The 72,089-nt window shown below is 35.8% G+C and overlaps 3 protein-coding genes and 2 long non-coding RNA genes across 5 annotated transcripts; all 5 read left to right on the forward strand.

Annotated features, from left to right (window-relative positions):
• The first annotated feature begins 4,376 nt into the window (after positions 1-4,376).
• Positions 4,377-8,302, forward strand: LOC122297447 (putative laccase-9). Its single transcript, XM_043107500.1, has 7 exons — positions 4,377-4,569; positions 4,845-4,996; positions 5,781-6,025; positions 6,370-6,495; positions 6,628-7,216; positions 7,518-7,870; positions 8,013-8,302. Exons 1-7 carry the CDS (start codon positions 4,462-4,464, stop codon positions 8,147-8,149), a joined length of 1,710 nt encoding a protein of 569 aa, XP_042963434.1. The 5' UTR covers positions 4,377-4,461; the 3' UTR covers positions 8,150-8,302.
• A 20,582-nt stretch (positions 8,303-28,884) lies between these two features.
• LOC122297098 (laccase-14-like) lies at positions 28,885-32,831 on the forward strand. The gene is made up of 7 exons (XM_043106984.1): positions 28,885-29,087; positions 29,407-29,558; positions 30,357-30,601; positions 30,748-30,873; positions 31,004-31,592; positions 31,903-32,255; positions 32,404-32,831. The coding sequence occupies exons 1-7, from the start codon at positions 28,983-28,985 to the stop codon at positions 32,538-32,540; spliced, it is 1,707 nt and encodes a 568-aa protein (XP_042962918.1). The 5' UTR covers positions 28,885-28,982; the 3' UTR covers positions 32,541-32,831.
• A 1,767-nt stretch (positions 32,832-34,598) lies between these two features.
• Positions 34,599-36,247, forward strand: LOC122297103. Its single transcript, XR_006238656.1, has 2 exons — positions 34,599-34,738; positions 36,006-36,247. It is a non-coding gene; the product is annotated as an uncharacterized LOC122297103 (long non-coding RNA).
• A 20,604-nt stretch (positions 36,248-56,851) lies between these two features.
• On the forward strand, positions 56,852-57,678 carry LOC122297101. Its single transcript, XR_006238655.1, has 2 exons — positions 56,852-57,324; positions 57,427-57,678. It is a non-coding gene; the product is annotated as an uncharacterized LOC122297101 (long non-coding RNA).
• Positions 57,679-60,764: 3,086 nt separating this feature from the next.
• LOC122297097 (laccase-14-like) lies at positions 60,765-64,258 on the forward strand. The gene is made up of 7 exons (XM_043106983.1): positions 60,765-60,913; positions 61,230-61,381; positions 61,801-62,045; positions 62,193-62,318; positions 62,451-63,039; positions 63,345-63,697; positions 63,846-64,258. Exons 1-7 carry the CDS (start codon positions 60,809-60,811, stop codon positions 63,980-63,982), a joined length of 1,707 nt encoding a protein of 568 aa, XP_042962917.1. The 5' UTR covers positions 60,765-60,808; the 3' UTR covers positions 63,983-64,258.
• The last annotated feature ends 7,831 nt before the right edge of the window (positions 64,259-72,089 follow it).

The raw sequence follows: 72,089 nt of genomic DNA on the forward strand, positions 1-72,089 counted from the left end.
TCACTACCTATGAATCAATTAATGGCGATTCCATTTTGGTTGGGAATGATATGGCTTGTGATATTGATGGGATTGGTTCAGTTGAGATTAAGATGTATGATGGAACCGTCAGAACTTTGTCTAACGTTTGGCATATTTCATCTTTAAAGAAAAATATTATATCTCTAGGCATTCTTGACTCCGTTGGTTACCAGTATTCAGCTGGAGGTGAAGTCATTCGAGTCTACAAGGGCTCTTCGGTGGTAATGATAGGGAAGAAGACAGATGGTCTTTATTTTCTTCAGGACAGTACAGTGATTGGTGAAGCATCTTCAGATGTTCCAGATTCAAGTATTACTCATTTATGGCACATGTGATTGTGCCATATAGGTGAACGAGTATGGTCATTTGTGAGTAGGCGATTTTTTGCTTTGTGTGATCAGAAGACAGAAAAAGCTTGATTTGTTTGTTTGCATTGTATTCTTGTAAAGTCGTGCTAAATCAGGTTTACTGTAATTTATTTCTTTATGATTTTTTGGGGGTACATCTAGTATGATGTGGTGCCCTGTTTGTACTGATATTTGGTCATGACCATTTGAGGAAGAGTCTGGATATGTTGATCTTTGTTTTGTAATGTGTTTGATGTGTTCAAGCATTTGAGAAGGCTAGTGATTTACAGACAAGAAGGTAGAGCATTGTTCATATCATACAGTTGAGTCCACTCCACAGAAATGGGGTAGTTGAATGGAATGAGTCAGACTCTTGTGTGAGAGCCCATAGTACACTTTTGGATTTGCTAGGCTTGTATATAGATTTGGGTGAAGCGGTCAACACAACTTGCTATTGGATGAACCTTCTCTTTTTACAATTTGCTTTTCAGTTGTTGTTTCCACAAGAAAGGAGAGCCTGGTTATAGCAAGAAGGTGGAGTTGCTGGGTGAGCTTCACAATAGAGTGCAGGTGGTACTCTAAATCATGCTATTGAAATTAAGTATGATTTTGATTTTGGCATTGGCATACAGTGAGAGTAAGTCTACAATTTCATAAGGTAGATAGGGGAGACAGTTTAGCCACCTTTAGGATATGCTCATGCAGACTTTGAGGTGCTCTTACTTTGGCAGAGAATATTTGTTGTTAGCATTCGTGTGTATTCAGAAGCTGTTGTTCAAGTAAGCAGTCTGTTCAGTGGTGAGTTTTTGTGTGAAGAGGTTGATTCTGCAGTAGGACCAAGCTTATGTTTTGGTCAAGTCATCTATGGTATTGAAGACTTTTGGGTGGAAATTGAGTTCTTCAAGGATAGACGTTGTGTTCGAGATTTGTGATTTCCCTTTAGTGATTTGTTGGAGGGGGTCGGTTCCTTGTTTAATGGTTTTTTGTTCAGGGTTGATGGAATTCAAGCCAAGGTGGAGATTTGTTGAGTTTGGCTTGATTTCCTGCTAAAAATGTATTTTTTAGAGCTTGGCTTGACTATTGCTTGACCTTGGCTCAAGCAAGCTGAGCTTGACACTTCGCTCGAGCAAAGTTGAAATAGAGAGTTTCGCTCGACGCCAGCTCGAGGCTCTGCTTGAGCGGTATGCATCCAGAGAGCTTCACTTGACACCAAACAATATGCACCCAGAGAGTTTCATTCAACATCCGCTCGAGTAGTAGTGCAACCCTAATGTCCGCTCGACACTTCCCTCGAGTCTTTGCTCGAACGAATGAACATAAAACACAGTTCGCGCCGCTATAGTATAAATATGAATGTTTTAACATCAATTTTTCACTTGGACCTTTGAAGCTGCCGTATTTGAGAGAGAAAAATAGAGAGCATCCTCTTGTGATATTCCTAAGTGTGTTTGAACACTTTAAAAGAGGATTTTGTAATCAATACTTTGTATTCCATCTTTTGTTGATAGTGAAATCATTGAAACCGACCTGCTAGTGAACATAGGCTCACATTAAGCTGAACCACTTAAATCTTGGTGTTCTTTGTGTGCTTGTTGTTTATTTTGTTGCTTCTACTATTATTTATTTCAACTTAGTCTTTGTTTATTCGGTCCATTCCCAACAGAGAGATCTATCGATTGTTCATGCAAAGACGAGCAGCTCTTGTTGTTCACCTGATTGAGCAAATCCAAAAAATGCAATGGTTCACCTGGTTATCATCAACATCACCTATTGCTACGTGAGGCGTCCTGAACAAGTTGAGCAATAGAGAAACCAATAGCGATTAGGTTTCAATTCCTTTTTTTTTTTTTTTTTTTTTTTTTTTTTTTAAATATAGGCTAACGTGGCATTACGATTTCCCCACAAGTTCGTGGCTCAGTTGCCTGTAGCACTGTTGTTAATAATAATTAAGGTGGTTTGAACGTTGTATCGGGTAGGATATTTGAACCAAAATATACATATATATGGTACTCCTGATTAGTAAGTTTATATAGTCATATTTTATTATGAGTAATGCTGCATACAGTCGTGGAGTGTACAAACGTCATATAATTATTTTAAAAAAGAGTGAAGTTTATGATTAAAAAAATTAATTTTTTTATATAAATTTTGTATTAATTTATTTTTTTTAAAATGATTATAAGATGCTTATATAAGCATGAATATAAATATTATTTCTCTTTTATATGTAGTAGGACTTCGTATGTTGGCTTTTTGAACAGATATATCGAACATGCGATATTAAATTATTCATGAATCATGCATGTACGTGATGATCAGACAATCTCTGGCCGGCGGCCTTTTCTCCAGGTCATGGGACGTACGTACTATATTATCAAAATAAATGATTGTTTAGTAGAATGGTACTGTTGTTAATTATGCTAGCTACGATACTATCCCAACTATTTGGAATTTATACCACCGACATGAGGCCGGTTTGCTCCTTCTTGAAGATTTGAACTACTCTATTTTCCACGCGATTAGACAAGGTACTAATGCTGGCTGATTTTTTTGGCAAGGATGGATGCTGAAAAGAATGTTGAAGATAGACATGCTGAAGGTACTAGTGAATTATGGAATAAGTTTTCTTAATCTTCCTCATTTATTGAAAAGAATGTTAAAAATTAATAGACAAGATGGATTTCCCATATGTAAGATCTGTCTATATTGTTTTCTTGGTATTTTTTTTGTTAGGTTTTATTCTTTGTAACATGGTATTCTTCTATTTAAAGTGAAGTTTTCTTAGTGAAGGTTTTGCCCTCCTTCAAAAAAGAAATAAGAGGGTACGTACGTACGTACAGTACATCGAACTGATCACTTCTAATTGTATATCATGTGATCTTCTACTTATTTAATTAATTGGTATCTGTACCCATTTAAACACGACGCACGTACGTATGACGCACCCATCATGCATGCATTTACAATGAGCTTCTTACCAATCAAAAGCGATTTTAAGATCCTAGCTACTGATCACCCTTTGAGATAAACATAAACATAGTTTACTGTTGTTGCATTCGTTTAAAAAAAATGAAAAGACAGCTCTTTTTGGACATCAAATGTATAAATAAGTTGAGTTTGGGTATTGAAAATTATTGAGCTATATATATACTACAGATATGGTTGCCAGTTGGGAATTACTATCGCTAGTAATATGATGTGTTTTTTATTTTTTTATTTTTTACATATATTTTTTTGATACTTTAAAATATTTTTTTTAAAAATTAAAATATTATTTAAAAATAATTACTTAATCTTTAGGTAAAAAATATTAATAATAATTAAAAAAAGTCAATAATAACTGTGAAACGAAAGTTACCAGCTAGCTCACAAGCATTTCCATGTATATATATTATATACACACACGGCATTATTAACCAGCATGGGAATTGATGAGTCTATCTGGCACAGTGGTATGCTTTAATAAAGTTTGAAAAAGGAGGATAATGTTAAAAATTTCAACGTTAGATCGCGTCCTTTAAAGCTACCGCGTGTTAAGGAAGTATCAAATTAAAGGTAGGAGAACGATCGAGATCCGGGCATTAGCGTGTTAAATAAGGATGCAAACAGTGCCGAAACATGTATTTTGGATGGAATATTTACTTCGATAAGATCAGGTGATTGAACATCCAGTTCCTATATAATCACGCCGACAATATGTTTGATCCCCCGAAAACATTGTTTATTTGTTTGGCAAGAAAAATTTTGTGAGAATATTGTTTTAAAAATTGTGGAAACATCGTCTTGGAAGTAAAGCATGATGTGACAAATACATGTGACAACGCGCCTAGCTGTAATTAGTTTTTCACATGTATTTAGCACATGCATTGTTTCTAAGCTTTTTACATAAATATGTTTTAAACATAATGAGACAATATTAATTGTTTTCCTAATTTAATTCGTTGGATATGTAAATGACCTGTGAACCCTTGTACGTAGTTTTCTATATAAATAGATGGTAAATGCCATCTAAAACTAGTCACAGAAGAATTTAAGAGATCGAGTGAATACAGTGTGTATTTCCTAGTGTCCGGTGATCAGGGGAGTTGCAGATATGGAACTTATAAACAAGATGGGCTTGCTTTTTGGGTTCGTAGGGATTTTGTTTTTGGATGGGATGCTGCTTTGTACGGCCAAAAACATCCACCACTACAGCTTTATTGTAAGTTTCTGCTATATTCATCTCATGCTTGTAATTCAGGCGTCAATGGATCACGAGCTTATTCTCGATCATGGCTTGCTTTAACTATAGAAAATGCATCAGTTCATCAAAACTAAGTAATTTTCGAGAAAAATATGTATGCATGTAGCAGGTACAGTAAGTTCATTGTCTCTGTTTCCACTACTTTAGTAGAGCATTCTCCTCCAGAAATGTTCATATGGAAGAGAGCTTGATGAAGAAACTGGGTGTAATATGTGTGTGTTTTGTGGTTGTAGCTGAAGGAGACGAACTTTACAAGGCTGTGTACAACAAAGAGCATGTTCACTGTCAATGGCCAATGGCCTGGCCCGACTATTCATGTTCGCAAAGGCGATACGGCATTTGTAAACGTTCACAACAACGGAAAGTATGGGGTCACTATTCACTGGTAATCTCTCTCTATCTAGCTGGCTCGCTAGCTGTAAACTTAGCGTCTGAGAAAAGGAATCATGCTGTCTGAGAAAAGCAATCATGGAGAAGTTTTCTCTTTTCACTCTCATGTGCGTAATTCTAAGTTCTAGCTATTAAAATAGATGGAAATTGGGTGTTGTGGCATAATGTAGACCGTGATCAGTCATAAACGAAGATTCCATGTTTAAGATTCTTAAACTTTTTAAATTAGGATTTGATATATATATATATAATATATATATTTATATTTATATATCGTTTGTGGGAGTACTAACTATTTATATATATATATATATATATATATGAGGAATGATATTTATAATTATGATCGTATAAATATTGTGCAGTCTTTTTAAAAAAAAAGTGAATTAAAACAAGATTTATATGAAAAAACTTATTTTTTAATAATAGACTATATTCTTTTTCAAAATAATTACGTATTATATATAATATTATTCATACACATATTATATATATATATATATATGTGTGTGTGTGTGGGGGGTATGTGTTCGTTCTTAGAAAATAAAAATAAAAATAAAGTTCAAATTAATCATGCAATACTGATGGGAAAGCTTGGACCAAGTACGCGTCTTAATTAATTTACGCCGGATTGAAAACAAATTAGCAGGTGAGAAAACTTCGGCATAATTAACTACGCGTCCTAATCATCCCATTAATTAGGAAACTTCAATAATTGTACACCAGATCAATCAGCAGTGTTTGTAGGGAACTGACATACTTTGTCTTTTTATATGTAGGCACGGGGTAAAGCAACCACGGAATCCATGGTCGGATGGCCCAGAGAATATCACACAGTGTCCTATTAAACCAGGAACAAACTTCACATATGAAGTTATATTTTCAGATGAAGTGGGAACTCTTTGGTGGCATGCCCACAGTGGTTGGTCGCGAGCCACCATCCACGGTGCCATTGTCATCTTACCTGAGAACGAAACCGCTTATCCATTTCCCACGCCCGATGCAGAACAAGTGCTTTTATTTGGTACATATATACAAGTTAATTAATTAGTAGTTAATGAAGGCTTAGTTTGGTTGGTAGACTAATACAGTTTTTTTAAATTTTTATATAAAATATAATAAATAATTTAACTTTTTTAAATTTTAAAAAAATAATATTATAAAAATAATATTCTAGTAATATCTCATCTCTTTGGTCTCATTTAGGTAACCAAATAGGGCCGAACATTTAATATATACTCACACACACACACACATATATATATATATATCAGTGTTTTCCCCATATGATCAATATCCCATTGCAAAAATTCCAAATTTAGCATCTAATATAACTAATTGATCTAATTCATTGTTATTATACTGCAGCGGAATGGTACAATGTAGATGTCAAGGAAATAATTGATAATGCTACAGCAACAGGAGCTGATCCACGGATATCAGATGCCTATGCCATCAATGGTCAGCCAGGATTTCCAAATAATTGCTCTAATGGTACGAATTTTACTAGCCAAAAGTATTGTAAAAAATTGTCAGCATGCTTTTTATTTATTGGCAAAGCAGAACTTGAGAAGAATTCAATTATTAATTTTGCATCTAATACATATCATATTTCACGTTGCACAGAAACAACATATCGTTTCCCAGTCCAATATGGAAAGACATATATTCTTCGTGTTGTTCATGCTGGAATGAATGAAGAATTGTTCTTTGGAATAGCAAAACACAACCTCACAGTTGTTGCCCGAGACGGTGCATACCTAAAGCCCATAACCACCGATTATGTCGTCATCACGCCAGGGCAAACAATGGACATCTTGCTGACAGCAGACCAAGATCCCAACTACTATTACATGGCTGCAACACCTTTCGTTGATGCTGTTGTTCCATACGATAGTTCCAACACTTCGGCGATTCTGCAGTATGCGGGAAATTATACTCCTCCATCCTCTCCTCCATATCCTTCCCTTCCTAATGTCACTGACAGGGCTGCTGCAGACAACTTCACAACTCGCATAAGGGCCTTGGCAAGTATTGAGCACCCCATCAATGTCCCTACAAAAATTGACACGAAAATGTTGATTACAGTTTCTATAAATGAGATATTTTGCGCTAATGAATCGTGTGGAGGTCCAAATGGTAATAGGCTGTCTGCAAGCTTAAACAACATCAGTTTCGTGACTCCAGCGATTGACATCTTGCAAGCGTATTACAGGTAACATTGCCGCCCTGTCTTTTTATATTTTATTTTATTTATATATGTGTATACATATATATATATATATATATATATATAATTTTTGTTTGGAATAGGGAAGTCTTATACGTTAACTTGAGATTTTTGCGATATAGTACAACATCAACCATATAATAAATATAGTTTTCAGAATTTTAATTTAAACTTTTGACATGTATGTGAGGCACCTATTTATAAAAGCTTATAGATATCAATATATGATCATAGCATTACTCAAATAGAATGACCCAACATTTAAAACCGAAGTTTATCCATGCAGAAACTTGACGAACGTGTTCAAAGAAGATTTCCCCGGTATGCCCCTCTATGTTTATAACTTCACAGGAGATGTGGGAAACAACACATTATATCCAACCCTAGGGACAAATATTACGATAATGGAATATGGGACGGCAGTGGAAATAGTGTTCCAAGGGACTAATGTTCAGACTGCAGAGAGTCATCCGATGCATCTGCATGGTTTTAGTTTCTATTTGGTAGGGACGGGCTCTGGCAATTTCAATGAGACCACTTCTCCTGAAACATATAATTTGGTGGATCCACCTGAAGTTAACACCATTAGTGTTCCTAAGAATGGATGGGCTACAGTTAGATTCATTGCGAATAATCCTGGTACGACTTCTCTAGATCTCTCAGTTTTTATATTTCTTTCGACGATCGATGCAATTTTTAATTTTCTTGACCCTTTTTAAATACAAATACAATTATATATACAACCATTAATCTTGACATATATAAGGATGCTTTTGATCAGGGGCTTGGTTTATGCATTGTCATTTCGAACGACATGCTTCTTGGGGTATGGACACTGTTATCATTGTGAAGAATGGACCCACAAACGAAACAAGCGTCCTCCCAATACTCCCAGCAAATTTGCCTATTTGTTCTTAGTTTTTCAAGTATAATGCGTGCTTCAAGAATGAGACTTGATTTGCCTACGGAATCAGTTCATGGATTGAAGGCATGGGACATGATTTGCATATGTGGAAATTTAAATTTGTGTGTAAAATAATTTGATTCCAATCAAAGGCCATTTCAAGTTAAGGTGTGATTTGACTTCAATTGGCTTAAATAGGATGCGAATTATTATTGACACTCGCCTTGATCCCTCACAATGTGCAAATTTGGTCTTGATTTCTTTATAAATAAATAAAAAAGTGTTTTAAAAAGTGTGTAAATATTAGCCATACAAGTTTAACATGTACACCATGAGCATAGATTATGTTGAACAATATACAGAGAAATTAAAAAAATTAAAATTAATGCGAAACAATTCATTATCAATCACAATCTCAGTCATCTAAATCATCTAACACGTCTGTTGAAGTAATGCGAAATATAGCTTTTAACATATAAAATATGGTTCGCCATTAAAACCAACAAATCAGAAATTACACTTGAGTTTTTATTCTTAAAATCTAGTTCAGACATTTTACAGAACACCTTATGTGTACTTATGATCTTGAGAAACTACTGCAAACTAATTTTAATAAAGACACTACCAATTTTAACGAAAAACTGAGGAAGAAAATACCTATCAATCCTATTCCTAAAAAAGCAAGTGCAATACAGATTAAGATTTAAATTTCAACCCATTGTATAGAGCATATAAATCTACAATTCTGTTTGTTGTTGTCTTATTTATATAAGTCGGTGTCTAGTTTTGTCATATTATAATGATTGTGTGTTTATCGTGAAATTATATATATGCTTTCTTTCTTTGGCACTATAAGAAAAATGGTCTTTTGCGATTAATTTATAACTACGAAAAAATTATTAACAACTAATTTTAGTTGTTAATAGTCTTTTCGTAGTTATAAATTAATCGCAAAAAACCATTTTTTTTTATAGTGTGGATTCTCAAACTATTTGGAGAAAAGTATGCTATTTCATTTCCATTTTTGTAACGACAGTGCTTCTGGCACATGTGGCCAGGCCTTTGTCTCTTCTAGAGGCCCTTTACTTTGGGATATTGCTACAGGAACCAATGTTCATACCTACAAATTCAACCAATCAGTCCGGCCATTTCAAACATTTTTATTTTATTTTTTTTACTTTTCTTTTATTCATTTTTTTAACATCTTTAAATATTTTTATTTTTTATAAAAAAATAAATAAACTTAATTATATTCACTTTTAATCACTAAGAAAAAAATTAAACAAAAAAAAAAAACAAAATGGGTCAACTGTCGGGATACTATTGGTTCACTAAGTATTATCCTTACTTTGATTCGATTCGCAATTAATTTTGTCGTCAGAAACTCGTTCTTCATCAAAAACTCGTTAATAGGCTTTTGTAACCAATTTATAGCCTACAAGAAAAATAGGCTTTTGTAACCAATTTATAGTAACGAAAAGACTATTTTGGTTGCTAATAGTCTTTTCGTTGCTATAAATGCAACAAAAATAGTCTTTTAGTTGCTATAAATTGATTACAAAAGCCCGTTTTTCTTGTAGAATTCCCCATTATTCCAATAAAGGATACAATACCTCCTTCAATATATATTTGTCTCTCAAGTAACTCAGAATTGAATGAAGTTTAGTTTATTCACTTTGACCGACCCTCATCGACGGATTGGAATAGATTTGAGAGTTTGAAGTTGGAAAGTTGGAACATCGGATTTTCAGAGCAAGAGAAATGAAACCATGTTTCCCAAACATGTTAAACTTATTCTTACTAGTTTGGACCAAAGCAACCCGTCCAAGCTACACTGTTTACTTTTTCTTTTTTAATAGTGGATGGGCTAGAGAGTGCGGAAAGTAAAGTGATCTGTAATAAAGCATCCATAGGAGAGAATGGTTGAGCCATTCTTTAGTTATGCTAGTTTTCAATGCATGTGCGCATCTATAAAATTGCTAAGAATTATCAAAACAGAGGATGTCAAAGAGTGTTTACTTCTTCTCATTAACCGAATGAATATTGACTTGCAAAATAATATGTACAAAGTATCCTATTTATAGAGCTTAAGATACAATCAAGTAGAGTATTCTAATACTAACTAACTAACTAACTTAATTGACAAACTGGATTAGGAATTAATGAAGTCCCTTGTTTGGCTTCTTGGGATTTTCTTTCCAGTTCCTTGATATGGTTTTCTATATTCCAACACCTCCCCTCAAGATGAGAATGAATATTTATCATTCCCATCTTGCAAATGAAGTGATGAAAATTCAAAGATCCGAGAGGCTTAGTGAGGATATCTGCTATCTGATGCTTTGAAGGAATATGTATGATGTTGATAAGAGCCTCATGTAATTTCTCTCAAACAAGATGGCAATCGAGTTGAATGCGTTTTGTTCTTTCAGGGTGGACAAGATTAGAAGCAATTGCAGCTATTGGCTTATTGTCTGTATAAAGCAAGAGTATGCTGGATGTTTAGATCATTTATAAGGTATACTAGCCATTGGAGCTCACATGTAGTGGAGGCTAAAGCTCTATATTCCGACTCAGCAGAAGACCTACTCACTGTAGGTTGTTCTTTTGACTTCCATGAGATGAGTGAATCACCAATGAACACTGTAAAACCTGTGATACCTCTCCTTGAGTCGAGACATCCCCCCAAATCACTGTCTGAGTATACTTTCAAATGCAATGGTGATGTTGCATCCAAAAAAATACCTTGTCCAGGTGTGGCTTTAATGTACCTAAGTACTCTTTCAGCTACTTGAAGATGTAATGTACTAGGACTAGCCATGAATTGACTTAAAGCTTGGACTGAGTATGCCAAATCAGGCCTAGTAATGGTTAGATATAGGAGTCGACATACAAGTCTTTTGTAGGCAGCAACATCAGTTAAGGGTGGAGAAGAATCATTTGTGCTTAATTTGAGGTTGGATTCCATGGGACATGCCACTGGTTTGGAAGCAAAAAATCCACTATCTTGTAGTACATCGAGAGCATACTTCCTTTGACACAATACAATACCTTTCTTTGATTTTGCTACCTCAATGCCCAAAATATAGTTTAATTCACCCAAATCTTTAATTTTGAATGAATCATGCAAATACTTTTTGACAATAGCAATCTGCTCAAGATCATTGGATGCTAAGATCACATCATCAACATAGATTAATAAAACCATGAAGCTATATGAAGTCTGCATAGTGAAGAGTGAAGAATCTGATTTGCCTTGAATGAACCTAAACTGAATTAATGAGGTTGACAGTTTTGAGAACCACTGTCTTGAAGCCTGTTTTAAGCCATACAAACTCTTTTTAAGTTTACAAACTCGTGGGTCATTAGGAGAAGCAAAACCAGGTGGTAATTGCATATAAACTTTCTCATTTAATTCTCCATATAAGAAAGCATTATTTACATCAAGTTGATGTAAATACCAACCCTTTATTGCTGCCACAGCTAACAGCACTCTAATTATTGTCATTTGAGTTACAGGAGAATAGGTATACAAAAAAATCCAGTCCCTCTTGTTGAGTATATCTCTTAGCTACTAATCTAGTTTTGTATCTTTCAACACTGCCATCAACTTTGAACTTAACCAGGTAAGCCCATTTGCATCCTATGGCAAGATCCCAAGTTTTATTAATTTCAAGAGCTTTTATTTATTTTGCCATAGCATGTTTCCATTCAGGTTGAGAGATGGCTTGTTTAAAAGTTTTAAGTTCAGATATAGTGGAAATAGCAGATACAAAGGCTTTATGTTTATGAGATAATTTGGAATCAGAAAGAAAAGAAATGATTGAGTAAGGCTTACCAGAAGAGCAACTAGGAGATGATTGTGCAGTTGAATAAGTCAAGTTGCCACAATAGTAATCTTGCAAATAAGTGGGAGGATGCCTAATTCTTTCAGACCTTCTCAGGTTTGTTAAGTCAGTATGTGAAGCATTGGAATCGATTGTGACAGAATTTATAACATTAGAATTGTGAGAAGAATTATTTGATACTGTATTTGGTGCTGTATGATCATATACTTGAGGAAAATTTGGAAAGACATAAGGGATATGAGGATGATCAGGAATAGATGGAAAAGCTGATTCATAGAAAGTAACATTTCTGGATACAAATGTTTTTAAAGTGTTTAAGTCTAGAACTTTGTATCCTTTAATGTTAGGTGGATAACCTAGAAAAATACATTTAACAGCTCTAGGATGGAATTTACCTTGATGATTGGTAAGAGTATTTGCAAAGCATAAGCAACCAAATGCTTTGAAGTAATTGTAATTTGGTAAAGTATGAAATAGAAGAAAATATGGTGTTTGATTATTGAGAATTAATGAAGGAGTTCTATTGATTATATGTGTGGCAGTTAACACACATTCAGACCAGTATGTTAAGGGTAATTTTGACTGAAATAAAAGAGCTCTTGCAACATTGAGTAGATGTTGATGCTTCCTTTCAGCTCTACCATTTTGTTGAGGAGTTTATACACAAGATGATTGATGTTTGATGCCATATTTTTTATTATAGAAATCTAGCATATTGAATTCTTGACCATTGTCAGTCCGAATGGTTTGGACTTGTGTGTTGAATTGATTTTGAACATAGGCAATGAAGTTGTTAATTAGAACTCGAGTATCTGATTTTGATTTTATAAGATATAACCAAGTAAATCTTGAATAGTCATCCACAACAGTAAGAAAAGATGACTAACCATAAGATTTTGTGGAAAAGGGGCCCCAAATATCAAAATGCACCAACTAAAAAGCTTTAATTGAATGAGTAGTTGATACAGAAAATGGAAGTTTCTTTTGTTTAGCTAATGGACAAACTTCACATATGTGATTATTTGAAGCTATTACAGAGGAATCAAAAGAATTGATGACTTTTATTCTAGAGTTTGGAAGGTATCCTAGCCTAAGATGCCAGATATCAGAAGTGGCATTACAAGCTTTAGCAAAAATAAAAGATGAACCAATCGAATTAGACTTCTCAGTTTTTGTAACATTAGGTAAATGTTGTAAATGGTATAAACCTGACTTAACTTCAGCAAGCCCAATCATCTTCCATTTGTTAAGATCCTGCAAAACACATTTGGATTGGAAGAAGAACAAGCCAAGTGGGTTATATTTTGTCAATCTTGAAGCAGAAATAAGATTGAGATTGAACGCAGGAACATAAAGTGCATTATACAATGTTATGTCAGATGAAAGAATGACATTTCTAGTGAATACAACTGGAACAAATTAGCCATTTGGAAGATGGATTTGGAAGACTCAATGGGCAGTTTTATGGAGGTAAAAAAATTAGGACAATGGATCATATGATCTGTTGCCCCGGTATCCAAAATCCAAGTAAAAGAATTCTGTGAATTAAATGCTGTATTGCAGGTTAAAGAAATACTTGAAGTTGTTGCAATATTAGCAACTAGAGTAGAAGTGATGTTTGAATCTGACAAGCTATTGGCATGAATAATTAAGTTTTGAATTTGCTCTTGAGAGAAAATGTTGGTGGGATTACTTACATCCTGCTTCAAAGATGAAACATTATTTGCAATAGGGAACCGTGAAGTTTCATTTCCAGGATAAGTAGAGATGGATCTTTTGCCTCGAAGACCCTTCTAGCCAGGAGGATAACCAATGAGTTGAAAGTACTTATCTACTAAGTGACCAGAATATCCACAGTGGGAACATATTGCATCTGTTTTGCCTCTTTGTTTTTGAAATTTGCTAACATTTAGTGACTGTTGTCTTTGAGATTGTGTAGCAAACATGGCATGTGAGTCAAGGGATATACCAACAGTATTGCTTAATGATCTTTGGTTTTCTTCTTGCAGTAACAGAGAAAATACCTTGCTCATCGAAGGTAATGGAGATTGAGGCAGTAGCTGACTACGTAATGCTGAATAAGAATCATGCAAACCAACTAAGAATTTCATTACATAATCAACTTGTTGGCGCTTAGCTAAATTCTTCAAAATGTCACCAGAACATCTTTCAAGATTTCCACAATGACAAACTGGAAATGGACGGTAGCTAATTTATTCATCCCATAAAGTTTTGAATTCACCGAAATATTCAGTGATAGACTTTGATGCTTGAGAAATAGAACTAAGTGATCTTTCCAACGTGAAAACTCTAGGGCCATCACTATGAAGATATCGAATCTTGAGTTCCTCCCAAATCTCGAAGGCACTTGTGAAATAAAGAAGACTTCCATGAATTTCTTTGGAAATCGAATTCATTAGCCAGGAAAAAACCAGATTGTTTGCCCTAAGCCAAGTAATTCGAAGTGTTTGGTCTTGAGAAGATGGTTGAGATAGGCTGCCATCAATAAAAGCAGTCTTGTTCTTCACTGTAAGTGCAATAGAGACAGAGCGACTCCATGCTAATTCTCTCCAGTTAAGATTTCAGAAACCAATAAAGCACCTGGATTATCAGATGGATGCAAGAAGTAGAAGCTTGAAGAATCATCAGAGGGATTGATTCTTGAAGAATTTGGGATGGGAGGATTAGAATTAGATTCTGCCATAGAAGCATATAGAGAGAACAAGATTGCAGCGGAAAGTACTTGATATGCGCTGATACCATGTAAAATTGCTAAGAATGATCAAAACAGAGGATGTGAAAGAGTGTTTACTTCTTCTCATTAATAGAATGAATATTGACTTGCAAAATAATCTGTACAAGGTATCCTATTTATAGAGCTTAAGATACAATCAAGTAGAGTATTCTGATACTAACTAACAAACTAACTTAACTGACAAACTGGATTAGGAATTAATGAAGTCCCTTGTTTGGCTTCTCGGGATTTTCTTTCCAGTTCCTTGATATGGTTTTCTATATTCCAACAGCATCGTTTGAGAAAAGGTTGATAGAGAGCAAGAATTTCTATTTGGTTGACGCCTCTAGTGTTAGCGACGTCTTTGAAGACTCTTTTCGTGCGGTTATCATTCTTTGAAATACTGGTATAGGCAAAAGTTTTGTTAACAAGCAGTGTTTAAAATGTAGTATTTGAAACTTTGAATCGGTGCTTTTCTTGTTATAGGTTTAGTGGTCATTTTTATGCCTGCGTAGTGCCGAACGAATGCCCTTGGCATGCATATATATATTTGAAATTTTCGCCGCCAAGTCTATTTTGTTGTTGTGCTACCTCCTTCCTCCAGTCTCATAAATCTGCATGCATGCATCAAAATAGAATGTTGCAACTTAGGCCAAATGAAGTAGTATTATTATCGAATGTTATGACTTCTAATAAGTACCAAGTGATACAACAAGTTAAGCTATTGATCTAGATGTTTATAAACTCGTCACTTTTCATGAGTTTAAAAATTTGGGAAGTAGTGATTAATCTCAAAATAACAGAATCAGTTTATGACCCATATAAGCCATACATTATTAAATTTATTGTAAATGCTTCAAGATACAATAATCTGAAACTTTATACCACAAAAGCTTCATATTGAATAATTTTTTTTTTTAAAAGATGGTGGTACTCCAATTTTATTGATAGCCCTCACTTATAATAGAGGAATACCGCGGTTATATCTTGACACCTGGGGGTTATAAATGTTAAAAAAAAAAACAAACCCAGACATCCAAACAAACTAGAAAATTAAAACACTATACATTACATCGGGAAAAAAGAAAAATGCCAAAAGCAACAATGATGAAGATAAACAAAAATAAAATAAAAGACAAGACAAACTAACTTGTAACCAAAACTGTTATTTCTGGCGAAGAATGTGTAAACCAGCTTTATCCATACGAACAGCTCCCAGAATATCTTTCAGTAGACAGTGAATGGACTCAAAGAAAACCTGATTATCACTAGAACTCAATATGGCAAGTCTGTTAGCTACGTGATTTATTTCTCGAAAAGAGTGGGAGATTCTTATCACTATCGAGCTTGCTATCATTTTAGCTTGTTTTTAGTAAGCGTGACACCACCACCGGACATGCCCACCTCTATCCCAACATTAAACCACAAGTTTAAAATTAGTTTCAAGTTCAACATAAGTTATATTCGTCCATACACAAATGATCAGCCCATCTGATAACACTCAAATCTCAACAATATTATTTGAACTAATAACATAATGTTTGGTAAAAGCACAAATGATATGACCCTTCGTATCTCTACAAATTCCTCCCTCTCCGATTCTTCCTAGGTTCCTGCTGTTACTACCATCCACATTTAGTTCCATAAAGTTCCATGTCAACCGCATCCATTGCAAAAATTGAACTTCTTTTTTCCTTATAGGCATAATCTGTAAGTTGAATTGCTGTAAGATAGTACTATCTGAAGCCTTTATGAACTTTTCATTCGATTTATTATATAAGAATTGAGCTAGAAAGTGCTTGATTTTATTGTATACTTGCTCCCCTAAATCCATAGTCCCCTCCAAGCGGGATTTACTTATGAAAATCCAGAGAAACCAGCTGAAAATAGACAGTAGAATACCGATCACCACATTGATATGAGAAACCGCTTGAGCCTTAGATAACCACTGATGTATTCCCCCCTGCCAAATGTACGAGCTGGCCCAATATTCTGCCCTAGAGTAGATTCAAATAGCATCTAGACATATGGGAAAGTCTCACCAGTCAAAAGCACCCAATCTCCTCCCACAGACTTCCCTCATTTTCTCTCTCTTGCCCCTACAAACTCCGTCATGTTTTTGAGTTTTCTCATCTAGTGCTTGCCAAGCAGTGGTGAACCCTTGCTGTAAATCATCTCCATCACTGGTAAGCCTTCCCACTGACTCTCTATTTCCAGATTTGCACACTCAAATTCTCACACACTCATATTTATTTCTCACCAATTTTCACTCATGCACACAGAGCCCCTTTCAAGTCCTCTTACACTCTTCATTTCACTGTGACCCACAATTTTTCCCACTCAAGACTTATATTGCAGAGCATAGTCGTTTCTTTTGGATTGTAATATCACAGTGGGTTACTCGGCCTCGAGTTGGATCTCCCTTATTGTTTTTTCTCCCCATTGCAAGCCGTGAGAAATCACAAATAATTGAGAGTTTGTGCATTACTATCATCCTTGTACTACCGTGAAATTCCCTCACCGACCTAAGTAATGTCTTCCTTCAAGATCAGCTATGGATGTACATTACTATTGCTCGAGTGTATTTTTTTTAATGTCACCATTTCTGTTTTTCAAATTATCGATTGCTAACTCCACAAAAAAGCTTTGTTCCGCTTTTTAATTTCACGGTCCATGCACACGAGCTTAGGTAAGATACTCAGAATTGTAGATTCATTGCCGACATTGTTCCATGGATCATATTAATGAATTTTTGTTGATGGGTATTTGTTGGCGAATGAAGTTATGTGGCTGTCTGTGGTTCTACTTAGTTATTTAGTTGACTATATTGGAGTGTATAATGACTTTTTGAGTTCAAAATGGTTGTTAGGAGTTGTTATGGTGTGATATAAATAATGGAAGTTTCTGGTTGGGAGGAATTGTTGGCTGCTTGAGTTGTTTCATGACTATTTTTGTAATACTATGGTTCGAATTATTTTAAAGTTGTATGGTTTGAAAAGGTGGCTATTCAGGTGGATCTTATGTTGGATTTTGGGTTAAAAAGGGGCTGGTTTGAGTTTTATTAAATAAGCTAGTGGCATACTTGTTGGGTTATTAATTGTTGGTAACTGTTTATTAATTAGGTTGTGATATTGTTAGAGGTCGGACGCAAGACTAAGGCCTTATTTGTTTTCAGAGATGAGATGAAATGAGATGAGTTAAGATTAAAGTTAAAAGTTGAATAAAATAATATTAGAATGTACTATTTTAATATTATTTTTGTATTAGAATTTGAAAAGGTTAAATTGTTTATTTTATTTTGTGTGAAAGTTTGAGAAAATTGTAATGATTATTTGAGATAAGATAAAAAGTTTTGTGAAAGGAAACAAGTCCTACATGTTGCAAAAATTTGGGGTAAGCGAGATTACTATACTAGAATTTGCATAAAAAGAAAAGGAAATGAAGTTGACTTTTAAAATATGCATATTTGTTTTTGAAAATAATTATGAAAAACAATCTCAATTATTTGTTTCGGCATTATTCATGAACTTTGTATAAAAGAGGAAGTACTTTTGTCATGATTGGTGTAGACATAAGCTTATTTTTGTATATTATTTCTGAATTTTGTAAAAAGAGCAAAATTGAGATCCTTAAAGTTTTGTTATGATTAAGATGAAGATACTTTGATTTTGTTCTATTGAATATGTGAAATGATCTAAAACTGCTCAGTATTCTATTTTGATATGATGCGTTAGCTGAAAACCTTGACATGAATTTATGTTTTTGCCTCTAAATATGATCGGGTTTCGATGATACTTTTGTTCTGTTTCTGTTAAGGCCTAACCATGGATATAATAGTGGCATATGGCCCCATCATAGGTGTAATAGTGACATACGGCCAAGCCACGGGTATAACGATGCTTTATAACCCTACCATGGGGGTTAAACATGGTCTTTGTCTCGATATGATACTCTGATATGATATGGAGATAATGTGTTAGCTCACTATATGCCAAAGGATTTTTGGAGTAAGAAAGCTTTCTGAAAACTTCACTTTGATGTTTTGTTTATACATTCTGAAAGCGATTTTTCTAATTCTACATTTTGAAAATAAATGTTTTGTTATGCATCTCGAATTCTGTAAATGCTCAGGTTTACATACTAGTATAGTTTCTTTACTTACTAAATTGTTGATAACTCACCCTCTTATCTCCACAATAGCTTTTAGATATTTGGATGTTTAAGCTAAAGTTCAAGAATAGGGAGCATAGGTAAGGCTATGCGAGAATAGTAGATTAAATACAAAGAGGGTACTTGGCTATTGGAGAACTTTATTAAGTAGTTCCGCTTTTCTCTGTTGACATGGTTATTCATAAGGTTGCTTTTATCTTGAGACTTTGAGGTGTTCTTAGTTAATTATTTTGGAAATAGTTAGTTTAAAACAACAAGATTTAAGTGATATTGAGAAATTGGAGACTATAAGTATATTATTGAAATGTGAGTTTAAGTGACAGGGAGTAACTCTCCGACTCTTTTGGAACCAGGGTGTTACAAGTACCATCACTCTTGCCGAGCAAAAGACGTGAAGATTAAGCCAAATATGCATATAAGATGATATCTAACTACTTTAAGTTAATGTCAAATGCATTTCCTTGCAGCTAGCCTTGTTTCCTTTCGTCTTGAAAATAACTTCAGGTTGAGCAAGCATGGATCACCTGAACCACTGAGGGTGGTGGCTCAGTAGTTCATGAGTTTGGCAGTAGGCACTAGGTCTTGTGGTTGAATCCCATAACGAGAAGTGCTCAGGATTATTGGTGCTCACGAACCATTGATACCCTTGTGGGGCTCAGGTCAGGCTAGGACTTAAGTCTGATTTGTAGGGAGCACCTGCTATTCTCGCCATCTATACCTCTCTTATCTAGCTCCCTAGGGGTTGGGTGCTACTGTGGTCATATCTTAGTAAGGCAGCCATATCTAGTTGCCCCTTCTAACCCTTTTTGCCAAGAAAAAAAAAAAAAAACATAGATCACCTAATATACGTAATGATCTTGAACTTGACCATTCTCCAATTCTAGGATATTTTAGCAACATGTGGAAGTGAATCTCTATTGCTAAGTATGATCAATAATGACTATTATCATCATGATCATGATTATGAGCTTTGACTATTGTTTGTTGTGCATGTTGTAGATACATGTTGCTGAGCAAATGATTTTAGACAATTTGGAGGCTAATTTTGAGAAATACCATTGCTTGAAAACAATGTTGTTTAAACTAAAGCCTATTATAAGAAAAATTTAATACCAAAAATGATTCTGGTGAGCACTAATCTCTTGAGTCATAGCTCACTTATGGTTTTTTTAATACCAAAAATGTTATGGTAGATTAAAAATCTTTAATAACAAAAATTATTGCACAAATGAAAAAGTCATTCATCGAGTTCTTAAATATTAATCTAAGGAAAAATGGATGAGAGAGAGAGAGAGAGAGAGAGTTCTAAATCACCTGACCCAACTTAATCAGGTCTGTTTGGCTCGCTAACATGTACAGATTGGGTCAACCCGAATCGGGCTAGTTAGGTTGTAGGCCTCTGCCATCAACAACAATTCAAAGCTAACAACAGCAGTTGCCTGCATGTATGGCCATGTATGTTGTGTAAAACGATAACAATAAAACAAAAGTAAACAAAAAATAATCAAACAATCAATTACAACGACACAAATTTATGTGGTTCGACAACGTGCATATGTCCACGAAGTAGCAGAGGATTTTATTATGTTGAGGAATCACAAGTTACACTTTGGGACAATTTTTCACTGTTTAGAATGACCATAATTTTTAAAATAAGGATATTTATAGGGTTATATGGCAGAAGCCATAATTTTCAATTTTCTGCGATATTCACTAGAGCGGAATGTCAAGTGCTTATCTAGCAAACTCTTTGTTTAGTTTTCACTTGAATGTTAAGTCAAGCGACTATCGAGTGAACTCTCTACCTGGGTTCCACTCGAACCCACCATTGAGCGAGACTCGAGCAAACATTCTGTCTCATCTTCGCTCAAGCTGAAAGTCGAGCAAACTTTCTACCTTGGCGCTTCTTGAGTTAAAACAATGCCAAAATTTTCTCTATCAACCCAAGCCTGCACACCATGGCACAAGCCTTATTGACAATACACTCAAAAACCTTAACGAATCAATGTCAGGTTGAATCATCAAGTCGAGCTACCACAACAATAAACCAGACTCCCCAAACCTAACAATGTAAATAAGCTTAGACTTGAAAGAGTAGACAACTAATGAAAATAGAAAATTAAAGAATTAAAATTGCCAACAAAAGCTGCTACTATGTCAACCTTGTTAAATTGCTTAATGGTGATAAACTATTGATCATAGACTTAATTATTATAATTTCATATCACATAAACTTATATGTTAGGTTAAAAGTTATATTCTTGACAAAATCAATATGTTTAGGGTTAGGATCAATTGAGTGACTTGCAACTCGGCCATGCCCACCTCTTTTAAAGACTAACTTGGGCTAGCTCCCAATTCTTGAAAATAGGGTGAGAAACTTTTATTCAAAAAATAATATATTAATCCAATACAAAGCTGAAAAACATTTAAATACCCTAGGGTTCTGTTAGTCTTTCCTCAATTATTCCCTTCAACAACCTTTTTCATGATAACATTCCAAAACATACTCAGCAACTCCTAAAATTAAGGGAAACAAATCCAGCAAATAAACAAATCGATATTCAAACTAGAATATTCGAACTTTCCAATTTAAAGAGCATTCAAATGCACAACTTCCTTCAAATCGCATTAGCCCCTAAAATCAAGAGAATTGTCAACAAACTCAACCAACATCTAGGTGGCAAGTAATTGGTCCTTCTTGCATCTCAATCAGTCCTCCCCCCATCAAGACTGACCTTGTCTTCAAGGTCAAGCTCTAGAAATTGCTCATTGCTTTTCATCTCCTAAGTCTTCCTCTTCCTTCGACTCCATCTCAATTAGAAAAATTTGATTCACCTTGCATTTGTGGCCTATTGTGAACCTCTAATTGCAATTGAAACAAAGTCTCTTCTCTCTTCGTCATTGCATCTCTTCCCATGATAGCCTCACTCCTGTGGATAGTGGTTTGACTCCATTTGATGCACCTCCACTAGGACCACCCGGTAAAAATTCCTTGCTGAAAGTTTTGTTTGCACCAAAATTGGAAACTATTGTGGGTGGTTTCCTTACCTCAAAGTGGCTATTTTTCTTCAAATCTTGGAGTTGATCCTCCTTAATTCATGCAACCTCCAAAGCTTATATCAAGGTCTTCGACTTCTTAAACTTTACCTCCACCGCCAATTCACTCTTCAAGCCTCTTACAAAAATCCCAAATGAGGGCCTTTTTCGACCACCCATGTACCCTTGTAGACAAAGATTCGAACTTCTTTTGATAATCTCTTAAAGATCCGGTTTGCATGATCTTTGAGAGGGTCTCATCGTAGTCCATATATTCGATTGGTCTAAACCTCCCCAAGAGCTCCTTGGCAAATTTATGCCATTTCAACTCTCTCCTTTGAGCTCTATAGGTCTTTCTCATCCATTGTCAATATTGGTTAGCATCCCCCTCAAGGAAGTAGGTGGCATATGATACCCTAGCATGGCTTTCCATGTGATATGCGCGAAGTATTGTTCTGTCCTACTTACCCAAGTGCTTGGGTCATCACCATTGAACTTAGGAAAGTCCATCTTAGATTTGATGGCTTCCCCCCTTGGCCTTCCATTATGAGCACCTCTTCTCTCACCTCAATTTTCTTCTTCCCTTTCACTTTCCTCAGTTGATTCCTCATTGGGGTTTGAGGAATTTTTGTTACATGAATCCGAATCATCCACTCTCTCATGGTGTTGGCTTCTTCTAGACCCAATGGAGCATACAGGACTATGGTGTCTCTCAACCCTTCTTCTATGGCGCCTTCTGCCTCTATTCTTGGGCACCCACTTTTGGTTCACCAATTGGTGAATCACCTCCTTTATCCTTCAAAACCGTTTATTGGTGGTGGTTTGTTGCGCTTTCAAAGTGGCTTCAAGGTTCTCAATCTGCTCCCTATGCGTCGGTTGTCGATATGCTATGATCTTCCTCATTGGCTTCCTCTCCATAGGTTGGATGCCTCCCAATGGAAGCACCAATGATGGAAGTCTCGCTCGGGCTTAGGTGTTTACGGTCGTGTTAAATGGATGAATTAAGGGTTACCTCGGGGCAACACCAAGATCCGAATTGTTTGGAATATGAAAATAAGACTAACTCGAGTTAGTACTCAATTCTCGAAAATAAGGTGAGAAACTTTTATTCAAAAAATAATTTATTAATCCAATACAAAGTTGCAAAATATTTAAATACCTTAGGGTTTGGTTAGTCCTCCCCCAATTATTCTCTCTAACAACCTTTTTCAAGATAACATTCCAAAACATACCCAACAACTCCTAAAATTAAGGAAAACAAATCAACAAATGAACAAATCGATATTCAAACTAGATTATTCAAACTTCCTAATTTATAGAGCATTCAAATGCACAACTTCCTCCAAATGGCATCAACCCCTAAAATCAAGAAAATTGCCAACAAACTTGATTAACATCTAGGTGGCAAGTGGTTGGTCCTTCTTACATCTTTATCACCAAGTTGTGGTCCACATTCATTGGTGGCTATACTTTTTCTAATTTAATTTAATTTTCAAGTTAAATTTTTTAATATCAACTATTTTTTCTAATATTACTTTATATTAAAGCCCGGAATTTAATCAGGAATTTTTTGTTGTAATATAGTTCATTTAATACTTTCATTTTTTAAGTTTATTGTTATAGGTTATAATTTTGTATGTTATTCTTTTAATTTGAAAATTGTAAGTCTGATCTTTTCTAGTTTTATATAATTTGTTCAGTTTTAGTTTTTAAAACTACTTATTTGTATTTGTGCCTTGCTATTTCTTATGAAAATGATTATATCCTATTAAAATGAGTCTATTTTTACCGTAAATATTCGATGAGAAATGCTCGTTTTTCTTATATATTATTTTTAATTAGTTTTTGAAATCTTAGTTGATATCTTTTCTAAGAAAGTTAAATTTTCTATTTTTTATACTTTGTATGACGTGGCATGCCAAATGTTGGCGATCGGTGCACTTGTTTGACACGGTAAATGAAAATAAGTAAGTCATAAGGCGTGATTTGATTCCATTAATATTTTAACCTTTGGTTATTTTTCTATACAAATCACAAGATAATGAAAACTACACCGCGCGCGTACGTACCAGCTTGCAAGCATTAACGACCGCCTTATACGATCGAATGAGTTGACAAATAAAATGTAGATGATCTGATCTCTCTACATATGATTAATACAATACTATATGTTTAATTATTATAATTCGAGGTTTGTTTTCTTTTAACGTAGAAATTATATTATGTGATCAACGTAGTCACTCATGTTTTCTATTTAAATTAAGGCCCATATATACATGCATGCAATTTTTCGATCGGCCGGCATCTTTGACTTTCTCGCGTGAACAAAGGTTAGTTTTTCTTAATTAATTCTTTTGTTTTAACATATATTGGCGATGACGACAAAGCCTGAGAGAGCATGGTCAATATCGTTAACGTAAATTTCGTATAATTAATATTATGTGTCATTTTCATCGCTATTTTATTTTTCTCCGGCCAACTCATGATGATCAATCATCATCGTTTTCCTTTAGTTTCTTTTCTTTAGAATATTTGCAATGAAGACAAAGCGCGGAGATCAATTGGCTGCAACAAAACAGCGACCTTGCCGCTAAGCCGAGTTTGGTTGTTACGCACTTAAAATAAGATTAAATATTTTATTGAAAATTAAATAAAATATTATTATAATATAATTTTTTATTATTAATTTTATTTTAAAATTAAAAAAATTATAATAATTATATGATATGAGATAAAATAAAATAATTAATAGATATAATACTAATTTTCATTGGCGGCACGCGATAAACTTACATATCATAATTACCTAAATAAGAATTGGAAAATAATACTCTTATTTCTGTTTTTTATTGCTTGGTGTTACTGTTAGAATTTTTTATTTTATTTTTTAACTTTTATTTTTAATTAATAATTAAGAAAATATTTTTTAATAATATTATATTTTTATTCTTTTAAAAAGTATTTAAAAGTATTAAAAAAATATTAAAAAAAAAAAACAAAGAAAGAAAGAAGAAGATTAACTAAGCCTAATGGCTCCGGACTGGGAATAGCAAGTGGAAGTAGTACCGCCCATAACAATTATATACTTGTCAGGGTTTAGCGGATGGAAATGATTACATACTATTAGTCACGTCAATTAATTTGTAACAGGTTGATAGGGATGGAAGTAATGTAATTAAAAAGATGAACGAGAAATTGATAGAAGTTTGTATTAATTCTGTAAATTCAAAAGAATTATAGATGCCTTTTTCAAGGGAGGCTCTTCCGATTGTAAAAAAATAGAGAATTTTGAAATGTTTTTGCATAACCGTTCTGTCAGAAGACAGATGCTAAATACTAGTGAAATTAAAAAGATTAAAGTGCCCCTTAACAGTTTATGGGCTTATGTTATTACCTCGCATATTGCTATCCGAAAATTGAAGGGCCAGCTGCGTTGAAGCCCGTGACCCACTTCTTCTCCTGCAGGCCCATGATGGCCCAACTCCAATCAACCTTCAGCTAACTCCCATATGCTCATTTTCTCGTAATCCCTTCTGCACTTTAACACTTTCACATATCATCCACTCAGTCGCACGCATGCTCTAAGTCTTCTTCCTCTTGCTTCACTCACTACCCAGTTGTGTAACATAATTATAATAAAATGCAAACTCCTTTTTTTTTTTAATCTTTCTGTGTACTCTCTAATAAGTAAAATGCATGCAGTACATGATCTTCGTGTACTTCTGTTTTTGTACTGCAAAAACTCTGCTAAGCTATATATATAATGTTAGAACCGATCAAAACCCCATGCCATGCTGCATGATGTGTCCTTAAACAACAATACCCTTAGTTCTCTTATTCGTAGCTCTTCATCTTCAAGTGACTTTTGATCTCCGGCCAACATCTTCCGAGTTCTAAATTTAGTAGGTACGTACGTTTTCCTGTGTAGAATAGAAAGCCGGTGGGAGAAGTACTAAAACATTTGGTTACGTCGAGCTAGCGTACGTTAAAGTCAACTAGGACCGGCCCAATATGTTTCGGGCCTAAGTCTAAAATTTTGAATGAGGTCTTTTTTTTTTTATTTTAAAAAATAAAATAAAATAAATTTATTTTTATTTTTACATTATATTTTTATTTAAAAATAACATTTGTAGTTTTGCAAAGTAAAATTATTAATTAAGATTTTATACCACATTTTTAACTAATAACTAACTTTGTTAGAAAATTTTTGATTTAGAAAGAATTTTATCAAATCTAGTCTCTTATGGCCTGTTAGGAAACATAATTCTTTTTAGGTATTCTTAACAATTCTCAAATTCAATTTTTTCTTTTTCATTTTACAAAATCTAATAAAACTTCTTAATTCAAACTATTTCAATACTATTTATAGATATTTTGAGATATTCTTAATATCTAAACAAATCTTAAAAGTAATTATAATCATTATTGTCAATAAAGTTCTATAAACAACCTATACATTCAGAGAAAAGTGAGCTATTACCTTTTCAAATGACTATACAAAAATATTTTATGAACACGCAAAAATTAGATTTTGTTATTTATAATTTTTATATTATATATTAAATTATTAATGATAGAAGAGAAGCGTATTTTTAAAATGACTTAAAATAATTACTATGTGGGATACTTTTAAAATTAATAATGATAATATCTATTTAATATTTATTTATTTTTTATTGAGTTAATTGATTTTTTTAATTAGATATCTTTTTTAAAAAAAATTATATTTAAATTATTTATTAGGCTTCTTCCACAAGAAACTTTAGATAATTGCCTAACTTACCGAAGAGGCACCCTGAAGTCAACGCGCACAAAATGTAAGATTGCCGGAAAAACAGGTTGATCATTCCAGCTGGTCATCATGACCAAAGGTATAACACACACATATAGCATATAGATGCAATGTTTTCCGCACACGTACACGTTTCCCTTCGTTGAACTTGATGATAATGTTTGTTTGTTTGCCTGCTAGGATGCGAATTAATTACAGTACGTACGGTCCACGCTTTCCAATATGGCCCACTGTTCTAGTTTTCCACATTTTCCTCTCTGCTACTTGGTCCGGGTCGCCAGATGGCTCAAATCTTCTCCGATTCTTAATTATTATTATCTCTTTGTTTAAAGAAAAGTCAAATCGCCATAACTGTCAATGAATGCCTCTCGTAAATAGTACGTACATCTGTATTTGAAAGTTGAATTAAATTGAGTAAAGTTAAATTCAAATTTCGATGAATAATGAAGAATTGAGTAAGTAAAACGAATTATTTTAAAATATATTTTAAATAAATTTAATATTATTTATAATAAATTAAAAAAAGTTGCGGAATGTATGTATAAAAATATGTTAAATTAAAAAAATTATAAATCTTACATATAAAAAAATTTTAAATTAAATAAATTTAATAATTAAAAAATTAAGTATTTAAATATTAAAATTAATTTAAAATTAAATTAAACAGAATTGATCTCGAACCAAACGGTCCCAGTTACTCAAGGCATGTTATGTTTGTTGAGAATTTGAATCTTCTAAATTCACTTCCTATGATTTATCCTTTATAGAAATAATAAAAAAAATAGAAAAATAATAACAACACAAAAAATTTACGTAGAAACTTTAAAATAGAAGAAAAATTATTAGACCCAGAAAAAAAAATTCACTATATAAAAAATTATTACAATTACATAATTTTTCTTCTCACCATACCTATAAAACTATCATATTAATAAAATTTTAACTTTATACCTCTTCCCATTTTTCTACTCCGATCATACCGCGGGATGGCTTTGGCAGTAGTACTGGAGCTGAGCTCATCCTAATTTGTTAGCAATCTACAAAAATTCACAACGAGTGCCTGCGGCCAGCCATTTTTGTTAGTACCGCATTTATCTTTGCCTTTACCAAAGTTGCTTTTGGACGACTTTCGCTACCTAATCAAGTACTTGACTTTAACAGTTTTCTTTATCGGTGGTTTCTAATTAAAATTTTAACTAGTCTATACTGTTTTCAAATTTAATAATTATGGTAAGGGTTTTGCTACACGCAGTCAGGAAACGTAGTCAGCGTGCAGTCGGCTGTACGAAATGAATAAAAAAAAATTATAAAAAAATTATTTTATATTCAGGGGTACCTGCATGAATTATAAAAAGCTATAAAAATAATTTTTTTTTTCATGTAGGTCCTGTATTAATCTTTTTCTTACAGCCGACTGTACGCCGACTGCATTTCCCGACTGCATAAATCATTTCTGTTATGGTAATGCATAATGATGACATATATATCAGTGTTTACCATATTAATTAATTAATTAGCACCTTGAATCTAATTTTAAAGAATACTGAATGTAATGAGGATTTGGAAAATACTACAAAAAAAATAGGCAATTACGACCAATTTATAGCAACGAAAAGAGTATTAGCAACCAAATTTGGTTGCTAATACTCTTTTCGTTGCTATAAATTGGTCGTAATTGCTTGTTTTTCTTGTAGTGAACTCTACTCCCTAAATACTTAAATGTTCCTAGCTAAACTTATATATTAATTATCTATAAAAGAATATTGGAGGATGAGTCCAAATTAATGTGCTTGATTCTTTCCATTTTGCGTATTCTTTGAACACTCCTAATATAATTGATCGAAATAATTATTTTATATTTAAAAAAGTGACGCAACCAATCACACACGAGACACACATAGCTTTATTAACCAGCATTATATCAAAACAGATAAAAGACGTTTGGAAGGTAGCTAGCGTGCTCAATTCATAGAATCATAGAGAATTAGATTAGTAAATTAGGCGAAGATTGTTTTCATATTCAATTTTCCAAAGATGAAAACGCATCTTTAAATAGTACGTAGTCTTTCACAGCTATTTGGCATTCCTTCCATGCTTTTCACATTTATGTTTTAAAGTCAATGAGACATGCATTAATTGTTCGGGCCGCACCAAATTTAATCAGTAATTGGATATGTAATGTCCAATGAACCCTTGTAGTTTTCTATATAAATAGATCGTAAATGCCATTTGAAAGTATTCAAAGAAGAATATAAGAGATTGCAGATATGGAACTAAACAAGATCGGCGTGCTCTTTGGGTTTATAGGGTTTTTATTTTTCGATGGACTGCTGCTTTGCACGGCCAAAAACGTCCACCACTACTCCTTTGTTGTAAGTTTATGATATATTAATCTCATGCTTGTAATTTAGGCATACTTCGATCGATCACGAGCTTATTGGCACGGCCTTTTGAAATATAGAAAATACACGAGTTCATCAAAACTAAGTAATTGTCGAGAAAAATATGTATGCATATAGCTAGGTAGAGTATGTTGTATTAGTTTTCACTACTTTAGTAGAGTATTGTCCTCCAGAAATGTTCATATATATGGCAAAGAGCTTGATGAAGAAATTGTGTGTTTGTTTGCATGTGTGTGTTTTGTGTACGTTTGTTGATATCATTATTAATGTTTAGCACTGCTGGTTGTAGCTGAAGGAGACGAATTTTACAAGGTTGTGTACAACAAAGAGCATGTTCACTGTAAATGGCCGATGGCCTGGCCCAACCATTTCTGTTCGCAAAGGCGATACGGCATTTGTAAATGTTTACAATGGCGGAAATTATGGGGTCACTATTCACTGGTAATTTCTCTCTCTCTCTGGGGGCAGGCCAACAAATATGAAAGTACTAATAGTACTACTTCTTTTTGCGTGAAAAAGCTTCTCTAGTTGGCTCGCTAGCTGTACACTAATATTTGAAGTTGTGAATATGTAAATACTGTGTAATCATTTTGAAAAAAATGAATAAATATAAGATTCACATTAAAAAAAATTAATTTTTTAATAATAAACTCTACTTTTTTTAAAGCGATTATACGACAATTATGCAATCCATGATATATTGTATGTAACACTGCTCATTCTTTTTTCACTCTTAAGTTTTTGTATTCTAACTTTCATCAACCAAAAGCGTATACTTTACACTCTCATGTAATTCAAAGTTCTAGCTATATATAAACGAAGATACAAAGTTTATGATTTTTAAATTTATAAATTAGGATTTGATATATCAATTTTGGGAGTAATTAGTACCTGATATACTTTATTCTTAAAAGAAAGAAAAAAAATATACTTTATTCATATTCAAGCAATGAAGGGAAAGCTTGGACCAACTACACGTCCTAATTTAGACCTTTGGTGGGTTGAAAACAAATTGGCAGTTGAGAAACTCCGGCTTAAATGGTGATCAATTAATTGCATGAGATATCTTAATCCAACGTATGACTTTGCAACTCCTTAATTATGAAAATTCATTAATTATACGCCAGATCATGCTACAATTGTTGATTTTTCTGGCATCAGTTTTGGCCGGAAATGGTGTACAAAACGGCCGCAATATGCCATTTGTAGAAAATTGATACTTTGTCTTTTTATATGTAGGCACGGAGTGAAGCAACCAAGGAATCCATGGTCGGATGGTCCAGAGAACATCACACAATGCCCTATTCAACCAGGAAAAAACTTCACATATGAAGTTATATTTTCAGATGAAGAAGGAACTCTTTGGTGGCATGCCCACAGCGATTGGTCCCGGGCCACCATCCACGGTGCCATTGTCATCTTACCAGAGAACGGAACCTCTTATCCATTTGCCACGCCCTATGCAGAAGAAGTGCTTATACTTGGTATAAATTAATTAATTAGTAGTTAATTAATATTTAATATATATTGATACATATCAGGGTTTTCCCCATATGATCAATATCCCATTGCAAAATTTCCAAGTTCAGCATCTAACTGATTAATCTAATTCCAAGTTATTATTCTACAGCGGAATGGTTCAATGGAGATGTCATGGAATTAATTGAAAATGCTACAGAAACAGGAGCTGATCCACAGATATCAGATGCCTACGCTATCAATGGTCAGCCAGGATTTCCAAATAATTGCTCTAATGGTACGGATTTTACGAGCCAGAAGTACTGTCCAAAATTGTCAGCGTGCTTTTTATTTATTGGCAAGGCAGAAGTTGAGAAGATTTCAATCATTAATTTAGCATCTAATATATCGTATTTCACGTTGTACAGAAACAACATATCATTTCCCAGTCCAATATGGAAAGACATATCTTCTCCGTGTTGTTCATGCTGGGATGAATGAAGAAATGTTCTTTGGAATAGCAAAACACAACCTCACTGTTGTTGCCCAAGATGCCGCATACATAAAGCCCATAACCACCGATTACGTCATGATGACCCCAGGGCAAACAATGGACATCTTGCTCACAGCAGACCAAGATCCTAGCTACTATTACATAGCTGCAACACCTTTCGTTGATGCTGATGTTCCATACGATAGTTCCAACACTTCGGCAATTCTGCAATATGCGGGAAATTATACTCCCCCATCCTCTCCTCCATATCCTTCCCTTCCTAATGTTACTGATAGGGATGCTGCAGACAACTTCACAAGTCGAATAAGGGCCTTGGCAAGTGATGAGCACCCCATCAATGTCCCAACAAAAATCGACACGCAAATTTTAATTACAGTTTCTGTAAATGAGATATTTTGCCCTAATGAATCTTGTGGGGGTCCAAATGGTAACAGGCTGGCTGCAAGCTTAAACAACATTAGTTTCCTAACTCCAACAATTGATATCCTGCAAGCGTATTACAAGTAACGTTGCCGCCTTGTCTTTTTATATTTTATTTTATTTATATATTTGTGTGTGTGTGTGTGTGTAGAATTTTTGTTTGGAGTAGGAAAATCTTATACGTTAACTTGAGATTTTTGTGATATATATAGTACAACATCAACCATATAATAAACAGAGTTTTTAGAATTTTAAATTGAACTTTTGACTGCATGTATGTGAGGCACCGGTAGCTTGTCAAAGCTTATAGAGTAAAATTAGTAAATATCAATGTTTCTTAGCATTAGTCAAATAGAATAACCCAACATTTAAAACATAAGTTTGTCCATGCAGAAACTTGTCGAACGTGTTCACCAAAGATTTCCCCAATAAGCCACTCTATGCTTTTAACTACACGGGAGATGTGGGAAACAACACATTATATCCAAGCCTAGGGACAAATGTTACGATGATAGATTATGGGGCGGCAGTGGAAATGGTGTTCCAAGGAACTAATGTTCAGACTCCAGAGAATCATCCGATGCATCTCCATGGTTTTAGTTTCTATTTGGTAGGGACGGGCTATGGCAATTTCAATGAGACCACTTCTCCGGAAACATATAATTTGGTGGATCCACCTGAAGTTAACACCATTGGTGTTCCAAAGAATGGGTGGGCTACAATTAGATTTATTGCCAATAATCCTGGTACGACTTCTCTAGCTCTAGATCTCTCACTTTTTATATTTATTTTGATGATCGATGCAAATCATTATTTTCTTGACCCTTTTTAAATACAAATACAATTATATATACAACCATTAATCTTGACATATATGGCGATGCTTTTGATCAGGGGTTTGGTTTATGCACTGTCATTTGGAACGACATGCTTCTTGGGGTATGGCCACTGTTATCATTGTGAAGAATGGACCCACAAAGGATACAAGCGTCCTCCCAATACTCCCAGAAAATTTGCCTCTTTGTTCTTAGTTTTGCAAGAATAATGTGTGCTTCAAGAAGGAGACCTGATTTGCCTACAGAATCAATTCATGGATTGAATTCATGAGACTTGATTTGCATATGTGGAAATTTAAATTTTTGTGTAAACTAATTTGACTCCAATCAAAGGCCATTTATATAGGTCATCGTCTAGTTTTGTCATATTCTAATGAATGTATGCTTATCGATGAATTATGCTATTTCATTTCCATCTGATGTTTGCATTATTATTGCATGGTTGAAGTGGTGGTTGCTATACATGTGCTCGATGAATTTGGATCTCATGCTGGTTTTTCTTTCTCTTGCAATGGAAATTAAAATCGTTTTCGTAACGACAGTGCTTCTGGCACATTTGGCCGTACCATTAAATCTTCTACAAGCTCTTTACTTTGATTCGATTCGTAATTGGATTTGTCGTCAGAAACTCGTTCTTCCCCATTATTCGAATGAAGGACGGAATACCTCCTTCAATATATCTCTGTACGTCTCTCAATTAACTCAGAATCAAATGAAGTTTAGTTTATTCACTTTGTCCGACCCTCATCAACGGAATAAGTTTGAGAGTCGAAAACCAGAAAACCGGAACATCAGATTTTCAGATCAGCAAGTGAATTGAAACTTTGTTTTCCAAACAAGTTAAACTTATTCTTACCATTTTGGAAGAAGCGACCTGCCCGAGTTAAACCCTTTTTTTTTTTAATTTTATTATTATTAATTTTAATGGTGGATGGGCCTGAGGGAGTGGAAACTAAAGTGATCGGTAATGAAGCTTGAAAAAGAGATCAGAAAGGTGGTGCCATTCTTGAGTTATGCTACGATTCAATGTGTGCATCGTTTGAGTTAAATGTTTCTATTTGGTCGACACCATTACTGGTGTCAGTACTAGTGATGTCTTTGAAGACTCTTTCCGTGCGGTGTTCATTCTTTGAAGACACTGTTAGAGCAATTTCTAAAGCAAAATGTTTGATTGGGGCAATAAGCAGTGTTAAAGTGCAGTATTTCAAACTTGAATCGGTGCCGCCAGCTAATAAACGCCTAACGAACTTAATTTACTATCCACAAAAGCCTTGATTATCTAATCAAAAATAAAAAGTTACGGTAAAGATAATCTCAAACGAACGTGGTTCATGTCTTCTGAATTTAATTTATTATATAAATTTTTAACACATTGAAAGACCAATTAAAATCAGTTTACAAATTAACGACCTTGATATATCAAATACGTTATTGGTATAAAAATATGTCAATTTAATTAATCAATATAAAATATGAATAATGTAACATGCACTAAGGAAAATTATTTGGTATATACGTACGTAATTCTTTTACAACAACTTATAATAAGATCATAATTAAGATCACCTGATCATCATGAAATTTTATAAAATTTTCTTGGTATCAATATTTTTATTTTATAAAGTTAATTTTAAACTTATAAATTAAGAACTACACATTTATTTTTAATTTTGATATTTATTTATTTATGTATCCCTTTCGATTATTGGTGACTATATATATATATATTGCGTTACATTAATCTTTCCGAAAACAAATGAAGTCTGGAAACCAAAAATAGAAAAAAAAAAAGAAAAGTCTGGAAAGCTGAGATTATATATTAGGTCTTGACTGATCTTGAGGTCAGTGTCCTTACTCACGTTTAAATCGAATTGAAATGTGTTTTTGTCTGAACCGTAAGAGACAAGTTAATCACGGCTCCCTCATGATTTTGTGGCTGTGACGAACCATATTATAATTATTCTAGTTTGGCCATGGCCATGCATGAAGCAACATTAATCTAGATCACGTGATGCATTAATTACCAACCACCTAAATAGTAGTCCATAGGCCTGTTCATACGGGCCGGATTTTATCCGGCCCGGCCCGGAACCCGGATAACCGGATTACCGAATATGGGTTTCGGCCCGGATCAAATCCGGGCCGAAACCCGCGTGCCTAAACCCGGGAGAATCCGGTCCGGGTACCGGGTTAAACCGGGTTCCCGGGTTGTTTAAAAACAAGTAAAAGAAGGTTAAAAACTAAAAACCCACACGGAACGTCAAACCCACATTCGGAGTCCGGACCTTCTCTCTCGTGCTCTCAGAGTCTCACCCACACGGAAACCCTAGCCTCCACTTGCCGATAGTTCCGCTCCGTCGTCTTCATTCTTGTGCGCCGAATCGCCGATCGAAGTGAGTTCTTCTCCTTCTCTCTCTCTCTGGGTCTCGATTTTCATTCTATCTTTTGCTGTCTTTTTTTTTATAGGTATTTTAGTAGATCATAATATGAACCCAGGAACTGATTTCTTGAGTAGAGATTTGGTTTGATGATTGGAAATTATAGACAGAGCAAAGGAAAATGATTTGATAACTTAAACAAAAAGAAATTGATGGAGAGAAAGCAAATGGGTTTGCATCGGCCAAACACGAAATAAACAGCCACCAAAAGATCTTGTTCTCTTTTTTTTTTTCTTTTTTTTTTTTCTCTCTTTGTTGATTTTAGGTTTTTTTTTTTTTTTTTTTTTTTTTTTTTTTTTTTTTTAATGCGAATGTTAGAATGTTTGAGGAATTTTTTTTATGGGTTAGATCTATAATGTTTTTATGAGTATGTTCGTACACTCTATAATGGGAAGATCTGTAATGTTTTGTCGAATGAGATTTTTGGGCGAGCTTGTCGATTGGGTAGCAATATTTAGGTAGAAAAAAGTCAAACCCAGATAGAAACTAAGTAAACATGATCTGAAGTCAGAAACAGACCCATCCTTGCTCTTATGGTTTGTGATCTCCTACTTTAAAATCAAAGCTTGAGTACATATGTTTTTCCACAGTCAAAATAGGCTAAAGATTAAAGAGGAAGAATTAGATCTTCGAAATGTGATATTTGAAAGTGATGCTAAGTTAGTTGTGAAGGTTGTTGATAGTGTGGATGAAAATTGGCTTTGATATGGTCAAATTGTTGATGATATCAAATTGATGCTTCAGAGAAGAACTGATTGGAAGGTGGTATTTACACTCGGAGCTGGCAACCGTGTAGCTAATCAATTAACTAAGGAAAATATATATCTATGTCTGGACATAAGGAAAATAACTTATTTTCAAGTATTAGAAGAGAGTTCTAGGGAGATGTAATAAATATATATATGTCAGAGGATGCTTAGGTTAGATTATTGATTTGATATACTGTATTCTACTAAAAGAGGATAGCTGAGAAGTGAGAACACACATTTAATATACCTTTTGTTTTTCCCCCCCTTTTCTCGCTCTTAAATTGATATTTGCCTTTATATTGTTTTATTTTACGCTTCAATAAAAACTGAGTCGGCCTTGTGCATTCTATCATAACAGTACTGAATTTATGATGGGAAGTCTTCAAGGACAAGTTTAGTTGATTTTGTTATTAGCTCATAAATCTTGTTGTGTACCACTTGATGTGTGCCTCTGCTTTCTGTTTCCCCATCAGTTCTTACCCAAGAAAGGAGGTACACCTAGGAAGAATGAGATCATGTTTGTTGCTCCTACTGGAGAGGAGATCAACAACAAAAAGCAACTGGAGCAGTACCTAAAATCACACCCTGGAGCAGTCCAATTGATTGGCTTGATAACCTATTATGTTGGATTTTGTATTTTGTAATGTAATCTAATATCTAGTGGATTGTATGCATTTTAGTTTTTTATTTTTATATATTTTATTATTCTGGACAATATTATGCTTTTTAACATTACCTCTTAGAAAAATTTTCACAACATATAGGCTTTTTTATAAAAAAAAGTATGATTTTCAACATTTTTTAAAAAATTTCTATAATAAATATAGGCTTTTATATAAAGAAAATTATGCTTTTCAACATTGATTTTTCTTAAAAAATCTTTAATATAATATAGGTTTTTATTTAAAAAGAAATTATGCTTTTAAAGCTTCACACAGAGAGAGAGAGAGGAAAAAAAAAAAAAAAAAAAAAAAAGGGGTTCAATCTGGAACCCGGAATATTCATCCGGGTTCCGGCCCGGATATGACCCGGGATAACCCGGTCCGGGTTTCGGCCCGGATTTCAAATCCGGGTTCCCGTTTGGGTATATCCGGATTTCCGTGTTGGAACCCGGATGAACAGCTCTGTGACACTAGTCCAAAAGAAAAACATGCATATATAATTACTTTACAATTTTTATTCTGTCCCACAATTTAGTTCCGTTTCCATTAATGTCTGATTTGATTCCCAGTAATCTAGGCGCTTCAAACAAACAATATAATATTATTGTTGTTGCAAAAATATATATATTATATCACGAATCACCTGCATGGGCATCTTTTACTTTCTTGTTTTTATAATAACGTACGCTAATGCTTCGATTATGTCTTTTTCGAAGTTCAGTCCAAAAAATTCCATGAATTGAACAGGTACATGCATGGTGCAAATCATGGCCCAGCACTTGTGCTGATCTCTTTCTCTTTACGACAGGGTCGATTGAAATGACTGAAATCAGCCTCACCTCCCCTAGCCCAACATGTTTAAGAAAGTAAAAATGACTGAAATGTGAGCCACGGCGGCTTTAATGGACGCAATACAACCAAGCTGGCCCCCAATCAAAAAAGCAAAAAATAAAAAATAAAAAAATAAAAATTTACCTCATAATTCTAAGATATGTATGATCATCAATGTCAAGTCATTCAACTTTTTCTTTTTGTCCTATTTTCTTTCGCATCTATCCTCTTTCTCGTAACTTTTTCTTTTTTCATCTAATAATCTCTCTCTTTCAATAACTTCACTCTCGTAATCGTGCCCTTTTATAAAAAAAGTTTGGGGCTGGGTGGGTCTGAAAAATATTTTTCCACCGACTAATAACAAATAGCCATGTAGACGATCTAAAGTTTTCTGAAATGCACTCGCATGCAGTAGACGCCCATTTCACCCATTCCTTTGTTATCTCTGAGCACGCGTGAGGAAAGCTCGTCCAATTCCAAGCTCGCTTGGTGGGATCACTGGTACCAAATTTCTTTGATTAAAGATTTGGACCCTCTGCTCCTTATTGAGTTTCAAATTCTGGGTTGAGATATCGTGATCTAGCTTGACGACAAAAGCCCCCACCGCCTCACGCCCTTATCTCTAAATTAATCTTCTCCATTTTTCTCTTGATTTTTACACTCCAATTTCTGTCCAAATTGAAGTTATGCTCTCTTTAATATTGGTATGAAAGGAAAATAAACTATTTCAACAAACGCTCACCTTATATTTGGTTTTTTAAATAATAGGTAATCAAGCAATTCGATGAATATATAGCTAAATAATTAATTCAGTAGATGATGTTGGAAACCCTTCAAGTATGAATATCATTTGAATTTGCAGCCATCCACCCACCAAAAATCTATTCTTGCAGCAAATATTGACTAAAATTGCTGCACTAAAAGAAACCTTCCTCTTAGCCAAAAAGTGTGGAAGTTTGTCCCCTATGGTTTTTCCTATAAAAGGAAGTCATTTATTGCAAATTAAAATGATCCTCACTGAGGTGAGTGATCAAGGCAAAGGACTGAGGGCAAAATATAAGTTTTGAAAAAATCCATAATAGATGATATTTTGAGAGATAGAGAGCTTGTTTACGAGTGTTTGTAATTTTGTACAAATATATTAAAAATATTGAATTTTCGCTTCAGTAGACGTAGGTAAGTTGGTGAACCACTTAAATATTATCTCTCTATCATATGTTGGTATAGATAAAGTTGCTACATGCTCCTTTTAAAAAAAAAAAAAAATCAAATATAAGGGTTTCTATGTATCTTAAATTCTCCATGACAAAATGAGGAATTGGGTTCTTGATGTCTTTTCGTGATCATGATGAGTTCATATGGTTTGTAGGAGGTGTTGATTGATGGGAGGGAGAGAAAGGAGAGGGCTTTGAGGGTTTGTTGGCGTGGAGGAGTGTAGATGGGAGAGAGAGAAAGGAAAGGGCTTCGGGATGGAGTGAATATAGGGGGAAGAGGGAGAGAATGAATGAGAGGGTGAAATGGGCGTTCACACGGGTGCATTTCAAAAAAGCTTAGATTGCCTATGTGGGCGTTGTTTGTTATTGGCCGGTAGAAAAATATTTTTAACACCCATTCGGCTTCAAGCTTTTCTCCATTTTTTTAGCAGATCACAAAATCACATATTATATATATATGTTATTTTTTCTTTTCTTGTCTTAGAACTAATTTGTAAATAAACTTTTAATGTTCGATTCTTGAACACGCTTGATTCAAGGTAATTTGAATTGATATAAATGAGTTGAATCGATCTAAAATGCTTTAATTTAAACATAAATTAGTTGAAATGTTCTAAAATGTTTTAAATGGGTTGAGTGATCATAAACTATCAGTAGGACTTAATTAACGCAATATCATATCGAATTTTTTTTTTTAAATCAAAGTTGTTTCATTGATAATGTGACGCCCCCAAATTTCGTTTGGGATCGAACGGAAATTTGAAGCGTCAAGACATGTAACACAAGGTTACCTGCCCCCGTTCATGACATATAAGATGTAATGTTCTTAACATGTATCTAACAATATGCAATATTCGCAGCGGATAATTTTTTTTTTCTTTAGCAATACTATGCACCAAATTGAAAATATCCCAAATGCTTAAAACATACTTCATACATAAAAACCTATTGAACAACTAAAATCACAACACTAGTCCAAAATAGTTATGATCTAAAAGTACTAAAGATGCAACTCCATCGTACAAGTAGTAATTTAACTACTATATTAACATTAACGACGCACCGTCGTTCAATCGACTGTGTCTAGTTGGTCAGCTCCTGATCCTCCTTCAGGTCCTGTAACAAGATCTACCATTCGGGGGGAATGGTAGTTGGGACTACCACAGTGAGATTTGATTACAAATCTCAGCAAGTTAACAAAAAACTTCCACACATGCTAATGATGCATGGATGACAGTAAAAGCATAAATGCATAATCAAATTCATAAATAATTAAAGCATAACTTAGCGTACAACATAGCATAATTGACATAACTTAAATTGAAACATGAACTGAACTTGACTTGACATGAACTTGATCTGAAACTTGACTTAGTATGAACTTACTCTGAAACTTGAATTAACATGAAAAATACATACTCCACAGTTGTTGTGGCCCATGTATTCTACGTGTAAATACATACTCCACAGTTGTTGTGGCCCCATGTATTCTATGCAAACTTGACTTAACATGAAAAATACATACTCCACAGTTGTTGTGGCCCCATGTATTCTACGTGTAAATACATACTCCACAGTTGTTGTGGCCCCATGTATTCTACACATCACAATGCAGTTAAATACATACTCCACAGTTGTTGTGGCCCCATGTATTCTACACAAACTGAATGTACTCAAGATGAAACGTGACTGGAAAACGAAAGGACTGGAGCCCTGACGTAACATAACGTGATTTGTACATAACTTGAAATACATGACCAACTTGAGATAGAAACATTTCGTAACATGGCATAACATATAATAGACAACATATTTAACATGACATACTTGTAATGTACAGTAATACATGACAGAATATATTATGTAACAGATAAAAATTGATGACAGAATAAATTCTATATAATAGACAATTACGTGATAACTTGGCATGGCATGACATATATGATAACATACATACATACACTGTAGTTTATTTACTTAGCACACATACACAGTAGACTGCTAGTAAGTTAAAAGTTAACTTACCTCAATCTCCGCGTTTTTTATAAAACTTCAAGTGCGATCACGAGGAACTGTAATTAGTGATTCTAAAAGTTAGAACTAAATTACTAATAATTTAAAATATGGAAAATACTAACTTAAAAGAGTAAAATTTTCATTTTACTCTCTACATGTGGGAAAATGATCGTTTTACCCATAACTTAAGAATTTTGCATACTAACTCCAAAAGTTTCTAAAATTTACATTCCTCATGTAAATTTTGTCCTAAACTTAAATATCAACTCAGAAAAATTTAAAACAAAACACAACTATGGAAAACACACTATGACCGAAACATCCATAGGCCATTTCCTTTGATTTTTTTGTTGCAATTCCTTTCAACTTCAAAACTCATGCTTAAACCAAAATTTTGCAACAAACATCTTCCAATCCTAAGTTCAAAACCATACTTAAAACATCCATTTAGAAAAAGCTAATAATCAACACCAAACTTTTTTGTAAAAAGATCCAAGCACTTGAATCACAAGTTTTGACCTTAAATCAAAACATCTCCAAGAATTTCAAAAATCAAATCTTACTTCTAACATATTCATAATATCATCCTAACATCAACCATGCTTTAAATCATCAAACCAAAGTCACCAAAATCACAAAATAACATTTGGAGTTTTTGGTTTTACACTTAGTCAAAAAACAGAAACTTTTTCCTCAACTAGTTTTGATAAATCTCTTGATCCATGACTTATAAATATATGATCTTCAAACCAAACCATCACATGGTTTAAAAAGATGTCCTAAAACATATATAAGCTTCTAATTCAAGATCACATGGTTAGAAATTAACCAAAACATAAATTTAGCCAAGAATATCCATACTTTGGCTTATTTGAATATCTCTTTGCATAAAATTTCATATCTTTGAAACTAACATCAAATATCTTCAAAATAATAATATAACATGTATATAAGATACTTAGGATCCTCCAATAAAATTATTAAAGTCATTAGAATAGGTTTAGACCACCAAAGAGTTAAACTTTCTCAAAACAAAAACTGTTTTTCTCCTTCCAGTTTCTAAATTTCTAAATCTAAGAAAATATTTTATCAAAACCTTTAATCATGCAAAAATCCTCAACCAATAGTCACATATACATGTTAACAATACTCCATAAAAATTTCGGACCAATATCTATCCATTAGCTTGGTCAAAAACTCCAAACTATAACATATTCTCTAGTTTATCTCCCAGAATGACCTTTCTATAGTTTACACAATATTTTACTGATCAAATGATTTACAATTGGGGCAAATAAGATATCCATGTAAACTAGACTCAAAACGGAACAACTTATATGAAGGAGACTTTATGATAAAACACTTACAACAGCTTCGAAATGGGCATGCAAAAGAATTCCTAAAAGCTGTCCGAGAGAGAGTGTTTGATAATCTTTTATTGGAAGGTGTAATTGAAGATAAGTTCATGGGTGCTGGCTGAACATACTTATGGGCGAGATAAGGGAGGTGATAAGGCTGGAGTTGAGAGTTGAGTGTGGTTTTCTCCTACCCAAAATATCTATAAAAGATTATCTCAAAATATTCTATCCAATAATGTCTACAAAAATCAGCTCAATATATTTTCCAAATGTGGAGTAGACTTGGAAGAGTAAAGTGGCTAAAATATTTCCATGTGTCTAAATAAAATTTTGCTAACCTAATTTGGACATTACACACTGTGATTTTGAAAAACACTGCGCTTAGTACATTTACCGAGCTTACTATTTACTCCAAAAATAAACGTAACAAACTTAGTACTGAAAAATCCTCAATATTCAATTAAGCCTAGTGGTGTAGACTATAATGTATTCTAACACTTCTAACTATCTCAAATAATTAAAATCGCATTTCTAGCACCATAGTGAGGGATAACACTAACTATGTTGACATGCTAAAACTTATACGATTAATCAATTCGTGTAAACTTACGGAGTTTTCACGAGATTCCTAAAGTCAATAGAAATTCCACAATTGAATTTCTAGCGGCTGTTACAGGTTATACCTAAGTTGTGATTGTAGAAAAGTTTTATTGGAAAAATACTTAACTTTAAAGACATTGAACAACAATGAATTGGAATCATCTAGTAATCTCTAGTCTTGTTTAGCAAGCAAGCACAAGATGAAAATCTCTAAATTACAAAACCCATCCCACCATCCAATTTGGAATCACACATTTGATTCCAACTAACCTAATGAACTTTACATTCAAACCCACGTTGTCCCAACCAAAATCTATGAAACATACTTTCCAATTCCTTGCAAAAGACTTTGGTAGTTGAAAACAACTCATAGCTTATGTAGGTAATGATGCTTGAACCACTTACTTAATGAGGATTTCTTGATCAACTTGTGGTAGAAGTCTTTCTTTTCACCCTTGTAAGTTGTTCCGTACTCTTGATTTTAAACTCTGAAAAATAGTATAATGAGATTGCCCAACAAAGGATGGTAATCCTAGTATGGTATTGAATGGATTGTAGTTCCCAAACTCAAAGTGCCTTAATAGTAGTCACCTCTTCATCCCCAATAGTTTTACTAATTAATAACTTTAGTTTCTCCAAATTTACCTACTGGCTAGATTCAATTGCAAAAATAATAATTAAGTTGTAGTGTATAATTTTTTTACCATATTAGCTTTACAAACAACAAACTGTCATCAGCAAAAAATAAATGAGTAATTGTTGAAACACCATTATATACTCTTACACCCCTTATAAACTATCAGTTCTCAGCTTCTTGAATGAGAAACAATAGCCTTTTAGCACATAAAACACACAAATATGGAGATAACAAATCACTTTGTCAGACATCCTGACAAAGAAAAATACATGATGTAGGCACACTATTAAGGAGTATCTAATAAGATAGTGAAGATCTAGATAAACATGATAGAATCAATGAAACCCAACTAGAATCAAAACCCAACCGAAGCATCACTTTTTCATGAAACTTGCAATATTCCATCATATCATAAGCTTTAATTATTTCAAGTTTAATTGTATCATAAGCATCACTTTTTTTTCCCTTTCACTTTCCTCAGTTGATTCCTCATCAGAGTTTGAGGAATTTTTGTTAGATAAATCTGAATCCACTACTGTCTCATGGTGTTGGCTTCTTCTAAACCCAATAGAACATACAGGACTATGGTGTCTCTCGGCCCTTCTTCTATGGCGCCTTCCGCGTCAATTCTCGAGCACCCTCCTTTTGTTCACCAATTGGTGGAGCACCTCCACTATCCTTCCAAGCCATTCATTGGTGGCAGTTTTTTGTGCCACCAAAGTGGCTTCAAGATTCTCAATCCCCTCTCTATGCGTCGGTTGTCAATCAGCCATGATCTTCCTCCTTGGCTTCCTCTCCACAGGTTGGATGCCTTTCAATGAAAGCACCAGTGATGGAAGCCTTGCTCATGCTTCGATGTTTACGATCATGTTGGATAGATGAATCAAGGGTTACCTCGAGGCAACACCAAAATTTGAATTGTTTGGAATGTGAAAATTAAAAACTAACTCAAAGTAGCAATCGGTTCTTGAAAATAAGGTGAGAAACTTTTATTGAAAAAATAATATATTAATTCAATACAAAACTGCAAAATATTTAAATACCCTAGGGTTCGGTTAGTCCTCCCCCAATTATTCTCTCTAACAACCTTTTTTAAGATAACATTCCAAAACATACCCAACAACTTTTAAAATTAAGGGAAAAATTAACAAATGAACCAATCGATGTTCAAACTATATTATTCGAACTTTCTAATTAAAAAAATAAATGATCTTTACAATCTTAAGATTAAGATATGCAATGCAAGAGGTTTTCCTCTGTAGAGGCATTTTTTCTACTGCTGTAGTGCAGTTTGCGATCCTTTTTGGATACAATCATGCAGGACAATCTCCATGTCCTATACACGAAGCTGTCCTTAATGAAGAAGGAAATGGAAGACGTGGTGGTGGAAACGGGCAATCTAGAGGATGTGCTTCTGTGTGGGGAGCGATGTTTGTTCATGAAATTATTTACTAAAAATACTACAACAAGGAAGCTTTCAAAGGTACAATGAGGAAAGTTTGGTGGACTATCATAGGGGATAGGTTTCGGGAGATTTCTCCTATTCTTTTTCTAGTGGACTTTGAAAATGGTAGGGATAAGGAAAAGGTTTTAAGGGAAGCGCCTTGGACATTTGACAAACATCTGGTTCTGTTTCAGGAAATGGATGGCATGCTTTAAGTACAGCAGTTACAGACTTCACAACTTACCTCTTATGGTGAGGAATGCGTTCATTGGTAAAAAGCTTGGAGAAAAGTTGGGTTCTATTGAAGAGGTGGATTTGGAGAAGGGGGAGGTGGAACGGGGTGAATATATGAGGGTGCAAGTTACGTTCAATGTTACAGAGCCATTGCTATGTGGTTCTAAGTTATCTATTGGTGGAGGTGAGTTAGTGTGGATCCAGTTGTCTTATGAGCGCCTTTTAAACTTCTGTTATTAGTCTGGTTGGATTGGTCATATCGACAAATATTGTGTGGTTTAGGAGTAAGATTCTACAATGAAGAATATGATGACTCAACCTGATGGAGTTTGGTTTCGGGCAGGAAGTTTTAGTGATCGCAATAATCAGGGGCGATTTCGTGCAACTGATTCTGAGAAAGCTATTTGCAACTATGGTGTGAGGGGTGGTGGTGTACCATCTCATCCGAAGGTTGGTTCCATGAAGATGGAATGGGGAGGAGAAGCCATGGCTACTGAAGGAAGCTCAACCAATGCCAGTAGCGAAAGTGATAGGGAAGCACCACATCATGTAATGGAAAACATTGTTAATGGAGTCGATAGAAGTAGAAGTGGGGGCTGGTTTTCAAGGGGAGGTGTTACATGGTATGGAGGCTGATAGTAGCGAAGGTTCAAGGATAGTTAAAGATACGTTACATTTAACTGAAGTAGGGGCTGTTGGTGAAGATTGCCAATTAGCTATTGGATTGGGATCAAAATGGCAGGAGGTAGATGGTATTGGGCCTAGTGGGCCTAAAAAAACTTTGGATCCTAGCTTAACGGTGGGCCAAGGCCTACTATCAAAGCCCGACCCTTCAGCTTGTCGTAAATGGCATAGAGTGTTGTCGTTTTGCAATGGAGGGCCAAAACCTAATTTTGTAGATCTTGAACGTCATTTCCCTGTGGGGGCTGATAAACAGAAATAGAGGAAAGGGGAAGGTGTTGTGTTACGATCAGTTAGGAAGAAGCTAGAGTCTGAAAGCTATGCTACGAATAGTGGCTTCGGCGTTGATGATGCAACTCCTAAGGAATTTCTATGCTATCGGTGGTGGCTGTTGAGCAGCACTGCCGACAGCCATGAAAATACTATGCTGGAATGCCCCTGGGTTTGGGAACCCATGGGGCATTCATAACCTTAGTGATTTAGTCAAGAAGGAAGGGCCCAATGTGCTGTTACTGCAAGGAATGCGTCTAAGTGTTCGTGAGTCAAAAAATGTAAGTATCGGATTGGTTTTTCAAATTGTTTAGTTGTTAGTGCTATTGGACGGAAGGGGGTATTGCATTATTATGGGGGAGGGATGTTGATTTAACGGTTCTTTGTTACTCTTCTTATCATGTTGATGTTGTTGTTAATGATGCTATAGTGGATGGGGGCAAATGGTTTCTAACCACTATTTATGGTTTCCTTGAGACATATTTACGTTATAGAATTTGGGATCTCCTTAAGGGTCTGTGTCGACAGAATGGAGAGCCTTGGCTAGTGATGGGGGATCTTAATGAAATTATGTGTCATTATGAAAAACAGGGAGGCAAATATAGACCTAAGAGATAGTTAGAAGCTTTTCGGGATGTTGTGGAGGAATGTGGTCTGTGTGATTTGAGCTTTACTGGTTATAAGTTTACATGGTCTAATAGAATGGAGATAATTCATTGTATTAGAGAAAGATTTGATAGGTTTCTAGCAAATTCGGTTTGGTGATAATTCATTGTATTAGAGAAAGATTTGATAGGTTTCTAGCAAATTCGGTTTGGTGTAATTTTTTTTTTCCAAATGCTAGAGTGAGTCACGGTGTTGTGGCATATTCAAACCATCTTTCCATTTGGGTTCAATTGGAGGGGCAATTTCAGATTCCTAGAACTAGACGACTCTTTCGATTTGAGGAAATGTGGGTGGAGGATAAAAATTGTTAAGAAATTATTAAAGAGCAATGGAGACTGAGTAATTCCCAGTCAACTGTGGAGGAGGTAGTGGGGATGATTAAAGAATGTGGGGTGAAATTGAATGCCTGGAATAGAAATAATTTTGGTCATGTTCAAACGAAGCTTCAACAAGCAAAACTACAATTAAAAAAGTTGTATGAAGATAGTCATGGTTTTGATACTTTTGTGTTGAATAAAGAGATGAGGTACAACTCTAGTTGGAGAGGGATGAGGTATTGTGGCGACAACGGTCAAAGGTGTTGTGGTTAAAAAAAGGAGATCAAAATTTGAGATATTTTTATATGAAAGCTTAACAAAATAGAAGAAAGAATAGGCTGGTAAGGATTCATGATTATAGTGGGTATGGGCAAGAGGGGTCTAGTAAAGATAAGGTGATCCTTGATTACTTTAAAGACTTGTTTACTACTACCAACCCGAGCGCTTCACTGGAATTTCTATATGCTTTGAAAGGCAAAGTCAATTCACACATGAATGAAGAGTTACTCCGAGAATACACTGAAGTTGAAGTCAAGGAAGCATTGCAGCAAATGAACCCTTCAAAAGCCCCAGGCCCAGATGGCATGTCCCAATATTTTTCCAAAAATATAGGCCTGTGGTAGGGAATTCAGTTACTATAGCTGTTTTACATGCTCTCAATTCAGGTTCTTTTCCTTCAAGAAGTCTCCTTTGAAGTGGCTGATTATAGACCTATAAGTTTGTGTAGCATAGCTTATAAGTTAATTGCTAAAGTCCTTGCAAATAGGCTGAAAATAGTATTATCTGACATTATTAGAGAAAGTCAAAGTGCGTTTGTACTAGGGTGTTTATTTATTGATAATGTTTTGATTGCCTATGAGGTTGCATTTTTTTAAGCTTAAGAAAAAAGGCAAGAAGGGCTTTATATTGTTGAAGTTAGATATGAGTAAGCCTATGATAGAGTTGAATAGGGCTTTTTAAAAACTATTATGGAGGTGATGGGGTTGAGTCATGAGTTTGTTGATATGATTATGATGTGTGTTTGTTCTGTGTATTTTTTGTACTGATTAATGGTGAGCCCAAGGGTCCAGTTATTCCATCTAGAGGCCTTAGACAAGGGGATCATTTGTCCCCTTATCTATTACTTCTGTGTACCGAGGGGCTTACTACTCTTTTGAAAGATGTTGGTATGAGACAGAATATTTCAGGCATAAAAATCTATAAAGGGTCTCCAAAAATTACTCATTTGCTTTTTGCAGATGACAGTTTGGTGTTTTACAAGGTCGAGGTGGAGGAGTATAGGAGAGTTCAAGTTATTCTGGAGAAGTATCAAGCTGTTTCTAGTAAGCTAATTAATCGTGAAAAAACAGCTATGGTGTTTAGTGCTAACCTGCATAGGGGAGTTCAAGAGGAGATAAAACATTTGTGGGGAAATTTTGAAGTATAGCTATATGAGAAGTATTTAGGTCTTCCTCCAATCATTGGGAGGTCAAAAGTTCAAGCTTTTCAATCCATCAAACAATGAGTTTGGCAAAAATTGCAAACTTGAAAAGAGAAGTTACTCTCATAGGGTGGTAAGGAAGTGTTGTTAAAGGCAGTACTGGCTCTTTTTATACCCTCTTACACTATGAGTTGTTTCCTTCTTCTTTCAAGTTTGTGTGCAGAATTGGAGGGTATGATGGTTCAGTTTTGGTGGGGGCAAAAGAAGAATGAGAGGAGAATACATTAGCTGAGCTGGAACATATTGTGTGTAAGGAAGTCGTGGGGAGGGATAGGGTTTTAAAAATTGAGGGTTTTTAATTTGGCAATATTACCTAAACAAGAGTGGAGATTATTTTAAGAGGAAAATACTTTACTGCACAAGTTGCTCAAAGCTAAGTACTTCTCGAATTCAAATTTTCTACAGGTTGGTTTGGGCAGATTTCCTTCCTACATGTGGAGAGGTATTTAGGAAGCCAAAAAATGGGTAGTGGAGGGATGTAGATGGAGGATAGGTGATGGGAATTCTATTAACATTTGGCTTGATAAATGGATCCCGGGTCATAATGCTCTAGTTAAGGAAGGGAATGTGATTAGTGAAGATAGTAGGCATGATTGTGTGAGTTCCCTTTTTTATGCAAACTCTAGAACTTGGGATGTGAGTAAACTTAGAGCTATCTTTAATCCAAGTATTGTGGAGCATATTTTGAAGACCGTTGTGTGTGTTGGTAATAGGGCTGACAAGAGAGTATGGTGCTATAAGAGAAATGGTTTGTTTAGTGTTAGGAGTTGCTACACGTTTATATTGGATTAGCAGGGATCACAAGAAGCTGAGTTCTCATCTACAAGTGCGCAGAGAGTAGTGTGGAAACAACTATGGAAAATGCTTGTGCCCAGTAAAATTAAGATCTTTGATTGGCATGCTTGTAAGGATGGTTTGCCTACAAAAGAGAATCTACTAATAAAGCATGTTCCAAATGATGGGATCTGTAGTTTGTGTAATGTTGAAAGAGAATGATTATACCATGCTTTGGTTAGTGTGTAATTAAAGAGGACCTGGATAGTTTATCTTCCTGCTTTTTTTATTAATAATTATTTCAATGTTTTTGAGGTGGCATTTGCTCTTTGTGAAGCTAAATGTATGACATTCTGGCTACTTTCTTTGCTTTGGCGTGGGGGTTTTGGTATTGGAGGAATAAGTACTTTCATGAGCAGCTACTCATTCCTCCTCATCAAGTTGTTGCACATGAATCTCACTACTAACAAGTTATAGAGGAGCTCAAAAATAATCAAGGTAGCAAATTAGAGATGTGTATAAATAGAAGCCTTTGGATCCAGACATGCTCAACTTGAATGTTGATGGTGCTATTTTTACAGAGATGGGGAAAGCTGGGACAGGTGTAATTCTAAGGAATAGCTTGGGTTAGGGGTGGGCAGCGGGGGCCCACCCCCCGCTACCCCGCCCCCGTCCGCCCCGCCTCCGCATGGGCGGACGGGGTACCCCGCACCGCACATGCCGGGGCGGGGGACCCCGCCCCGCATGAAAAACACTAAGCGGGGGCGGGGGGCGGGCAGGGCTCAACCCCGCCCCGTATTTTATATTTATATTTATAAATATATATATTTTATATTTATAAATATATATTTTTATTTTACAAATTGTATATATATATATATAATATTACAATTTGTTAAACTTGTTCACAAGAATCACAAGAGAGTGAGACTTGTTCATCACAAGCTTGCATATGCTATGGCCACCCTAGGCCTCATTTATATAGAACTCTAAGGCCATACAAGAGTCTTACTTGAGCAATGTGGGACTTAGAGTAAGACTCTTGTATGGCCTTAGAGTTCTATATAAATGAGGCCTAGGGTGCCCATGGCATATGCAAGCTTGAGATGAACAAGTCTCACTCTCTTGTGATTCTTGTGAACAAGTTTAACAAATTTAAAAATTAGTAACATAATTTTTATGTTATTCGTTTTTAAATTATTATATATATAAATTTTAATTTAAGATTTAATTATATAATAATTTGGGTCTAAAAATAATATTTTTAGACACAAAATTTTTTTTTAAGCCCATTGAAATATGAGATTTTTGAAGTGGGTGGGGGGCGAAGCAGATGGGGTGTTCGCCCCGCCCCCCCGGCACCGGAGCTGGGGGCCCCGCCCCCGCCTCACGGGGGCGGGGTGCGCGATGATATTTCATCCCCCGCATCATGCGGGGGCGGGGTGCGGGGAAGGGGTGCACCCGCCCCGCATGATGCGGATAGCACCCCTAGCTTGGGTAGTGTTCTTATGGCTGCAAGTGCAAGCTTTTCAGAGGGGGATGTTGCTGAACCAGAGCACATAGAGGTGATTGCTCTTTTTCGTGGCCTTCAATTGTGTGCAAGTATGAGAATATATAAGATTCAAGTGGAGAGTGAATAGATAAGACATCATGGAAAATTCTATAGTTGGTAGTTTTTATTCAGAGATAAAAAGTTGTCATCTTGTTTTAGGGAATGTGTTTTTCAATATGTTTATAGAGAAGCAAACATGGTTGCTCATTGTCTTAGTTATTATGCAAAAAAGATTACATAGAATTATTATATGGAGAGATTGTATTCTGAACTTTTTATCTCAAATCTTTTGATTTGATTTATATCTGTAATCTCTTTTTTTAATTAATGAAGTTTGAAGTTCACAATCTTGTTAATTGAAAAACAGTTGATATATATCTTTTAAAGAAAGTTAAAATTTCTATTTTTTATACTTTTTATGATGTGGCATGCCAAATGTTGGCGGGCGGTGCAGTTATTTGTCAAAAATAATTAAGTCATAAGGCGTGATTTGATTCCATTAATATTTTAACTTTTGGTTATTTTTCTATACAAATCACAAGATCATGAAAACTACAGTGCAAGCATTAACGACCACCTTACAATCGAATGAGTTGACAAATAAAATGTAGATGATCTGATCTCTCTACATATGATTAACACAATATTATATGTTTATTTCAAAAAAATAACACAATATTATATGTTTAATTATAATTCGAGTTAAAAATAAAAATAAAAAATGTCATACCATTGGATTAGAACCTCTTGTGCTCCGGCGATTCGGGGCAATTCTAGGTAACTGTCAGTAACCGTTTGGTGTTTGTTCGGGTAGTGTAGTTCGTCTCTCTCTCGTGTTGATGCGAGTGTTTTCTTGCCTCTGGTGCAAGTCATTACTTCTTTCCCGTTGGTGGAATTTCTTTTACACCTTTTTTGGCTGGCCTCTTTATGATCTGTTGCGATGTCGGATGATCTCACAGAACATTGGCGATCTCTTTCCTCATCGGAAACTGAGGAAACTCCTATCCGTTTAACGGATTTGCTGGAATTAAATAAAGCCTTCGATACTGCGAACTGCTTTCTCTTCAAACTGTTAACTGTTAAGTTTTATAACAAGGAAGCTTTCAAGCGTATGATGCATAAGTTATGGCATCAATCCGGGGGCTTCAAGATTTATGATATGGGGTATAATTTATTTCTGGCCGCTTGCTCTACGTATGGCGAAAAGGAACGGATTCTGTCTAATGGCCCCTAGACTTTTGGGAATCATCTGGTTATCTGTACTCCTTATGATGGTACTCTGCAGGTTTCTAAGGTGCCTATGATCTTTGCTTCGTTTTGGATGCGTATTTATGATTTGCCATTAGATGGGATGCATGCACGGGCAGTTCGTAAAATTGCTGACACTTTGGGGGATGTTCTTGATGTTGATCTCGTTGAATCCAGGCCTGGATGGGGGGAATATGCTCAGGTACATCTCTCCTTGGACATTCGACAACCGTTGCCTCGTGGGAAGCGGGTTGCTGTGGGTGATGCTGAGTTTGTTTGGGTCCGATTTAAATTTGAACGTTTGCCACAATTCTGTTATTTTTGTGGCGTTTTGGGACATGGAGACCGCGATTGTCTACACTGGCTTTCTGTGAAGGAGTTTGCTGGTTCCTCTGAGTTTCCCTATGGCCCATGGCTCAGGGTTGGGGGTGCTCCAGTGAGCACACGGCTTCGCTCGGATTCGACTGCTACTGATAGCCCAGGCCAGTCTTCCTCTACTGCTGTTGATCGGAACGAGGGGTCGGGGCCGATGACTGGGGTGGTTTCTGGCTCTCCTCCACGTCCGTTGCTAGAGGTTACCAATGTTCCCTCGTGCCACCCTGCTCCTGTGGTGGGTTCTCCCATCTCTGTTGGGCCGTCTGCGGGGCTCGGTATGGGCTTTGGGCCCAGCCTTGTGCCAACCCAATCAGCTTCGGCTTCTTTAGAGAAATTCCAGTCCCCCACCCCTTTCTCCTCTTCCCGAAAGGAGAACCAGTACCCCTCCAGTGTGGGTCGCGCCCGTCGAGCTCGACTTCCTCGCCCCCCACTGACTCCATCGAAGCGGCAGTTGCACGTGAAACTTGTTGGCGATTCGAGTAAGTTGATCCCTTTGAAAAAGCAGAGATCGGATGAAGATGCCTCTTTGGTGGAGGTTCCGGTCAGATCGGCGGAGGCTGAGATCCAGCCCCGCCGGAGCCCATGAAAATCATGAGCTGGAACTCCCGAGGGCTTGGGAACCCTCGGGGCGTTCGTACCCTCCGAGATTTCGTTCGAAGGGAAGCTCCTGACGTGGTGTTCATCACGGAAACCCGGTCTCGCACTGCTCGGATGGAGTTCCTCAAAGTCCAGATGGGCTTTTCGTGCTTCTTGCCGGTGGGTGGATCTGGTCGGCGCGGTGGCGTGTGTCTCTTCTGGCGTAGTGAGGTAAATCTCATTTTACGCTCTTATTCTCCTTTTCATTTTGATGTGCTTGTTTCGGATTGTATTTCTGGAATTTCTTGGCGTTTGTCTGCGATTTATGGTCGCCCGGAGACATCTCTTCGACACAATACCTGGCATTTGTTGCGTTTACTGAAGGACCAATTCTCTGGGCCGTGGTTATGTTGTGGGGATTTTAACGAGATTTTGGATATCTCTGAAAAGTCAGGTGGTCGGGTTCGACCTGCTAGTCAGATGCGAGGCTTTCGTGAGGCTTTGGATTACTGTCAATTACGTAGCCTTCCTGCTGTAGGCCCTTTATATACTTGGTGTAATTTTCGGGAGGGGCCTGCTCTGATCCACGAACGGTTGGATCGTTTCCTCAGCAACATGGATTGGCTGGCTTTGTTTCCGAATTGCCAGGTTTCCAATCTCCCCACACCGGTCTCTGATCATTCGTGTTTGGTGTTGACTACGGATGCCTCACTGCAACCTACACCCCGGCGAACTCGTTTGTTTAAATTTGAATCTATGTGGGTGGGCGAACAGGGTTGTGAGGAATCCATTACTCGGGCTTGGTTTGCTTCCTCTAACTCTTCCTTGGTGGATAAAATTGCACAATGTGGTCGTTATCTATCGGACTGGAGTAAAGCATGTTTTGGTAATGTTCGCCTTGGTTTGGCTAAGAAACGGAAGGAATTGGAAAGTTTACACAGCTCCTCCCTCTCCTCGTATCCTTTGCACGAAATAAGGAGGGTCAAGCATGACCTCAATTATTTGATGGAGAAGGAGGAATTGATGTGGCAACAACGGTCCCGTGTGCTATGGTTGGCCAATGGGGATCAAAACACCAAGTTTTTTCATTTTAAGGCCACTCAACGGCAGCGTCGGAACTCTATTTCCGGGCTTAAGGATGATGATGGTGTCATGTATGAAGGGTCGGCAATGCTTCCTTTGGTCTATGAATATTTTCACACTTTGTTCTCTACGACATTCCCCCTTGCTATTGATGGGGTCCTTGAGCCTTTTCAGTCTTGTATATCTGATTCTATGAACCGAGACTTGCTGCGTGTATTCACCGAAGTTGAGATCAAAACAGCCTTATTTCAGATGCAACCATTGACAGCTCCCGGTCCCGATGGTATGCCTCTGTTATTTTTTCAGAAGTATTGGCATCTGGTTGGTCCTACTGTTGTTCGCTCAGTGTTACAGGTGCTGAATTCAGGTGTTATGCCCCCTGATTTAAATCTAACCCATATTGTTTTGATTCCGAAAAATAAACACCCTGAAATTTTAAAAGACTATCGACCTATTAGTCTTTGTAATGTGATATACAAAGTCATTGCTAAAGTTTTAGCAAATAGGCTGAAAGCAGTTTTACCGGGTGTGATTTCTGAAAACCAATCAGCTTTTGTGCCTGGACGGCTGATTACGGATAACATTCTGGTGGCTTTTGAAACTGTGGATGCTATTCGTCGGCGAAAGAGGGGTAGAATGGATATTTCTGGAAAAACTGATGCAGCGCATGGGTTTTCACCCGAAGTTCATTCATTTAATTCTGATGTGCATCACTTCAATTTCTTATAAGGTGCTTGTGAATGGTCTCTCAACCCAACCGATTACGCCATCCCGTGGCCTCCGTCAAGGGTGTCCTCTTTCTCCCTACTTATTTGTTCTTTGTGCGGAGGCTCTCTCTTTGCTATTGAAACACGCTGATGAGCACAATTACATGAGAGGGGTTACTGTGTGCCGTACTGCTCCCCGGGTTAGTCATCTCTTCTTCGCTGATGATAGTATTATATTTTGTCGAGCTTCCGTGGCTGAAAATGAATATATTAAACATTTGGTCTCTTGTTATGGACTGGCATCGGGTTAGCAGTTAAAGATGGGGAAAACTGAACTTCTTTTCAGTCGTAATACGGAGGCCTCTATTCAGTCCACTATCAAGGAAGTGTGGGGTGTCCAGAATATTCAGCATCATGATAAATATCTTGGCCTCCCCTCCTTTGTAGGCAGATCCCGTTTTCAGTCCTTTAAGGCTATTAAGGATAGAGTGTGGGCAAAGTTGCAAGGGTGGAAAGAGAAGTTATTGTCCCAAGTGGGGCGTGAGGTGCTGATTAAAGCCGTTGTTCAGGCTATTCCGACTTACACTATGAGTTGCTTCCAACTCCCGAAAGGATTTTGCAAAGACTTGGAAGGGATGTTTGCACGGTTTTGGTGGGGTCAACGGGATCAAGAGAGAAGGCTGCACTGGCTGAAATGGAGCACTTTGTGTCAGTCAAAATTCAAGGGTGGCATGGGTTTTCGGGACCTAGAATCTTTTAATTTAGCTTTATTGGCTAAACAAGGATGGCGTTTACTGCACTCGCATGGGTCTCTTTTTACTGCTGTGTTTAAAGCCAAATATTTCCCCAACTCTGACTTTTTAAGCTCGGCTTTGGGTTCCAAACCTTCATATGTGTGGAGAAGCTTATATGCAGCAAAGGCTGTTCTTAAAGCGGGTAGCTTATGGCGTATTGGTCAGGGCGACAAAATCAAGGTTCGCATAGATCACTGGCTTGCTGACCCTAGTCCAAGGAAGGTCATTTCCTGCTGCCATTCCCTTGCTGAGGACGCTTGTGTCGCTGATCTGTTGGATAGGTCCTCTCCTACGGGTTCGAACATTGACTTGGTACGACAGGCTTTCCTTCCTTTTGAGGTTCCTTCTATCCTCAAAACTCCATTATTCTTTCATTGGGGAGCTGACCGTTTAGTGTGGAGTGGCACAAAAAATGGGGTTTTTACTGTCAAGTCTGCGTATTATATTGCCCTTAATCTGAAAACTGCTTTGGAGTGTAGTTCGAGTGATCCAGGTTTGGCTTTCCCTTCCTTTTGGCGGGTCTTGTGGAATTTACAGCTTCCACCTAAAATTAAACATTTTATTTGGAGGGCTGGTATGGACAGTTTACCTACTAAGCAGCTTTTATTCAGGAGGCACGTTCTGCCCTCTCCCTCTTGTGATTTTTGCCATGATGCTTGTGAGGATGTTTTCCATATTTTATGTAAGTGTCCTTACTTTCTTAGAGTATGGGAAATGTTTTTTGCCAGGGGTTTGGGGTTGTTACATGGCCATTATGGGTTTACTAATGTTGTACAAGCTGTTATGAGGTGTGATGACTCTTCTCTCCTAACCCGCTTTGTGATTATTACTTGGGGTGTGTGGAAATACCGTAATCTGAAGCTCTTTCAGCAGACCAACCTGGATGTGTGTGTTGTGGTTGGGAATTGTTTTGATTATGTTGCAAACTATCGGTTCATTCGTAAGCATGTAAAGGCTCATCCCACTATCTCCTCTTTGTGTTGGATTCCTCCTCCTAGTGGATCTTTTAAACTCAATGTCGATGGGGCTATATTTAGCTCCTTGAATATCAGTGGGGTAGGTGCTGTCCTGCGGGATGATAGGGGTGGCATGGTTATGGCACTGACTCGGAAGGAGTTGGGCATACATGGGGTTGAAGATATTGAGGCCTTGGCTGCTTTACGGGGCTTACAGATGATTTCTCACTTAGGTATTCCTCATTTATTGTTGGAAGGGGACTCCCTATCTGTGGTGGAGGCTTTACGGTCAGGAAGGGGAACTATGCATTCGTGTAGCATCTTAATATGTGAAATCCTCAAGCTGCTGGCTACTTTTCCTTCCTATGACGTTCTGCATGTGGGACGTCAAGGCAATCTGGTTGCCCATGCTCTAGCACGTCATGCCCAGTTTGTGGAAGACACCCTGCAGTGGTGGACTGACCCTCCTGCTTTCCTTTGTCCCAAACTTGAAGTGGATGCCGGAACTCCTCTTTCCTAACTGCTGTCTCTTGTTGTTATTGTAGTCCATTTGGTCTTACTCTGTATTTGACTATGAATTATCTGAATCTATGGTACTGTTTTCCTCTCAAAAAAAAAAAAAAATTATAATTCGAGTTTGTTTTCTTTTAACGTAGAAATTATGTCATGTGATCAACGTAGTCACCCATGTTTTCTATTTAAATTAAGGCTCATATATACGTGCATGCAATTCATGTTCGATCGGCCGGCATCTTTGACTTTCTCGCCTGAACAAAGGTTCCCATCCATTAATTAATTCTTTTGTTTAACGTATATGGCGATGACGACAAAGCCTGAGAGCGCGTGGTCAATACCGTTAACGTAAATTTCGTCTAATTAATATTTTGTGTCATTTTCATTTTTTTTTTTTTTTAGTATATCTAATAACTAAGATATATGCAGTACAGGATCTCTTCGTGTACTTCTGTTTTTGTACTGCAAAAACTCTGCTAAGCTAAATATATATATAATGTAAGAACCGAGCAAAACCCCATGCGATGCTGCATGATGTGCATGTCGTCGAACAACAATACCCTTAGTTAATCCCTTATTCATTGCTCTAAGCGACTTTCGATCTCCGGCCAACATCTTCCGAGTTCTTAATTTCGTACGTATGTATATATATGTTTTCCTGTGTAGAATAGAAAGCCGGTGGGAGGAGTACTAAATCATTTGGTTACGTCGACGGATCGGAGCTAGCGTTAAAGTCAACACGCACAAAATGTAAGATTGCCGGAAAAACAGGTCGATCATTCAAGCTGGTCATCATGACAAAAGGTATATATGCACATATATATGGTATGGATGCAATGTTTTCTGCAAATCTACACGTTTCCCTTGCTTGAACTTGATGATAATGTTTGTTTGTTTGCCTGCTAGCATGTGAATTAATTACAGTACGTACCATCCAAGCTGTCCAATATGGCCCACTGCTCTTTCTTCTACTTTTCCATATTTTCCTCTGCAACGTGGTCCGCGTCGACAGATGGCTCAAATATTCTCCGATTCTTTTAATTATCATCATCTCTTGTTAAAAGATAAGTCAAATCGCCATAGCTGTCAATGAATATCCCTCCGAATTAGTATATCTGTATTGAGAAATACTAAAGCTACGTTTGTATCGAATGTGTATCCCGATGGGTTTCTTTTTTTTTTTTTTTTTTTTTAATGATTAAGGAAATATTTTTAAATATATTATAATTTTTATTTTTTTTATAAAATATTTATGATGATTAGAAAAATGCATAAAAAAAGAAAAGAAAATTAAAAAACTGAAATGTACTATTCGGGATACATCTTCGATTATACTGTGGGTTGGCTTGGGCAAGTACTGGAGCCGAGCTCATCTTAATTTGTTAGCAATCTACTAAAATGTCACGAGTTATGCATGCGGCCAGTCATTTTTGTTATCATGGCAACTAATTATAGTATCGCATTTATCTTTGTCCTTATCTCTCTATCTCTAGGGGATCCAACATTGTTTTATTTTTTTTTTAATTTTCATTATTATTACTATTTTTCCTTTCCTCACTAAAAATTCCTGATAATTTATATTGCGGTTAAAAAAAAGAAAAATACTGTTGCAGTAGTATCTCACAAAAGAATAGAATTGGTTTGGTTACGTAATATCAAATTATCTTATTTTATTGTTACAATTTTAACAAAATTTCACTCAAAATATAATAAGTAATTTAATTTTTTTAAATTTTAAAACAAAAGTAATCCTAAAAGTTATATTATAACAATATATCAATTTAACTTTTAATAAAATATTTCATCTCATTTGAACTGCATAACCAAATAGGTCCGCAATTTTCTTACCTAATTTTTTATGTAAAGGAATAAAACTTGTCGTTGCTAATGCTCAATTGTGCTATCTTGTATTTTTTTCAACGTACGTAAAGCTAGCGCTCCAGTACATGCAGTAACATGAAATTAAGTATATCGAAGAAATTTTTACGTTCCGACCAGATTTTCCTCGTTTTTTTAGAGTTGTTTGACAATGAAACATGGATGATGAATCATGTCCTGATCAGAACACCGACAATATTTAATCGCTACTGGGACTAATTAAACAATATGTGACGAGGAAGTTAGTTATACGTACGTTTATATAAATATATATATATATATGTAGTAAATCGCGGCCTTAGATTGCGGAAAACTGAGCCAAGTCTTTTGTGAAACTAACTGACATGTCACGATTCTTTTCGGTAATCATCAGCTATATATCAATGATAAGCAATGATCCGATAAATACATTTTGGTTACATGGAAATTAAAAATCGATCGAGCTTCTGATCAGGTCCTGTTAAAAGGCCAACCCAAAGGTGTAATTAATTGGGATTATCGCTGTAATAGATCTGATTAATGAGCTGATCAGGGGCGGAACTAAGAAGTTAAATTAATAATATTAATACTGAGGGGCTAAAAAGGCTAACTTTTATAAAATGTTCCTTCTAAAAACACCTCAAATTCTCCTTCTTCTTCTTTTTTCCTTTTTTTTTTTTCATATTTTTTTCCTATCTTTTGAAAATCTAATTACTGCTATCAGAATTACTATATTATATATAAATTGATAAAAGTTGGTACAGATAAAATATTATATATATATATGCGTGCACGCGCTTTAAGACGACTTTGGCTACCTAATCAAGTACTTGATCACTTTTACTGTTTTGTTTGAAATGAACTAATCATGTCCCGATTTCTTTATCGTTAATATATAGCGAATTTTTTCGGTGGTTTCTAATTAAGATTTTAACTAAATGCATCATGATGACATATTTATTAGTGTTTACCATATTAATTAATTAATTAATTAGCACCTTGAATCTATTTTTAAAGAATGCTTAATGTAACGAGGATTCGGAAAACTGTACTACCTAAATTAAATGTTCCTAGCTAGCTAATCTTATATATTAATTATCTATAAAAGAATGTTAGAGGATAAGTCCAAAATTTTTGTGTTTTATTCTTTTAACTTTTATGTACTTTTTGGGTACCCTACTAATATGATTGACCAAACAGTTATTTTATATTAAAAAAAATGACATAGTTAATCATATTAATAGAATGTATAAATAATTCATAAAAATGATTGAATATAGAATTTTTATTTTTTTTATGTTTACATAATGAAGTACTACTACCTTGTACCTTGCATCTTATTAATGCGCAGTACTTGTTAAATATTTTAACATGAACATTAATAAAAAGATATTCGATATTATGTGATCTATAATAATAAACAGTGATAAATAAATACGTACATTTCTCCATCAGTTCGATGAAGAATTAGATCTGTCTACGAGGGAAGAATCACCCTAACAACTTTGCCTCACAAGTGTCTCACGATGGCAAAAGGCACTCTAATGTTGTAGGTGAGAACCTTTTAACCACTCAGTGCTATTTATAAATTTCTGACTATCAAAAAATCTTACAGTTTGTATCTGACTATAATTATAGATACAGAGTTTTTATCTTATCTCTTAGTAGTTTTTTTATCTCGTTATCACTCATTTTTTATCTGATAAGTTTGAGTTATTTTAAATTCTATTAAGATAAGTGTGTAGGACATAGAGTTTAAATAAAAACTCTCACAGAACTCACTCAAAGGGGTAGGTATGCTCCTAGCTAACACCACTACTTAATAATTACCAGCTAGCTAGTTTCATTTTCATAGACCTAAATTAAATTATTAATGATCTTGAGCTTCTTACGTACCAAAGAAAAGCGTTTTTTAAAAAAGAAAGTTTATTGATGTTAGATTTATTAAAAATTTTAAAAAATAAAAATAAAAGAAGAAAAGCCAGCTCTTTTCGGACTGCCAATCTTGCGCATAACTAACAGGCGGCCGGCCGTAGATACACACACACACACACGAGAGACACATAGCATTATTAACCAGCATTATATCAATAAAGATAAACGACGTTTGGAAGGTAGCTAGCTTGCCCAATTCATAGAATCATATATAGGGAAGATTAGTAAATTAGGCGAAGGTCGTTTTGTATTTAATTTTCCAAATATGAAAACGCACCTTTAAATGGTAGTTTTCACAGCTATTTGGCATTCCTTCCATGCCCTTCACATTTATGTTTTAAAGTTAACGAGACATGCATTAAATGTTCCAGCCGCCCCAAATTTAATCAGTAATTGGATATGTAATGTCCAATAAACCCTTGTAGTTTTCTATATAAATAGATCGTAAATGCCATCTGAGAGTAGTCAAAGAAGAATCTATTAAGAGATTGCAGATATGGAACTAAACAAGATCAGCGTGCTCTTTGGGTTTATAGGCTTTTTGTTTTTGGATGCACTGCTGCTTTGCATGGCCAAAAACGTCCACCACTACTCCTTTGTTGTAAGTTTATGCTATATTAATCTCATGCTTGTAATTTAGGCATACTTCGATCGATCACGAGCTTATTAGCACGGCCTTTTGAAATATAGAAAATACACGAGTTCATCAAAACTAAGTAATTTTCGAGAAAATATGTATGCATATAGCTAGGTAGAGTATGTTGTATCAGTTTTCACTACTTCAGTAGAGTATTGTCCTCCAGAAATGTTCATATGGCAAAGAGCTTGGTCATGAAGAAATTGCGTGTTTGTTTGTGTGTATGTGTTTTGTGTACGTTTGTTGATATCATTATTAATGTTCAGTACTACTGGTGTAGCTGAAGGAGACGAATTTTACAAGGCTGTGTACAACAAAGAGCATGTTCACTGTAAATGGCCAATGGCCTGGCCCGACCATTTCTGTTCGCAAAGGCGATACGGCATTTGTAAATGTTCACAATGATGGAAATTATGGGGTCACTATTCACTGGTAATCTCTCTCTCTCTCTCTCTCTCTAGGGACAGGGCCAACAAATACGAAAGTACTAATATTTCTTTTTGCATGAAAAAGCTTCTCTAGTTGGCTCGCTAGGTGTAGACTAACTAATTGTGGAGAAAAGCAACGGAGAAATATTCTTTATGAGAAGTAATACTTAGAAGTCTAACTACCCAAATATCATGCAATCATTTTTAAAAAGGTGAATAGATACGGACTCACGGAAAAAGAAATTAATTTTTTAATTATAGATTCTACTTTTTTTACGTTTGTGCACTCCACAATACACTGTATGTAGTATTATTCATTCCTTTTTCACTCTTAAGTTTTCGTATTCTAACTTTCATTAGCCAAAAGCATATACTTTACACTCTCAAGTAATTGAAATTGATACTTCGTCTTTCTATATGTAGGCACGGAGTGAAGCAACCAAGGAATCCATGGTCGGATGGTCCTGAGAACATCACGCAATGCCCTATTCAACCAGGAAAAAACTTCACATATGAAGTTATATTTTCAGACGAAGAAGGAACTCTTTGGTGGCATGCCCACAGCGATTGGTCCCGGGCCACCATCCACGGTGCCATTGTCATCTTACCAGAGAACGGAACCTCTTATCCATTTGCCACGCCCTATGCAGAAGAAGTGCTTATACTTGGTACAAGTTAATTATATGAGTAGTGAATAAACATTTAATATATATTGACACATATCACGGTTTTCCCCATATGATCAATATCCCATTGCAAAATTTCCAAGTTCAGCATCTAAATGATTAATCTAATTCCATGTTATTATACTACAGCGGAATGGTTCAATGGAGATGTCATGGAATTAATTGAAAATGCTACAGCAACAGGAGCTGATCCACAGATATCAGATGCCTACGCTATCAATGGTCAGCCAGGATTTCCAAATAATTGCTCTAATGGTACAGATTTTACTAGCCAGGAGTACTGTCCAAAATTGTCAGCGTGCTTTTTATTTATTGGCAAAGTAGAAGTTCAGAAGATTTCAATCATTAATTTAGCATCTAATTTATATCATATTTCACGTTGTACAGAAACAACATATCGTTTCCCAGTCCAATATGGAAAGACATATCTTCTCCGTGTTGTTCATGCTGGGATGAATGAAGAAATGTTCTTTGGAATAGCAAAACACAACCTCACTGTTGTTGCCCAAGATGCCGCATACATAAAGCCAATAACTACCGATTACGTAATGATGACCCCAGGGCAAACAATGGACATCTTGCTCACAGCAGACCAAGATCCCAGCTACTATTACATAGCTGCAACACCTTTCGTTGATGCTGATGTTCCATATGATAGTACCAACACTTCGGCGATTCTGCAGTATGCGGGAAATTATACTCCTCCATCCTCTCCTCCATATCCTTCCCTTCCTAATGTCACTGATAGGGATGCTGCAGACAACTTCACAAGTCGCATAAGGGCCTTGGCAAGTAATGAGCACCCCATCAATGTCCCTACAGAAATCGACACGCAAATTTTCATTGCAGTTTCTGTAAATGAGATATTTTGCCCTAATGAATCTTGTGGGGGTCCAAATGGTAACAGGCTGGCTGCAAGCTTAAACAACATCAGTTTCCTAACTCCAACAATTGACATCCTGCAAGCGTATTACAGGTAACGTTGCCGTCTTATCTTTTTATATTTTATTTTATTTATATATAATTGTGTGTGTGTGTATATAATTTTTGTTTGGAATAGGAAAATCTTATATGTTAACTTGAGATTTTTGTGATATATATGGTACAACATCAACCATATAATAAATAGAGTTTTCAGAATTTTAAATTGAACTTTTGACATGTATGTGAGGCACCAGTGGCTTATCAAAGCTTATAGAGTAAAATTAGTAAATATCAACGTTTCTTAGCATTACTCAAATAGAATAACCCAACATTTAAAACATAAGTTTGTCCACGCAGAAACTTGACGAACGTGTTCACCAAAGATTTCCCCAATGAGCCACTCTATGCTTTTAACTACACGGGAGATGTGGGAAACAACACATTATATCCAAGCCTGGGGACAAATGTTACGATGATAGATTATGGGGCGGCAGTGGAAATAGTGTTCCAAGGAACTAATGTTCAGACTCCAGAGAATCATCCGATGCATCTCCATGGTTTTAGTTTCTATTTGGTAGGGACGGGCTATGGCAATTTCAATGAGACCACTTCTCCTCAAACATATAATTTGGTGGATCCACCTGAAGTTAACACCATTGGTGTTCCAAAGAACGGGTGGGCTACAATTAGATTTATTGCCAATAATCCTGGTACGACTTCTCAAGCTCTAGATCTCTCACTTTTTATACTTATTTCGACGATCGATGCAATTCATTATTTTCTTGACCCTTTTTAAATACAAATACAATTATACATACAACCATTAATCTTGACATATATGGCGATGCTTTTGATTAGGGGTTTGGTTTATGCACTGTCATTTGGAACGACATGCTTCTTGGGGTATGGCCACTGTCATCATTGTGAAGAACGGACCCACAAACGATACAAGCGTCCTCCCAATACTCTCAGAAAATTTGCCTATTTGTTCTTAGTTTTTCAAGAATAATGTGTGCTTCAAGAAGGAGACCTGATTTGCCTACGGAATCAATTCAAGCGTTGGATGCATGAGACTTGATTTGCATTTGTGGAAATTTAAATTTGTGTGTAAAATAATTTGATTCCAATCTAAGGCCATTTATATAGGTCAGTGTCTAGTTTTGTCATATTCTAATGAATGTATGCTTATCGTTGAATTGTATGCTTTCTTTCTTTGGGTTCTGAAATAGTTGAAGAAAAGTATGCTAGTTCATTTCCATCTGATGTTTGCATATTATTATTGCATGGTTGAAGTGGTGGTTGCTATACATGTGCTCGATGGACTTGGATCTCATTCCGGTTTTTCTTTCTCATGCAATGGAAATTAAAATCGTTTTCGTAACGATAGTGCTTCCGGCACATTTGGCCGTACCATTAAATCTTCTACAAGCTTTTTACTTTGATTCGATTCGTAATTGCTTTTGTCGTCAGAAACTCGTTCTTCCCCATTTAATGAAGGACGCAATAGTACCTCCTTCAATATATCTATGTACGTCTCTCAATTAACTCAGAATCAAATGAAGTTTAGTTTATTCACTTTGTCCGACCCTCATCAACGGAATAAATTTGAGAGTCGAAAACCAGAAAACTGGAACATTAGATTTTCAGACCAGCAAGTGAATTGAAACCATGTTTTCCCAACATGTTAAACTTATTCTTACCATTTTGGAAGAAGCGACCTGCCCGAGTTAAACCCTTTTTTTTTTAATTATTTTTATTAATTTTAATGGTGGATGGGCCTGAGGGAGTGGAAACTAAAGTGATCGGTAATGAAGCTTGAAAAAGAGATCAGAAAGGTGGTGCTGGTGCCATTCTTGAGTTATGCTACGATTCAATGTGTGCATCGACGTTTGAGTTAAATGTTGCTAGAGAGCAAGAGTTTCTATTTAATTGGTCGACACCATTATTGGTGTCAGTACTACTGATGTCTTTGAAGACTCTTTTCGTGCGGTGTTCATTCTTTGAAAACACTGGTAGAGCAATTTCTAAAGCGAAATGTTTGATTGGGGCAATGAGCAGTGTTTAAAGTGCAGTACGTCTTGTTGTAGGCTTAGGGGTACTTTTTATGCCTGAGAAGCCGCCAGCTAATAACGCCTAACAAATGCCAAATCGATCGGTATGTCTGAACTTAGCTTTTATATAATTAATAGATATAATTGTGTACCTGAACACTATCCACAAAAGTCTTGATTATCTAATCAAAAATAAAAAGTTACGTAAAGATAATCTCAAACGAACTTAATTTATAAAAGAAAGATACATTTATTTTTAATTTTTATATTTATTTATTTACGTATCCCTTTCGATTATTGGTGACTCTATATGTATATATATATATATATATTGCGTTACATTCTTTGCGAGAAAACAAATGAAGTCTGGAAAACCAAAAAAAAAAAAAAAAGTCTGGAAAGCTGAGATTATATATTCGGTCTTGACTGATCTTGAGGTCAGTGTCCTTACTCACGTTTAAATCGAATTGAAATGTGTTTTTGTCTGAACCGTAAGAGACAATTTAATTACGACTACCGCATGATTTTGTGGCTGTCACGAACCACATTATAATTAGTCTAGTTTGGCCATGGCCATGGCCATGAAGCAACATTAATCTAGATCACGTACGTGATGCATTAATTACCAACCTAAATATAGTACTCCAAAACAAAAACATGCATACATATATATATATATATATATAATTATTTTACAATTTTTACGTCACTTTCAATAAAATATTTAGATTATATATATTTTAAATATAAATTTATCAAAAAAAAAAAACTAAATAAATTCAGAAAATAATAATATTTTGTATATATAATTTTCTATCCCACCATATAATATAATATTATTGTTGTTGCATATATATATATATACAGAAACACTTCAGACCGGTCGGGCTGTTAATCACACAAAAACAGCCCGCCAATCATCTTATGCCACGTAGGAAAAAGGACTAAAAGATTAGTAGACCGTGAAGTAGGGAATCAGAACGTTTGCTCGGCATTTTCTCCCTTCCGGCACGATCATCCACTTCCTCCGACCACTTCCTCGGCGTTTTCTCCCTTCCGGCACCATCGTCCACTTCCTCCGACCACTTCCTCCGGACCGGCACCATCATCCACTTCCTCGGCGTTGTCTCCCTTCCGGCACCATCATCCCATGATCGCGAGCCACAGGTTTTCTCCCTTCTGCCATTTGTCTCAGACCGACGCCGACGGACGGCCAAAATCACAGCCCATCGCCGACGAAAGTATCTCAGCCCGACGTCGACCGGTCCTAAGGATTTCTCGGATTTTATAGAGATTTGCGCCGTCGTTCCTGTGCTCTGTTTTCTTCAGTTTTGGTCTTCTAAAATCGGTCTTCAGTTTTGGTCTTCGAGAAGCAGTACGTTACTCCTCTTCGCCATGGCATTCGAAAGCACCAGCACCTTCATCGGCGCAGACTGATGGTGGTGCAAGTTCCTGCCCTGCAATACCCAAACCCAAATTACACGAAATATCACAAAAAATCACCCAAACCCAAAAATATTCCAAATTGCAATCATTATTAAGAAAGCTGCATATGTAGAAGGTTTCAATTCCAAGATTTTATTGGCAACCAAACAGACACAATCCAATACCTCACTTTCACAGAAACCCCAACTTTGCTATTTTTTTTCTCTTTTCATTTATTTTCTCCCCAACGAACCATAGGAAAAATAGGGGATGATGAGTTGAGGAAATTTACGATGGTCTGGTGTAAATGGGCGAAGGAAGTGGATTGGATTTCAAAGAGATGGGACTTGAAGGGTTCCACAGCAGAATTGATGGCCTCTTCGACGGCATTCTGGTAGAGATGCGCTTGTTGGGTGCTATGCGAGAGGGCGAGCTCCATCTAGGGGGGTGCCACCATTTGGGTCAAGCTCCGTCCGTGCGTTGTTGTGGGTCGAGCTCCGTCCGTGCCACAGCCTGGGTCGAGCCCATCGGTGCCACCGTCTGGCTCAACTACCATCGTGGATGATGTTAAAGGCTTGCGGCACAGGACTGGTCCCTCACGGAGGGTCTGGTAGCGCAATCGATCGGCTTGGGATAGCACGGAGATCTGCTTCGTTGAGCTCGTGTTCTCCGGGCGATTCAGTGGATGATGGTGCCGGAAGGGCTTGAAGACAACGAAGCTGAAGCTGAGCTTGGTAAGAAATCGCTTCTGAAGTCCTACGTTTGGGAAGAAATCGTTTCACGTGTAGTGCTGGTCTACGGAAGTCTTGGAGGAAGTCCTACGTGTCGGTTCACGATTGGCAGGCTGTTATTTGAGTATAAACAGCCCGACCGGTCTTAAGGAATTCCCATATATATATTATATCACGAATCAGCTGCATGGGCATCTTTTACTTTCTTGTTTTTATAATAACGTACGCTAATGCTTCGATTATGTCTTTTTTGAAGTTCAGTCCAAAAAATTCCATGAATTTAACAGGTACATGCATGGTGCAAATCATGGCCCAGTATAGTTGTCTTTACGACATGGTTGAGATATTGCTAACCTATATAATTTTCTAATATAGGTTAGCCAGGGAAAATTAAATCAGCATCACCTACCCCCCCTCCCCCCCCCCCCCCCCATGTTTAAGAAAATAAAAATGACTGAAAGGTGAGCCCCGGCGGCTTTAATGGGCACAAATACAACAAAGCAAACCCCTCATTAAAAAAGCAATAAAAACTTTACCTCATAATTCTAAGACACGATCATTAATGTCAAGTCATTAATCGACTTTTGTGCTTCTCGTGATCCTCTTTCTCGAATCTTTTTCTCTTTCTTTCTAATAAATTATCTCTTTCAATCACATCACTCTTTTAATCGTGTCAATTTTTTCTAAAAAGGCTTCCAGCCGAATAGACGTGGAAAATATTTTCCAACCGACCGATAACTAACAATCCTATAGACAATTTAAATCTTGCTGAAATGCACCTGTATTTTTTTTTTTTAATTAAGAGCCAGTAGCCACTCTTATAGTAACTTTATTTTAAATTTATTTATAATTATCCACTTATAACAGAAAAATATCGTAATAACAATTTTATTCACAGAGTTTGCAAAATATAACTATAAAAATGATTGAAATACATCCGCACAGACGTCCATGTCACCCTTTTCTTTCCAATCCCAAGTTCGCTTGGAGGGATCACTAGTACCCAATTTCTTTGATCAAAGATTTGGACCCTCTGCTCCTTACGCAGTTCCAGCTTCTGGGTCGAAATCACGTGCTCTAGTTTGACGACAAATGCCCCACCGCCTCACGCCCTTATCTGTAAATTTATCCTCTCCATTTCTTCTTGATTTTTACACTCCAGTTTATGTGCAAATTGAAGTTATGCTCTGTTTAATATTGGTATGAAAGGAAAGTAAACTAATTAAATAAACGCTCACCTTATATTTGTTTTTTTAAACAATACGTAAGCAATTCAATGAATATATAGCTAAATAATTAATTCGATAGATGAAGTGGTAGAGGATATATGTTGATAAAGATAAAGTTGCTACTCTGCGTGTGCGCGTGCGTGTGTGTGTATGAGAATAGAGGATAACTATCAAGATTCTACTTCTTTTGATGTAAATCTAGGTATGGGTCTTTGATTCTATATGGGCTACCTTAACACCAGCCCATAAACGACACAATTAACAAATATGACATATATCTATATATATTTATATATATTACAAAGTAAATGGTATAAAATAACATATATATCTAGTAGGCAAACCATGTAATTAAGTAGCACGTTTGTTTTTTAAATAGTAGCACATTTGTTTTGAACCTCCCAGATTTGTAAAACATTACAACATAAACATAAATCATGGATCGCATCTTGATTCTTCAAATGAAAATAAGCACAAATCCCATGAGCCACTATACCCATTTTTTGTAAATTAACATTTGTAGGTAAGACGTTGTTACAAGCCCTTCAAGCAAAAGTTTTCATCTTGTTTTAGAAAGACAAATGCCATAGCTTCCTCAACAAAACTAGGTGACATTGTGAGTATAAACTTCACCACCATTCCAATCTTCCATCTCCATAGTAAAATGATATCTAGATTTTATAAAATAAATACCTCATTTATTTGCACCCCAAACAAGTTGACAACTACCTAGAAATTGAGAGGAATATGGAAAATCTTCTCAACCACATAAGATGGAAAAATATTTCTGATCAAAGCTTCATTCCACGTTCTAGAAAAAGATTCAAATAACTTATTAACATGATAGCATTCAAGGGTAATAACTAAGAAGACTGAGAACTATAAGGCTCAAAACTTGCTGAAACCCATGGATATGTCTACACATTAATGTTTTCCCAGGCCTAACAAGCCATATACAGTCCTAAAGAAGAATATCTTAAGCTGTGAAAATGCTTCTTGACACACAGGACGGGTTATACCCAAGTGGTGATTGTAGAAAAGTTATATTGGGAAAAATACTTAACTTTAAAAACATTGAACAAGAATGAATTCGAATTATGAAGTAATCTCTAGTCTTGTTTATCAAGCAAGGACAATATGAAAATCTCTAAATTACAAAATCTATCACACCATCCAATTTGGATTCACACATTTGATTCCAATTAACCTAATGAACTTTACCCTCAGACCCACATTGTCCCAACTAAAATCTAGGAAACATACTTTTCAATTCCATACAAAAAGACTTTGGTAGTTGAAAACAACTCATAGTTTATGTCGGTAATGCTTGAGCCACTAAATTAATGAGAATTTCTCGACCAACTTGTGGTAGAAGTCTTTCCTTTCACCCTTGTAAATTGTTCCATGCATATTCTTGATTTTAAATTCTGGAAAGTAGTATAGCAAGAATGCCCAACAAAGGATGGTAATCCCAATATGGTGTTGAATGGACTGTACATCCCAAACTCAAAGTGCTTTAATAGTAATCACCTCTTCCTCCCCAATAGTTTTACTAATTTATAATAACTCTGTTTTCTCTAAATTTTCCTGCTGGCTAGATGCAGTTGCCAAAATAATGATTGAAGTGTTGTAATGTAGAATTTTCTACCATATTAGCTTTACAAACAGCAAATTATCATGAGCAAAAAATAAGTGAGTAATTATTGGAATACCATTACATTCTCTTACACCCCTTATAAACCATCGGTTCTCAGCTTGAATGAGAAATCATAGCCCTTTAGCACATAAAACTAACAAATATAGAAATAACGCAAATCACCTTATTAGATATATATCTAGGCAAAGAAAAATACATGATGTAGGCACACTATTAAGGAGTATCTGATAAGATATTGAAAATAGACATGATAGAATCAATGAAACCCAGCTAGAATCAAAACCCATTTTACCCCTCCTTTTTCGGATAGAATGGACAATCTCATAAGCAAGAAGAATATTATCCATAACAAGTCACCATAAGAGAAAAGTAGATTGATTAGGGGAAATAACTTGAGGCAAAATAATTTTCAGCTTATTAGCAATTATCTTCCTGATGATTATTTTGTAAACGTTATCAGAATATGCAAGGAAGAAAAAATGCATTCCAGCATGTATTGAAAAATGACTTACGTCTCTATTACAATCTGTTCCAAGTCTATTTATATACAAACTAACTAACTTAACTAAACCTCTTCTACATGTGGCTTACTAACTTAATACTACCCCTCAAGATGGAGTGTAAATGTCAATGAAACCCATCTTGGAGAGAATACTAGAAAAAGAATTAAAACTAAGAGGCTTAATTAGTATATCTGCTAATTGATGAAGGGATGAAACATGCAAAGTCTTCATGGTTCCTGCCAAGAGTTTTTCCCAGACAATGTGACAATTTATGTCAATATGTTTGTTCGTTCATGAAAAATAGTGTTGGCAGATATGTGGACAGCAGCCTCATTATCACAAAAAAACAAAGCTAGTTTGGTTTGGAAAATAGACAGATCTTTGAGCAAGTGTTGCAGCCATGTTATTTCACATGTAGTAGTTGCCATCGCACGATATTCAGCCTCTGCTGTGGATCTAGACACCGTGTTCTGCTTCTTGGATTTCCATGAAACAAGTAATTGTCCAAGGAAAATACAAAAACCAGTGATTGACGTCCCGGTGTCTCTGCAAGTAGCCCAGTCTACATCACAAAAAGCCTTGAGTTGCAAGTCACTTGATGAAGAGAAAAATATTCCTTGGCCAGGATTGTGTTTGATGTATCTCAACACTCGATGAGCTGCTGCCAAATGAACATCAGTAGGTGCTGCTACATACTGGCTTAAGATTTGAACTGCAAATGACAAATCTGGTCTCGTTATTGTCAGATAAACAAGTCTACCCACTAATCTTCTGTAACAGAGTGGATCTTCAAGAGGTGTTCCTTCTATTTTTGAGAGTCTAAGACTTTGATCCATTGGAAATGAGGCAGGTTTAGATGCTAGGTACCCTGAATCTAATAGTATTTCTAAAGCATACTTCCTCTGTGAAACAGCTATCCCTTTTGTTGATCTTGCAATTTCAAGATCAAGAAAGTATTTCAAAGCTCCAAGATCTTTGAGCTTGAATTGAGAATGAAGAAAAATCTTTAAGTCACTCACTGTTGAATCATCATTGTTGGCGATGATGATATCATCGACATACACCAACAAAGCAATGAATGAATTGTTTTTTTGTGTTGTAAACAAAGTCAGATTAGCTGAGGATTGGATAAAACCATGTTTCAACAGAGCAGTAGAAAACTTTGAAAACCACTGCTTTGATGCCTGTTTTAGGCCATATAAAGATTTGTTGAGTTTGCATACAAGCTATTTAGCATAGTCTGACTTGACAGTGGGCATGAACTCTCCCTTGTCTGCAGCACTATTTTGATTACAATAAAAAGCTTGAGGAAGAGACATATAAACTTCTTCTTCTAAGTCTCTATGCAAAAATGCATTGTTGACATCTAATTGGTGCAATGACCAGTTTTTAGATGCGGCTATAGTTAAGAGTACCATGATAGTAAAGAGTTTTGCAACTAGTGAAAAAGTCTCCATGTCATCCAATCCCTCTTGCTGTGTATAGCTCTTAGCAACTAATCGAGCT

The sequence above is a fragment of the Carya illinoinensis genome, chromosome 15 (genome assembly GCF_018687715.1).
Source record: "Carya illinoinensis cultivar Pawnee chromosome 15, C.illinoinensisPawnee_v1, whole genome shotgun sequence".
In the NCBI taxonomy this organism is placed as follows: domain Eukaryota; kingdom Viridiplantae; phylum Streptophyta; class Magnoliopsida; order Fagales; family Juglandaceae; genus Carya; species Carya illinoinensis.

Bases quoted from the DNA above. Each gene is read 5' to 3' on its own strand.
- LOC122297447 (XM_043107500.1), top strand. From the start codon at position 4,462: ATGGAACTTATAAACAAGATGGGCTTGCTTTTTGGGTTCGTAGGGATT. The intron at 6,026-6,369 runs GTACATATATAC...ATTATACTGCAG, and splicing joins AGAACAAGTGCTTTTATTTG to CGGAATGGTACAATGTAGAT. The intron at 7,871-8,012 runs GTACGACTTCTC...GCTTTTGATCAG, and splicing joins ATTCATTGCGAATAATCCTG to GGGCTTGGTTTATGCATTGT.
- LOC122297098 (XM_043106984.1), top strand. From the start codon at position 28,983: ATGGAACTAAACAAGATCGGCGTGCTCTTTGGGTTTATAGGGTTTTTA. The intron at 29,088-29,406 runs GTAAGTTTATGA...TGCTGGTTGTAG, and splicing joins TCCACCACTACTCCTTTGTT to CTGAAGGAGACGAATTTTAC. The intron at 31,593-31,902 runs GTAACGTTGCCG...TTGTCCATGCAG, and splicing joins ATCCTGCAAGCGTATTACAA to AAACTTGTCGAACGTGTTCA.
- LOC122297097 (XM_043106983.1), top strand. From the start codon at position 60,809: ATGGAACTAAACAAGATCAGCGTGCTCTTTGGGTTTATAGGCTTTTTG. The intron at 62,046-62,192 runs GTACAAGTTAAT...ATTATACTACAG, and splicing joins AGAAGAAGTGCTTATACTTG to CGGAATGGTTCAATGGAGAT. The intron at 63,698-63,845 runs GTACGACTTCTC...GCTTTTGATTAG, and splicing joins ATTTATTGCCAATAATCCTG to GGGTTTGGTTTATGCACTGT.